A 72,089-nucleotide genomic window follows, 5' to 3' on the forward strand; every position below is an offset into this window, starting at 1 on the left:
GATACAAAAGTATGAAAGATAACGGAACTATATATTTTTGTATAACATAATCTTTGAGAACTAACAAATCACCAAAATAAAAGCTAGACAGTCAGGGAGAATTGAACATTCCAAAAACAATGATTTTGATATTGTTTGATCAAAAGAACACAGCATTAGCTAAAATGCATGTCAGCTCCATGCAGAATATGTAGAGCTGCAGGAAATTTGCTTTAAAACGGCAAGGTTTTCTCTCCGCTGCATGGCAAAACGTGTATAATTTCAGGGAATTAGCTTTGAACTGCAAAATGTCTCTACACCCCCAAGATGTGGGCCTCCTCAAAGTTCTCTCAAATTTGGCCACTCAGAGGGGCCGACCACACCCCCTGCCATGCCCATGCCACACCCCCTGCCACACCCACCACCTAAGCCCTTTTTTGATCGAGAAAAAACCCTGCGTAAACAAATACAAACCAACTTTTTAGGCCAAAACTGATTCGCTACTGAAATAATATTAGAGTTCATGTGTGTGACACATGGTAGCCCCATCCATCAGTGGCTTAGTGGACAGGAGGGCACAGTGGCGGTATGTGTCCTGGTCGTTAGGTGCGTCATGCAGCCCAGAGGTTTGAGGGGTAAAAGCTTGAAAGGAATGTAAAGTCTTATTCAGTACATTAAGTAATTGCTTGCTTTTCTAAAGTATATTAACCTTGCCAGCAGGCATGCCAGCTAAGATAGTTATATAAGCTAGTTACGCTAATGTCATTGATAGCCTGAAATGGTTTCTTGGTAGCTAGTTATGAGGTTGGGAAAGTATCTGGGCTAGATAAAGCCAACTTCATAAAATTTCTAGGTGGCTAGAATAATACATACATTTTTAAACAGGACAAATCTAAGGGGGCACGTGCCCCTGTACCCCTTATGGGCATGACGCCTCTGCTGGCCATGCCACTGGACCCAGCGCGGACATGGAGAGGGAGTCAAGGCTTCGGAGGCGTGGGACACACACACACACACAAACTCACATACACACACCTGCCTTTATATCTCAGGTAGTCAGGTGTGAGACAGCGGCGCTATATACCAAGCTGATTTATGACCGGGGGCCCCCCTCCTTCTTCTCTTCTCCACTCAACTCCACTCTCTGACAAGGACAAGTACCTCTCACGTGAGGGACAGACAGGAGGGATGTGGATGGGGGTGGGAGGGTGGGTAGAAGAGGGGCAGAAACCCTTCAGCTAGTACTGGTTAAGAAATACTTCAAGCACCTGCATATAGTCCATTCACTGAATTTGTGTTTATGTAATTGAGAGATAGAGCACAGAGTGTGTCATTTTGTAGGTTTGATTTCTGTGTCAGGAAATGTGTCTACATGCTACTCGTTGGCATGCTGTGTGAGGTCTGTGTGCCACAGTAGCAGTGTTTTCAGGTTGCAGTGAGCTGTGCGTCTCATCTCCTCAGTGTAACCATGCATGTTTAAATCCCGACGGTAATGAACTAGAGGGAGAAGCCCCTTAGGACATGGTTACATTGGAAACACTTCTCTTGTCTTTCTTCCCTTCTAGTGCCCCTCTGCCTCTCTGGGTCCACATGATTCATCACAGAGAGAGGGACAGAGGGGAAACCGGCTCGGGCCCTTACGTTTGCCATAGCATTAACGTCAGAGTGATGTTTGCATTAGAGCTAACAGGCAGATTGGACCAAGTAAAAGATGGGCCGACGCTGTTGACTGGTTCAGGTCGGGTAGCCATCTTGGATGAGTGCCATACGACTGAAGAGAGTGGAGTGACTGGGTGACATGGTGAAGCCTAGGTGGGGAGAGAGGGATGAGGTGCAGATAAGTGGGCTGTCACCGGGACAGTGAGGGCTGTAGAGGTTGATGGAGTGAGAGATACTTCTTGTCTCCTACACTACTTTTCTAATGTCACCTGGATATTTATGTTTGATTATATAATCAAAGACTGCAGACCAACCGACATGCATTACCGCTGTTTGCTCTTTTCAAGCCAACAGACGAGAACTAAGACACACAAATATTTTGTTGATTCACGTTGGAGAAAATCCAATTCACATTTCAAATGGGGAAATTCCAATTTCTCATACCTACGCAGTCTTTTCAGATTCCTGAGAGAGAGAGAGTCAACAAGAGCCTAGGGATGTGTTCAGAGAAAGGAGGAACCCAAACCCTGCTCTTGATAGTATCAGTTATTTAGTTCAAGCTTGAAAAAAATAAGTGATACTAGCAAGAGCAGTGGGCGCGGTTATCACATTGTTCCCATGCACATACAGTAAGATAACTCAGATGTGTGCGTGCTTTTATTTTGAAGAGTCTAGGGAAGGGATGGGCAACTGGCGAAACACGGGTCAAATTCCCCCCGCAAAAAAAATGACAAACAGTACCAGTCAAAAGTTTGGACACCCCTACTCATTCAAGGGTTTTTCTTTATTTTGTACTATTTTCTGCATTGTAGAATAATAGTGAAGACATCAACATGATGAAATAACATATGGAATCATGTATTAACCAAAAAAGTGTTAAACAAATACAAATATATTTTAGATTCTTCAAAGTAGCCACCCTTTGCCTTAATGCCAAGAGTGTGCAAAGCTGTCATCATCTCAACCAGCTTCACCTGGAATGCTTTTCCAACAGTCTTGAAGGAGTTCCCATATATGCTGAGGACTTCTTGGCTGCTTTTCCTTCACTCTGCAGTCCAACTCATCCCAAATCATCTCAATGGGTTGAGGTCAAGTGATTGTGGAGACCAGGTCATCTGATGCAGCACTCCATCACTCTCCTCCGTGGTCAAACAGCCCTTACACAGCCTGGAGGTGTGTTGGGTCATTGGCCTGTTGAAAACAAATGATAGTCCCACTAAGACCAAACCAGGTGGGATAGCGTATCACTGCAGAATGCTGTGGTAGTCATGCTGGTTAAGTTTGCCTTGAATTCAAAACAAAAAAAATCACAGACAGTGTCACCAGCAAAGCACCCACACACCATCATACCTTCTCCTCCATGCTTCATGGTGGGAACCACACACGTGGAGATCATCCGTTGACCTACTCTGCGTCTCACAAAGACACAGAGGTTGGAACCAAAAATCTCAAGGACAGATTTCCACCAGTCTAATGTCCATTGCTCGTGTTTCTTGGCCCACGCAAATCTCTTCTTATTGGCCTGATTCACACAGTCTCCTCTGAACAGTTGATGTTGAGATGTGTCTGTTACTTGAACTCTGTGAAGCATTTACTTGGGTTGCAATTTCTGAGACAGGTACTGTAACTCTAATGAACTTATCCTCTGCAGCAGTGGTAACTCTGGGTCTTCCTTTCATGTGGACGTCCTCATGAGAGCCAGTTTCAACATAACGTTTGATTGTTTTTGCGACTGCACTTGAAGAAACTTTCAAAGTTCTTGAAATGTTCCAGATTGACTGACCTTCATGTCTTAAAGTAATGATGGACTGTCGTTTCTCTTTGCTTATTTTAGCTGTTCTTTCCATAATATGTACTTGGTCTTTTACCAAATAGGGCTACCATGTCACAACACAACTAATTGGCTCAAACGCATTAAGGAAAGAAATTCCACAAATTACCTTCTAAACACCTGTTAATTAAAATGCATTCTAGGTGACTAACTCATTAAGCTGGTTGAGAGAATGCCAAGAGTGTACAAAGCTGTCATCAAGGCAAAGGGTGGCTACTTTGAAGAATCTCAAATATAAAATATATTTAGACTTGTTTAACACTTTTTTGGTTACTACATGATTCCATAAGTGTTATTTCATAGTTGTGATGTCTTCACTATTATTCTACAATGTAGAAAATAGTCAAATTAAAGAAAAACTCTGGAATGAGAAGGTGTGTCCAAACTATGTTTTGCTCACCCGGTGGGGTGGGGGGGGGCAAAAAAGCTAGGGACGACTTTGACTGTGTGTGTGGGTATGGATGCTGGTACGCAGACCCGCAGCCACTGCTGCCACTCATGATGAGTTGAGATTTTTTGTGGCCCCCATCCCCATCAAAAGGTGCCCTTCACCAGTCTAGGGGCAAAAGGTTTGTAATTGGGCCACACAAACTATCCTTAATGAGTTCTTTTACCCCAGTTCTCATGATTAATGTGACCACAAGAGCTACAATACTATACGAAACATACTACTGATTGATAGCACACAGCAATGGTAGGCTGGATGAGTTCTCAGGAGGATCTTAATCGACTTGTACATGAGCTATACAACATGTCCCTCACATACTACAATGGCATAATGTCAAATAATACATGTAAACTTCAATGAGGCGAAGCAAGAAACATGTCCTCCCAAAAGTGACGGATCCTATATTACTCATAACACTGTTGGAATTGAACTACAGTACATCTTTAATATGGGGCCCTGTAAAGAGGCATGTCATCTACCTAGGCAAATGCATTAATAATTACCGCTAGAGGTGTGAGAGAGAACCCTCTCTCTGTGCCACTCCCTTTCCCAGCATGCCATGTAGTCAGCAGGTATTTGGCTCTGATTTGACACAGAGTCATCCCTGATCAGATCAGATTTGACCAGACCGCAACTAGGCCTAATCGTCGGCTCGGATGGCGTCGGGGTTTTGTGACGCCGTGTGCTGAGACACCTGATACAGGTTGGCGTCGGCTAGAGGCACAACCCACACCAAGGTGCCAGGGGGAAGGAGTGCCAGAGAGGGAAAGAATGGGCAGTCCCATGCCAAATATGGCCACCCCCATCTAAATGGTGACCCATTGCAGACTACGTCATGACCAGTAGAAAGACCCCGTGGTCTTTGTTGTTGGTCTGTTGTTTCAACACTTCAGTGAGTCTGTAGGGACAGAGGATTGTCTGGTCTCTTTCTGCTCATTTCTGGATTTACAAAAAGCGTTCTGCTAATTTTCTTGTTTCATTTCTGTCTTGTTGCTTTGACTAATGTTCTGATATGCGCGTAAAGTGCCCATCCGCAGTTCCGACAATGAAGCGTCACCCCCACCACTGTTTTGGGAAACAGCTGAGGGATTGGGCTTGAGAAATATAAATTGCACTCGAACTCATAGACAGAGCTATGGATGCATGGACTGACCCCTCCATGAAACCAACATGATAGTTTAACACTATTTTGAAGTTATTATAGCGTTTGTTTACAAACATTGGAATAAAAAAAACAAGCCTATATATTTTCGGAATGATAGTTGCACTAAGCTCATGAGGCATATATACGTTATATTCTTCAAGAATCAATTGCTATATATATATACATATCATTCATTTAACAACCGGTTGTCTCTTCAATGCTATTGTTTGTTTACTAAAATAATTATCCTGCGGTTTTCTCACAGTATGAATCAAGACAACAAATCAACACAAAAATAGCTCAAGACATAAGTACTTTCAGTTCGTATAAAAATTCAATAACTACAGTTTATTTTTCTTCTCAGATCATGGTAAGAGCCATATTATATATTAATACAAAGGATTGTATGTAAAATGAATGATGTTTCTATAGTGAAATGGTATGTAGAGCTCTACTCCTATAATGAATTCAGATGTCACACAAGCCTAATGTATGTACAGTATCAAATATGCAAGAGTAGCCAGTGGAAACCATGAAAAAGACATATCTCTGGGCATATTTCAGTCACATTAAAATTCTGCTACATTACATTATTACCACATGATTTAACAGACAGGAAGTTAATGGATAAAACTATCAGGCCTTCCACATGACTCCATTCTTTCCCAGTAAAATATATCATAGAACTCCAATCTAATTCAATTTCCACAGAAACTAAAACACAACGAAATTCGATGGAACTCACTATCATTCAAAATAGATACTGGTGTAGTGAACTTTACTACACTACACAGAATCAGCCGTCAACTATCGCAGAACATTGCATTTAGACTAAGAGGGACTTAATTAACAGGTCACCTTCATCTACCTCTCTCATACCGCTAGAGAGAGAGGGCTCTACAGCGCATTTGACTGAGTATTCAAACCAAGTTTATTTTCATATCATCATCTCACCTGAAATTTCCCCAAACACCTCTTTCTGCAGCTGCAGCTGCACACACAGACACGGTGCCTCCTCAGGGCCCTGCAGGCCGGTGGTCAGGGCAGCCATCAGTCAGGCCGCTGAGGAGGGTAAGTGTGAGGATCAGGAAGACAGACGATGGCACAGACGCATCCATAACCCTGACAGACGACTCACAGGTAAAGCAGAGAATCTGAGACGTATAGGTGGAGGTGAGGGAGCACCTGGGCTCTCGTGTGTGTGTGTGTGTGTGTGTGTGTGTGTGTGTGTGTGTGTGTGTGTGTGTGTGTGTGTAAGTTACTTGAAACGGTTGATAGATGGGTCAGGCCAGGGGCACTAGCAGGTGTGTGAGGAGATGCAGTAGAGTAAAGAGTAGGGCGGGGTTAGAGTGGCTTTGAGGATGGAGCCAACCTCCAGCTGGAAATACAAGATATGATCTATGTCCAGTTGGAAATACAAGAGATTATCTCTGTCTAGCTGGAAATAGAAGAGATTATCTCTGTCTAGCTGGAAATACAAGAGATGATCTATGTCCAGCTGGAAATACAAGAGATTATCTCTGTCTAGCTGGAAATAGAAGAGATTATCTCTGTCTAGCTGGAAATACAAGAGATTATCTATGTCTAGCTGGAAATACAAGAGGTTATCTCTGTCTAGCTGGAAATACAAGAGATGATCTATGTCCAGCTGGAAATACAAGAGATGATCTATGTCCAGCTGGAAATACAAGAGATGATCTATGTCCAGCTGGAAATACAAGAGATGATCTATGTCTAGCTGGAAATACAAGAGATGATCTATGTCCAGCTGGAAATACAAGAGATGATCTATGTCTAGCTGGAAATACAAGAGATGATCTCTGTCTAGCTGGTGTGACCTGTGGGAGCACTATTGGGGATCAATATGTAAAATCTAAATGAAAAGTACTTTTATTTCTCTTTGGTGTTTGTGTACAAATATATAATAGCCTACAATTAAATTACCCACATAATCACATCTTTATTTATTACAGAGAAGAAAAACGCTCCATTTGAGTCGTCTTAGTGATGGACTTAACAACAACAACACAAATCCCCCAAAACGCCCACATGTCCATACAGTACAATCGGCCACCATTTTAACGCCACATAAAACACAGTGCCTTGCCTTCAGTCTGACACCTAGAGGCATGTATAGCAGCAGGCTGCTGCTTCCGGACGCCTCACCTCTTCTCTGCCTTTGTTCCAAGCTGTTGGGTAGCCCATTGGTGGAGCTTCGGACAATATTTTTGTTACCTCTCGCACGTCGCTTCCATGCTCTGGGAAGTCGAGTCCTGGAGTATCAACTGGCGTTTCCTAGGAGGGCGGACACCTCTTTTTTTTCTTTTATGGGTGGATTAGCTTAATATTGCGGAAAGAATGTTGCTTCCATCAATGTAATTGTCTGCATCATTTCCAATCCCCCATATATTTTTGGGGTAAATATATCCATACACGCATGCATACATATACACATATATACATACACATACCTATATAGACATACATACTTTTTTAAAGAATATACCTTTATTATTATTCCCCGAAAACCCTACCACACTTCCCCCAATTGGAGTAAACTAATAAACACTTCTGCTTTTACCTTCAATTTATACATCTTATACACATTTTACAGACACAGTCTACTTTACAATAGTTCTCTCTTGTTTGTTCTTAGTCCTTCCTCTATTTCTGATGTCCATCCAGTTTGATTCCTATTTGTAACTGTGCTATTTCACAAAAGTTCCGAACCTATATACATTTTACAGATCCCGTATGTTTTACATTGTTTATCTTGTTATTAGTCCCACACCTCCTTGATTGGATGACATCGGTAAGGTTCGCTGGCACTCCCTGATTTCAGTTAAACGGTAAAAAAGGGTAGGGGACAATACGGAGGCACTGTACAGATACACGGAAACGACATGTGAGACGTCAAACCTATAACTTGAAAATAAGCAGGTAAAGGGTGAAAGGAGATTGGCAGGCTTGAGCATGGTTCAAAGAGAACATAGTGCCATGTGAGCCCATGCATCTCTGAAAAAACATCCCATGAAACACTGTGTTGGCAAAGCACATCGTCAGAGAGATAGAGAGAGAGATACAGAGAGATCGAGATACAGAGAGAAATAAGGGGGGGGCAGAGAGAGTCCTAGAGAGCATGCTAAATATGGCGAAGAAAAGCCACATTTGACAAAATGACCAAGCCCTAAAAAGCAGCAGTGTCTGATAGAAAGACAACGTAGACACAGACCCCCGTCGTCAGTGGACCCACCGCCTGCGATGGTGGAGAGAGCAGGACACCCTTTGGCTGCATTCTCCATGCAGTGCTGACTACTCCAGTGAGCACGTAAATGCCAGAGCCTTTCACTCCATTCCACTCCACTGGTCGGCCAACAGCTCAGGCCGAGAGGCCCGCTCAGCTTGCTGCAGGCCTGGGCTGTGTGATTCTGTCATTGCCGGACGGACCCTTGCCAGCCAAGCCTGACGTTGTTTAAAGGCACCAGGTGGTCAGGCGGAGGAGAGGACAGAAGAAGGAGAGGAAGCATGCCTGGAGGAAGTGTTGGAGCTGGAAATACACAGGGTTTCTATTTTAGGACGGAGTTTAACTGAGGGGCCAATTGGCTGTGTTTCAGCATTCAACTCAAAAGAGTTGACTCACTTTTCCAATAGTTTAGTTCTGAACAGAACCATATTTTATTTCTTTACTTCACTGTTCAAACCTGCAAAATAAAGTTCTGAACCGGTTCGAACCCCCCAAAAAGTACTGATTTATATTGTTCCTTTCTGTTCGTCTTTAAACCTCTGAAATATATATATATTTTACATTAGCTTGACGTTAAATTACCTCACCAATCAGTATAGGATAGAGCAGCTTGCTATGTAGCGGGAAAATTGTTTACATGTGCGATGGACAGACAATTTCAGGGTGTGAGATGTGACTGAAAGTTTGCGGGTGGGTAGGGAGCGAGAGAGCGTGGAAGGAGGCTTGGCTTGAAGCGCTGGGCGTCTTGTTATGACATGTATGATCTGAATTAGGCCCACAGAATTATACCTACGGAGGTGCGGCTTCTACGGAGGAACTTTGAATGGCTTTGAACTTCCGAAAGATAGTTTGGACCAGAGCTAGTTAGCTAGCTAGCTAACAACCTTGGGTGTGCAGAGCGGCACCAGAGCAAAAAACACGTCTCACCTTTTGTAGTTAATAAATCAAATGTGAAACGTGATAACTATAGTATCCGTAACTAGCATTGAAAAAGTGAATCCATTCTTCTCTCATAAAAAAAATGCTCCCTAATTTCTGAATCACACTTGTAACGTCAGTAGGCTACAGTAGCCTACGCTTCAGAGATGGTGGGGCAGGTTGCACACACACTGGCAAAGATTTTCAGTTGGTGGGCAGACACTGGAATACGTATCTGAGTGAGAGAGTCAGGGTTTTGCGTTGGCGCCTTGTTGCATTTTCTGTGGGACTTAAATTTCCCGGAATGTAAAAGGACGTTATTAACCGGTTCCCATGCCTTTAAAATAACAGTATAATTAAGTTATTTTCTGGTTTTCTGTTCCCTGAATCTGTCCCCTGAACCTGTTCCAACCCCTTGTCACTGGATATAGTATTCTATATATTCTAGTATTTTTGGATATGTTGAATATACAAGGTGGCGAACCATGCCTATAGGACATTCAGAGGGACCTAAAATCTTCCAATACGTTGTATCAAACTCATAAATCAAGACAATAGACAGAAAACATAGCATCAGTTAATGCTCCCGACATTCTTTCTCCTATAGTCGGACCATTCTAGTTCTAGTGAAGGAGGAGTAATGCTTTTTGGTGACATTACGAATGAATCAGACAGCGCTTCGGTCTGAGCACACGCAGAGACATAACCGGCATGGACACGACATGTGACACACAGCATAAAATAATGCGACCAGCGAAACAAAAAAACACACTGTTTACACAACCTATGGTAGCCTAACACCACTATCAACAACAACAGTGTCACAACACGATAATAATGTTAAAGAGTAAGAAGACCATTCACTCCAGTAGGCCCCATGAAGTCAGGACCACGCAAAAGCACAACCATCCCATTTCCTAAATGAAATGAACAAACCAGCTATTACTTCCCATTGCAAATACATGTTATTACGTTCATCACACTGAACAGTGATCTAAAGTTTAAACGCAACAACGGTTCACAGTCTTTATTTTCAAAGAGACAGCTCACAGCAAGCGAGCTGCACCAAAAAACAGTGCCACTCACCAGATGATGATCATTTGTAAATGAAGTTTGAAAGTTCATCTTGAAAAGAATGACGCGACCAAATTAACTTCTCTGGGATATGTGGGACGCTAACGTCCCACTTGGCCAAAAGCCAGTAAAAATGCAGAGCGCCAAATTCAAATAAATTACTATAAAAATCAAACTTTCATTAAATCACACATGAAAGACACCAAATTAAAGCTACACTTGTTGTGAATCCAGCCAACATGTCTGATTTCAAAAAGGATTTACGGCGAAAGCACACCTTGCGATTATGTTAGGTCAGTACATAGCCACAGAAAAACACAGCCATTTTTCCAGCCAAATAGAGGAGTAACAAAAAGCAGAAATAGAGATAAAATGAATCACTAACCTTTGATGATCTTCATCAGATGACACTCATAGGACTTCATGTTACACAATACATGTATGTTTTGTTCGGTAAAGTTCATATTTATATCCAAAAATCTGAGTTTAGGCGGGACGCTACTGTCTCACTTGGCCAAAAGCCAGAGAAAATGCAGAGCGCGAATTCAAATAAATTACTATAAAAATCTAACTTTCATTAAATCACACATGAAATGTACCAAATTAAAGCTACACTGGTTGTGAATCCAGCCAACATGTCAGAAATCAAATAGGCTTTTCGGCGAAAGCAAACAATGCTATTATCTGAATTAGCACAATAGTAAACAAAGAGAGAGAAGCATATTTCAACCCTGCATGCGCAACACAAAACGCAGAAATCAAAATATAATTCATGCCTTACCTTTGATGAGCTTCTATTGTTGGCACTCCAATATGTCACATAAACATCACAAACGGTCCTTTTGATCGATTAATTCCGTCGATATATATCCAAAATGTCAATTTATTTGGCGCGTTTGATCCAGAAAAACACCGGTTCCAACTTGTGAAACGTGACTACAAAATATCTCAAAAGTTACCTGTAAACTTTGCCAAAACATTTCAAACTACTTTTGTAATACAACTTTAGGTGTGTTTTTACGTAAATAATCGATAAAATTGAAGACGGGATGATCTGTGTTCAATACAGGATTAAAACAAACTAACAGTACACTTCCAGTGACCCTCGTTCAAGATGGCCATACTTCTTCATTACACAAAGGAAAAAACCTCAACCAATTTCTAAAGACTGTTGACATCCAGTGGAAGCGGTAGGAACTGCAAGAAGGTCAATTGGAAATCTGTGTTCCCAATGAAAACCCATTGAAAAGCGAGTGACCTCAAAAAAAAAAAATCTGAATGGTTTGTCCTCGGGGTTTCGCCTGCTAAATAAGTTCTGTTATACTCACAGACATGATTCAAACAGTTTTAGAAACGTCAGAGTGTTTTCTATCCAAATCGACTAATAATATGCATATTCTGGGGATGAGTAGCTGGCAGTTGAATTTGGGTATGCTTTTCATCCAAACGTGAAAATGCTGCCCCCTATCCTAGAGAAGTTAACAACAACATCCACCTTGAAGTTGATAACAGCTGCTGCAGCCTGCTGTCACCATTGTCACACAACTTCAACACAAGCTAACTAACCTTACTAGCGCTAGCCCGGGAAAAACTACTACTTGAGCCACTACTTTCTCTTGAACTCTCATATTTTTTCTCTCTTCAGTATTACACCCCCCCCCCCCCCCCCAGTATTAACACAAACTGAAAAGATGAAATCAGAATATCGTTAACATTATTGTAAAGATGAAATATAAATTAAAACATTTAAAAATATATATATATTTTGTATGAATCCTTAAGCCTTCTCTGAAGGACTAGAAGGCCCTCACGGTTCACCACTGCAGTACAGCATGAATACACAGGAGGCTGCTGAGGGGAAACCGGCTCATAATAATGTCAGAAACAGAATAAATGGAATGGCATCAAACACCTGGAAACCATATGTTTGATGTATTTAATACCATTCCACCTATTCCGCTCCAGCATTTAACACGAGCCCGTTCTCCCCAATTAAAGTGCCACCAACCTCCTGTGCATGACTAGCTTATTTAATAAAATATATTGTAGAGTAAATTCACATATTCTGCCTACCCTGCCCTCAACCCTGTGATGCCGCCGACTAGTCAAGGCAACGTATTGAAACGCTCAGTTGTCAATCACAATGTAGGTTCCCATGACCAAAGATCTCTGACAAGCCATCAAGGCGTGTACGTGTTAACGTGTGTAAGCCATGTATGTTTTTGTCTGTGAATGTTTTGTCTGTAACCTCCCACGCTCCATGCCAGGCTAACGGGCCGAGCAGGGTGGATTTAAGTTTGGAGCAAAGGAGGCAGACAGAACACAGGTCCCAAGTGGCACCATATTACATATATACAGTAACCCAATGGGGCTCAGTCAAAAGTAGAGCACTATAAAGGGAATAGAGTGCCATGAGGGACACTGCCAGAGAGCCTCCCTCTTCAGACATGACACACAGGACTTGAATCCCACCATGCACAGCCAGCCAACGTGACATGATATAGGGCCGGGTATGGGAGCGAGCGGAGGGGGTGAATGTCTGGCAGTGATTCTACTGCCCAAGAGAAATATCAGCTCATAAACACAGGGGTAATAAAACACCACTGAGGGCAGAGGGGGGAAGGAGGGAGGGGAGGGTTACTTGAGAATCAGGTTAATGTGATGTCTCTTACAGTAGTACACTTTTAGAAAATAATTACTATCTAGAACTAAAAAAGGTTCTTTCGGCTATCCCCATAGGAGGGTTCCAAAAGGTAGAACCGTTTTTGGTTCCATGTAGAAACCTTTCCACAGAAGGTTCTACATGGAACCTAATTAGAGCTCTACCTGGAACCAAAAACGGTTCTCCCTTTTTTATAAGAGTATAGGTCCTCCAAACAGTAGACTATATTTATGGTCACACAATAGAAGTGGACGGATGAGTTTTATTTCTAACTACAAGAATGCCCACTGTGAATATGCCCACTGTGAAGCTGCTTTACTTTGTATGTGCATGACTGCTCTTTTCACAGGACCTGACATGTTCTGAATGAGATTAGATATATTTTAAGGAAATACTGTATGCCCATTTTGTATTATAATTATGGAATTACTCCATATTAAACTATTATGATGTTCACTCTCACTTTTTTACCTTCCGAGGAATTTGTTTTTCATAATTGTCTTTTTCTATTTCTTATGCTCCCGCCTTTTATTTACATCATTGTATCAATCATTCCTTATTGTGTACTTTGTATTGCTTGCTGTTCTTTGCGAAGCAGGGCTCCCCATGCAAAATACACATTGGTCTCAATGGGACTTTCTTGCATAAATAAAGGTGCAATAAAAAAATATTAATTGAAATATATGTAAATATGTGGTGTTTCCAGATGCGGGAGGTAGAATCTGCAGTGTCAGGCAGGAACCTCATGGGGGAGCTCCACACTGAAGAGGAGCACAAACTAAGGCCCCGTCATTCAGGGAGAAAGAAAAAAAACAGGACAGGAGGATGCCTTGAACAATATGGCTGCCCCGTGTGAGCTTTTGAGCAGAGGCCACTATGTCTGAAAGGACGAGAGAGAGAGCGGGGGAGGGAAGGAGGGAGAGAAAGAGAGAGAGAGCGGGAGGAAAAAGAGGACAGAAAGAGGTTGGAGAAAGAACGGCAGGCAGGGAAATAGGGACGGACGGCAGTACAAGGCACACGTGTTTCAGTTTAATCCTGATGTTCCAGGGTTTTCTTTTTTTATTATTGGAGTAAGATATCAAGGGGGAAGCGGAGGGGGAAGGGGAGTAGTATTTGGCAGGGTGCTGAACGCCTCGCCACACACCCCTAACTCCTATTATCCCCGAGTGGCAGGGCTCGAGATTCAGTCGGCAGTTTTCAGCACGCTCGTTATCGCTTCAGATTTGCCACCATTTGCACCTCACTTAGCCATACAGTAAACAGTATTAAAGACACAATTAAATTAATCTGCAGGGTCAACAATAAGGCCGGGACAAGCAGAACCAGTCATTACACACCACTCCACGCTCAATGAGATCATTCACGAGCCATGTCCTCAGGGAGCCCCAATGTTGTTTTTAAAATAAACAGTAGTTAATTCATACGTATAAAAAAATAACACCTTCCAACTCCTAAGTTCACCCCAAACTTTATGAATGCGTTTGAAAATTGCAGAAATGGTGGGGATGGAGAGAGGAGGAGGGGGAACTCCAAGGAGCAATGAATGCCTGTTTTTATCCAGGGCTTTTGACTCGTTCGCTCTGTTTTTTCAAGTTAGGGATTATTTACCGTCCGTAACCATGAACATGACATGGCTCGGGGAAGCAAAAAAATACATGTTTACACGCTGTGATTATTCGGTTAAGAAATTGCCAAGACAACGCCAGCGTTTGCGCTCCACTGGGCTAGATCTCATTTTATTTTCATTTATAAGATTTAAGGGCGTCATTACTCACCTGTGAGCAAGTATGTATATGTGCACAGCTCCGAAGGCCCGGCTGAATGGTGAATGTCTACATTATGCTCTCCTCGCTGAACATCAGCAAGCAGCTACTGTACAGAATGTACTGCAATGTACACAAGATTATGAGTTGTCTGCTCAACGACTCTAAATAAGATCATCAGACTCGTTCCTCTGGCACAGTAAGTTGGGTGGTATTTGAAGAAAGAGAAACGGTATGGCATTATTGTCACAAATGAGTGAGACGAAGCAGGGGTCAAATAACACAGCTACGCTGGAAAACACAAACATCACAGAATTAGTTCTCAAGTAAAACACTCACAGAAACACTGAAGGCACTACTTTGACAAGTTGCGTTGTTTTCGGAGTAACAGATCAAACCTGTTCAAGGGTACCTCTCTCTAGCTGGTGTGGCTGTGAGTGTGAGTATGGGAGTGTTGGGGTCATGGCCATTGTAGGTGATGGCGGAGCTGTTTGCTCTGGTCTCCTATTGAGAGTTGTGCAGAGAATGGAGGAATTTGTGTGTGTGTGTGTGTGTGTGTGTGTGTGTGTGCGCGTGCTTGTGTACGTGGAGCTCAGAGAATGGAGGTATATGGACAGGGCAAACACAGTGCTGACACAGGAGAGGTGGAGTGGGGGAGTACACCTACCTGGGGCACCATTCAACTGTCACTCACACACAGCGTGGTGGTTAGTGCAAAGTCACCCCGCCCGATTCCAGAGCCATGAGTCACCACGCTTCATACAACTCCCTCACCTGACCAAAACCATTCTCCAGGGAGTGCAACTTTCACAGAGCAGCTTGTAGTGTTCACACTCACACAAACAAATAGTGGAGATGCAAAGTTGCAATTGGTATGTATAAATGTCAAAACTACGTAGAGTATTCCCATAAATTCATGCATTAGCCCACTGAACATAAAATGTACAGGCATGTGCATATAGGCCTAGCACAAACATGTTGGATACATGTGTTTAAATAGGCCTATACTGTAGTTGATCATTCTATTATATCCAACTCCCCAATTTGTCACAGATTTCTTGGCTAGCTCATCAATGGACGCGTTCTCACTTGTGAATGGTCGCTAGAGGGATCATGGGGGAGCTGATGACAGCTGCAGTTTCCTGTTAGCTGCAGTTCAAACAGCTGTCCAGTGGGGAGCACTGCAGCGTGCAAGACTGCTTCTGGATGTTTACAGAAGAGGGGGTTTAACTGTTTCACTGCCAGGGAGAGAGCAATATCTGAGAGACTTGCTCAGATGACTACGAGTAGGACTCTAAAAACGATAAAATAACAAGATAATGGAACGGATGAGGTGAAAAGTCAAGACAGACTCGAGGGGACTGAGATAAAGGAGTGAAATACAACATGCAATCCACTAAAAGTGACCTGTGCTTGTGCACATTGTCTGAGCACCTCCTAACATAACATGCAAGGCTAACGTAGTAGACTACATGGGAGGGAGATGTGTTTGACCAGGTTTTATCCCAAGTCTTTTGAGATAACATGAGCGAGCCACTTGACCAAGAGGATGAGAGAGTGTCCCAGTTTTAATCCCGAGGTCACTGTGGAACTGTGGCACGACTGTCCGGCTCGAATCTTCCTGCTTATATAGAGAAGCTGCATAAACCGTCTCCGCGGCTTTACCTCATCTCACCTAAAGTATGACTCTGACAGAAGACTAGTTTAATAATTAATCAAGTGCTTCAAGCAACCACTCACCACTCACAAACACACACACACACATACACACCACAGCCGCGGGCGCTCAATTGGGCCAAGCCCGCAGTGCTACTAATAAGCTCTTTCTTCCTATAGAAACCAATCACACACTGTGAGGTGTAATGACCACCATCAATTAGCACCCTCATGTATAAATACCTTTTTATCTTTAGTGGGGCTGCCTGCCAGGGTCCTGGGGGGTACGTGGAATTATAATAGGACTCGTGCTGCTTGTTGTGCTGTGAGACGCATCGTTGTTTCGCTGGGGAAGTGTGTGTGTGTGTGTGTGTGTGTGTGTGTGTGTGTGTGTGTGTGTGTGTGTGTGTGTGTGTGAAGGAGGAAAATGGTGGTGGGGGGCGGAATTGTGCTATCGCTCTCTGGCAGAAATTCATTTCAAAAGGTGAGCGCGAGACTAATTTGTTTGAGCCGAGATCCTTGAAAGGAAGATGCATCGTCTAGGAAGACGCATGAGCTCTACTGGTGAGTTTGTTACAGTGTGCCGTGGAGGGTCCTAATGGTGGCCCTCTGCCTCCCTTCCTGCATACTTTGGGCTCCACTGGGGGCCGCCATGTTTGCATCAATGCCCTGTTCCCAAAGTAGAGGCCCGGGATTAACAGCACCAGAGCTGATCCCATTGGTCCCTTCATCACAGCACACAAAGGATAGCCACCGAGGAACACTGTCGATACCAAACAGCTCGGTGATGTACTGGACGGAGTTGAGAGTAAAAAGCCAATGAGACCAAATGGGGAGAGTAAACATGGGGCGAGGATAGTTGGTTGCTACTACCACAAGTACACAGGATGTTTGTGCCTGTGGGATGCTCTGTGTGGGATGCTCTGTGTGGGATGCTCTGTGTGGGATGCTCTGTGTGGGATGCTCTGTGTGTGATGCGTGCGCGCGTGTGTGTGATGCGTGCGCGCGTGTGTGTGACGCGTGTGCGCGTGTGTGTGATATAAATGCTTGTTAAGCCATCCTGACACCTTCCTCAAGTTTCCGTCTTTAAGGCGCCAAGCCCAGGTGGCGTTCAGTTGTTTATTTGGCATATGTTTCAACTGCTACTGCAAAACTGATACAAGCGCCCCAGTGTTCTCCATTAGTCTTTTTTCCCCTTCTCTCCTCTAAATAGCTTAAGCAAACAGCTTTGAGATACGATCAGTATTTTGCTCCATTATTCAACCGTTATCTGCCTGTTGATTAGCCGAGAAATGAATTATGTCCGACTGGATAAACAAATGTCCCCAAAGAACCCTGACTTACAATTTGTCTCGTTGGCTGAGACGTGTTACCCGGAAAGGGCCCTAGGCTCCGCAAACTTGTCCAAACAGAGCAGGGGGGCTGCCACCACCGCTCCACAGTCTGCCTCTGAACAAAGAGAATGGACACACACAAACATTTTAAAAAACACGTGTGTGCTCTGCTTCTATGTTCACATAGGCAATGATTATCAAATTGTGGAGGTAGACTCCATTTTGGTGCCAAAAAGGTCAGTAGACATTCTGGGAATGTGGCTTTACATCCATTTGGGCTGTGACTGCCCCATACAGCCAGAGGCCAGGCCTTGGGAGAGGGAGGACTAACTGAAGGAGGGAAGAGGAGGGGAAGCAGGCGTTCCCCCTGCCCTCTGCCTGTAGGGGCAGTATGGGACAGGCCAGGGTCAGCAGCATACTACTACAGGAGAGCTGGATAGTATATAGGATGGGCACCTTTAGGGGTTCCTCATATTGAAACACAGGCGGAACCCCTAAAGGTGCCTCCAATAACCTTTTTCCTGAGGAACCTTTTAAAAAGGTATAACATCTTTCTAAGTGGTTTCCAATTTGAGTAATTTGTCTTTTACAACTGACCTCAAGTTGCTTCGCGCTCTGGTCTCACCTATCCCTCTCCTCAGAAAAAAATGTCTGTGAGTCTGTGTGTGTCTTTCCTGTTGGTGGAGGTTGAAACATTTCTCCATCACAGCTCCCAAACTCTCCACCACTTAACTGGAAAGGGCAGGATAAAATAGAGTAGGGTTCCCTAACTGGCGGCCCATGGGCTGAATTTGGCCCGCGGGTAGTTTTATTTGTCCCCCCAAGTTTTCTGAGCAATATATACAATTGAAGTCGGAAGTTTACATACACTTCGGTTGGAGTCATTAAAACTTGTTTTTCAAACACTCCACAAATTTCTTGTTAACAAACTAGTTTTGACAAGTCGGTTAGGACATCTACTTTGTGCATGACACAAGTCATTTTTCCAACAATTCTTTACAGACAGATTATTTCACTTATAATTCACTGTATTACAATTCCAGTGGGTCAGAAGTTCACATACACTAAGTTGACTGTGCCTTTAAACAGCTTGGAATATTCCAGAAAATGATGTCATGGCTTTAGAAGCTTCTGATAGAATAATTGACATCATTTGAGTCAATTGGAGGTGTACCTGTGGATGTATTTCAAGCCTACCTTCAAACTCAGTGCCTCTTTGCTTGACATCATGGGAAAATCAAAAGAAATCAGCCAAGACCTCAAAAAAAATCTGTAGGCCTCCACAAGTCTGGTTCATCCTTGGGAGCAGTTTCCATAATGCCTGAAGGTACCACGTTCATCTGTACAAACAATATGTAACATCCCTAATCACATTAGCCTATGTTAGCTTATCTGTCCCATGGGGGGACACCGATCCTGTAGAGGTTTTAAGGAATTTGAAATGTATCATACTTTTGATACTTAAGTTAATTTGAAACCAAATACTTTTAGACTTTTACTATTTTACTGGGTGACTTTCACTTGAGTCATTTTCTATTAAGGTATCTTAATAGAAAATATGTAGTATGACAATTGGGAACTTTTTCCACCACTGCCTGAAAGACATAAATTAACGTTAAGACACATTCAAGTTTAACATCACCCAATCTAAACTTTTTCCACCACTGCCTGAAAGACATAAATTAACGTTAAGACACATTCAAGTTTAACATCACCCAATCCTCTCTCTCTCTCTCTCTCTCTCTCTCTCTCTCTCTCTCTCTCTCTCTCTCTCTCAAACCGAACGAGTGTGCTCGCATACTCCCTTATAATAGGTTGCCCACACCGCTCGCGTCGCAAAATACATTTTGAAATCCATGTTATTCAATTATTGCGCGACGCTGAAAGTCCTGCCTCTCCCATCTCCTCATTGGTTTATAGAAGCAGGTACCCACGTGCCATCTCCTCATTGGTTATACCCACGTGGGTGATTGAAAGACGAAATGTTTTGCCGGTTGTCATGGTAATACTATGAAAGTGTAGATGCCAATCACCATATGTTCAAAGATGAAAAAGCCTGGAAGGAGGAGAGATGACTAGAAATTATTCGGTTGGCTGTTTTATGTGTGGATTAATTGTCGGAGTAGAGGACCTTGTGCATTTCAGGTAAAAGAACAACTCAATGTTTATATCCCAGGACAAATTAGCTAGCAACAGCAAGCTAGCTAAATAGGACAAATAAGCTAGCAAGTGCAAGCTAACTAGCTAAATTGCCATACTTGTGTAATGCTTTTAGACCGATCCCCAAATGAATGTCATTGGTTCAGAGTTTGTTTTGATATATGACAAAATAAATTTATGTACGATAGCGCACGCGCAGCCGGTTTGGGTTCCGTGTAAGACCTTCGCTTAAAAAACAAGAAAAAAAGCAGCAATATTGCTGTTTATCCATTCTGAGATGCCATAACCAGTATACACTTTCTCAAAATAGTCAGAATCAATCTAAAATAACTAGTCGCGCAATTTTACATCTAACTAAGATGTTTGGTGCAGTATTTCTCAATTTAAAAAATGTGCATGAAACAAAGGCTTTATTGAAGGCCTCAAGAAAAAAAATGATGTACCCAACAGCCGAAAAAGAAACCTTACCGAAGTACAAAACGAACAAAAACGTCAAAATGTCATCATAATATATGCAAAAACTCTTCCGAGTTTGAGCGGGAGGGAAGGGGGGGCAGAAGACTGCACATCTCCAAAGCCAGGCAGCACACAAAGCTGTCAGCCGAGGCCTGGAGGACTTATGGTCTCACAGTAACATTAAAAACATGAAGAAGATGGATGTCAAAAGAGAGCAGAGAGAGAGAGAGAGAGAGAGACAAAAAAAAGAATCCAGACAGTGGTTATATTTAGCTCAGGGATAGAGAGGCAGACTTTCCCACATCTTCACAGAACACGGGTCATGTTTTTACCATGGAGGCATTCAGGGAACCCACGGGAAGGCCCCAATCTAGTCACCTTTCCTTTCCTGGGGACTTAGAATGGGACTACTGAATTCGGTGTAAGAGGATAAGTACATTTAGATGCTAATGATTAACGGTTCTGAACATGCTTTTCAGACAGCCTCTTCCCTAGGGTGGGATTTAAGAGGGAAACCTTTTCCACATTTCAGCCAAAAGTGCTTAGGTACTCATCCTAGGGGATATTAAAAGACGAGAGAGAATTGAGACAGAATAAAGGAAAGCAACGATGTAATTATTCTACAGTCAAATGTTGGGTGGTCTGGGAGAGACATATCTGCGGGAGACCATTTGAAGGCAGTCTTTTTGGAAGCTGGGGGGGTATTTCAAAGTGATAAAAAAAAACTCAGAACACAAATTCTGACTGACAAAATGTGGAAACATTCTATAAAGTAATAACCTAGTGAATGTCATGTAAGGGCATTTGACAAGGTGATAGATTGATGATCCCTATGGCACATAGGCCATAATTCGTCTCTCAGCATTGTGCTGCGTGATGTGTTAAGCTTTTGCCTCATCCAGGCCCCAGCGTCATTATGAATGAGCGATATTCAAGTTGCGAGTCACATTACATCACCTCACTGTGCCAGTGACCGTACATCCTTTACTTGGCACTCTCCATGTTGATACTAACTACACAGACCCGGGATGTTGACTGTCATACCTATCAATTTTATTTATTTATTTATTTCACCTTTATTTAACCAGGTAGGCAAGTTGAGAACAAGTTCTCATTTACAACTGCGACCTGGCCAAGATAAAGCAAAGCAATGCGACACATATAACAACACAGAGTTACACATGGAGTAATACAAACATACAAGTCAATAATACAGTAGAGAAATAAGTCTATATACAATGTGAGCAAATGGGGTGAGATAAGGGAGGTAAAGGCAATAAATAGGCCATGGTGGCGAAGTAAATACAATATAGCAATTAAAACACTGGAATGGTAGATTTGACAGTAGATGAGTGTGCAAAGTAGAAATACTGGGGTGCAAAATAAATAAATACAGTAGTGGAAGGGGTAGTTGTTTGATCTATTTATAGATGGGCCATGTACAGGTGCAGTGATCTGTGAGCTGCTCTGACAGCTGGTACTTAAAGCTAGTGAGGGAGATGTGTTTCCAGTTTCAAAGATTTTTGTAGTTCGTTCCAGTCATTGGCAGCAGAGAACTGGAAGGAGAGGCGGCCAAAGGAGGAATTGGCTTTGGGGGTGACCAGTGAGATACACCTGCTGGAACGCATGCTACGGGTAGGTGCAGCTATGGTGACCAGCGAGTAGAGATAAGGTGGGACTTTACTTAGCAAGGTCTTGTAGAGGACCTGGAGCCAGTGGGTTTGGCGACGAGTATGAAGCGAGGGCCAGCCAATGAGAGCGTACAGGTCGCAGTGGTGGGTAGTATATGGGGCTTTGGTGACAAAACGGATGGCACTGTGATAGACTGCATCCAATCTGTTGAGTAGGGTGTTGGAGGCTATTTTGTAAATGACATCGCCAAAGTCGAGGATCGGTAAGATGGTCAGTTTTACGAGGGTATGTTTGGCAGCATGAGTGAAGGATTCTTTGTTGCGAAATAGGAAGCCAATTCTAGATTTGACTTTGGATTGGAGATGGTTTATGTGAGTCTGGAAGGAGAGTTTACAGTCTAACCAGACACCTAGGTATTTGTAGTTGTCCACATATTCTAAGTCAGAACCGTCCAGAGTAGTGATGCTGGACGGGCGGGCAGGTGCAGGCAGCGATCGGTTAAAGAGCATGCATTTAGTTTTACTTGTATTTAAGAGCAGTTGGAGGCCACGGAAGGAGAGTTGTATGGCATTGAAGCTAGTCTCGAGGGTAGTTAACACAGTGTCCAAAGAAGGGCCAGAAGTATACAGAATGGTGTCGTCTGTGTAGAGGTGGATCAGAGACTCACCAGCAGCAAGAGCAACATCTTTGATATATACAGAGAAGAGAGTCGGCCCGAGAATTGAACCCTGTGGCACCCCCATTGAGACTGCCAGAGGCCCGGACAACAGGCCACCAGATTTTACACACTGAACTCTGTCGGAGAAGTAGTTGGTGAACCAGGCGAGGCAATCATTTGAGAAACCAAGGCTGTTGAGGCTGCCGATGAGGATGTGGTGATTGACAAGAGTTGAAAGCCTTGGCCAGGTCAATGAATACGGCTGCACAGTATTGTTTCTTATCGATGGCGGTTAAGATATCGTTTAGAACCTTGAGCGTGGCTGAGGTGCACCCATGACCAGCTCTGAAACCAGATTGCATTGCGGAGAAGGTACGGTGGGATTCGAAATGGTCGGTGACCTGTTTGTTAACATGGCTTTCGAAGACCTTAGAAAGGCAGGGAAGGATGGATATAGGTCTGTAGCAGTTTGGGTCTAGAGTGTCCCCCCCTTTGAAGAGGGGGATGACCGTAGCTGCTTTCTAATCTTTGGGAATCTCAGACGGCACGAAAGAGAGGTTGAACAGGCTAGTAATAGGGGTTGCAACAATTTCGGCAGATAATTTTAGAAAGAAAGGGTCCAGATTGTCTAGCCCGGCTGATTTGAGGGGGTCCAGATTTTGCAGCTCTTTCAGAACATCAGCTGACTGGATTTGGGAGAAGGAGAAATGGTGAAGGCTTGGGCGAGTTGCTGTTGGGGGTGCAGTGCTGTTGACCGGTGTAGGGGTAGCCAGGTGGAAAGCATGGCCAGCCGTAGAAAAATGCTTATTGAAATTCTCAATTATAGTGGATTTATCGGTGGTGACAAAGTTTCCTATCCTCAGTGCAGTGGGCAGCTGGGAGGAGGTGCTCTTATTCTCGATGGACTGTACAATGTTCCAGAACTTTGAGTTTGTGTTGCAGGAAGCAAATTTCTGCTTGAAAAGCTAGCCTTGGCTTTTCTAACTGCCGGTGTATATTGGTTTCTAACTTCCCTAAAAAGTTACATTTCAATATGCATTTCATATCAATACGACATACAATTTCCACAAATATACACTAGATGTATCCTACATACTACATTTCATACTTTGAAATAATAAAACTATTCAAAAAAACGTATAGGTGTGAACAGACCCTGCTCTATTTGCACGTGTACAAATCTCCTATGAGTAACTTCAGTTCAACCCATCTAACCATGCACTGCAGGCACGGGCCCGTGCACTTCCTTTGTAGACCATGCAGAGAAAGCCAACAGCAGCTGTGGATCACAATCGCTCACATTCATAATTATAATGACCAATCCTTATAAAATGGAGCAGCGTTGGCTTTCGCCATCCAGTGCTGTCCAAGCGCAACTCCCGTGGCCACCGAGACAGACTGGTGTATGCAAACTAAAAGTTTCTGTGACAGTCTCTCCAGTTAGTTACCCACACCAACACCGTATATCATCTTTCACCTGTGCCCTTATACACAAAGTAAAGCAGGCTGTGGTTGTAAATATCGTCCCGTCTAATAAGAGACGGGGAAAACGGCCTCTTGAATGCCGTTTGCGTAGCTAATACAATACGCCATGCCTGAGCTAATCGTCATAGATTCATTGTAATTGCTTTTTCATTTTCGGTGGTTTTTGGAGTCTGAAGTCATTCAATGGGAGGTCAATGAGCACTTGTACCCCCCTCGTTATCCCAGAGTTGAAAGACACGCTTACAGAGACATAGGAATGGCAGGCACCGCAGAGCGAAACGCCTTGGTTACACACACAGACATCTGCAGGGACTATGACAGAGTCAACACTCTACTCCAACAGGTAGGGAACGGGGGACAAAAAAACCAGTTTGTTTGTACATTTGGCAGCCAGAGACTCGCCGGGGCAAGCCACAGCGGAATAAGAAAATAAGTCATTTGTTTTACAGGCTTTCAAAAGTGTTCACGCCTATTTTTCTGAGGGAGTGGGGGGACAGGTTTTGAGGGGTGTGTGTGTGTGTGTGTCTGTGTGTAGTAGAAAGACATGCCAGCATTTACACGTCAAGCCCTTGTTGACAGAAAGTTTCATTAGTGGCAGGATGGCAATAGTCCCCGAACTGCAACTGCCACTGTGGGGTCTAACAGGGAAACCCACAATATGCGGCACAGTGAATGAACGTGCAACACTACAACAACAATACAGTCCTCCAAAAGGCCACGCATTTACTGTAAATACGCTACTTAGTAAACATGAGAGGTTATGCGCAATTTAAAAGCCTATGGACATGGTTATGCCTCTCTATTTGTCGTTTGATCCATTTCAGCGTTTCGTTAAACACTTCCATTGGCCAGTTTCCTGTCTGTTTGTGACGCGGAGGGCTCGTTGGGTCCGTGCACTGACATGCACTCTCCACTTGCTCTCTCTCTCCCCCGTCCTCGACCCACTTGCTGCTTACTGTACTCACTCGACACAGCGTTTCGCATGTCGATGAGAAATACTGTATGACGGATAAGTGGCACGGGGCCGCTAAATGGATATAAAAATCCCAAAATGTCACACTTGTGGATGGTAGTAGTCCGAGGGGGGGTCTGGGGGTATTTAGCCTGGTATAAAAACACAACCTCCAGTTTCCCTTCTTCCAGCTCAACTCTAGAGCCCCCAGTGAACCCCATCTGAAGAGTAATGTGGTGCACTCTCTGACCCCCAACACGTGCTCCGAGCTTCTTTCAATGAGACCACTTATGGAAAGCTCTGCCTGGCGGATTACTATGCTGCCACAGCTGCATCGGCCAACTAATGTAAAGGAGAGACAAGCTAACTGTCATGGCGTTCCGTTTCCTAATGGTGAGCAATGGAGAGCAATCAAGCCGCTGTGACACCGCACGGATGAAAGATGGAAACTCTATGCGCTTCTAAGACGGGGGAAGTTGCTTCTTACTCGTGTGACGTGTCCTTGCAGATGTATGTGTGTATGTATGAGTTTCTAGGTCTGCGTGTGTGTGTGTGTGTGTGTTCGCGTGCGCGCGTGCGTGCGTCTGCACGTGTGTGCCCGTGTGGCTCCACCACAGCCAATAGGGAGCTGCTGCTCAGGCTGAGAGAAGATGAGAGGATAGCGGGGGAGGGGCAGAGCACTTGCTGTTACCTCCCGGGGCCATCGGGGGGCAGTGCAGTGTGTAAGGTTTCTACAGCTGGCTGTGTGTGTGTGTGTGTGTGCGTGCAGTGTGTGTAGGGTATGCCTGATGGTGGAGGGAGGAATGTGGCGAGGCAGATTTACGACAGTCTTGAGTACGACAGCTCGACTGCTCCATCACTGATGAAGTGGATGTTTCAAACAGAACCACATCATGCATACATATACACACACACACACACACACACCACACACACACACACTTTATGGTTATTTTCATGAGAAATTATACACATTGTTAAAGAGAATCCATGATAAAACTAGGATTAAACACTGAATGAGACCCTAACCACCAGGGCTTGAGGTCCATCCCACTTACACCGTCAATATAAAAACAACCAACGTTGAAGTGGAGAACAAATCTACACAGAAAATGTTCAATTTCCAATCCATAAACCCCTAACCCCCGACCCTGGTAACAAGCATTCTGACCCGCTAGAGGCAGTTTAACTGAGGTGTTTTGGCCCAGTGCATGGTGCGTGGGTCAACTATACCGAGCAAAAATATAAACGCAACATGTTAAGTGTTAATCCCATGTTTCATGAGCTGAAATAAAAGATCCCAAAAATTGTCCATACACACAAAAAGTTTATTTCTCTCAAATGTTGTGCAGAAATTTGTTTAAATCCCTGTTAGTGAATATTTATATTTCGCCAGGATAATCAGCATGATCATTACATAGGTGCACCTTGTGCTGGGGGCAATAAAAGGCCACTTTAAAATGTGCAGTTTTGTCACACAACACAATGACACAATGTCTCAAGTTGAGGGAGCATGCAATTGGCATCCTGACGGCAGGAATGTCTACCAGAGCTGTTGCCAGAGAATTTAATGTTCATTTCTCTACCATAAGCCACCTCCAATGTCATTTTAGAGAATTTGGCAGTATGTCCAACCGACCTCACAACCGCAGACCACGTGTACCCAAGCCAGCCCAGGACCTCCACATCCATCTTTTTCACCTGTGGGATCGTCTGAGACAGCCACCCAGACAGCTGATTTAACTGAGGAGTATTTTTGTCTGTAATGAAGCCCTTTTGTGGGAAAATCTCATTCTGATTGGCTGTGCCTGGCTCCCAAGTGGGTGGGCCTGTTGCCTCCCAGGCCCACCCATGGCTGTGCCCCTTCATTAGGGCCCAATGAATTTATTGAAATTGACTGATTTCCTTAAATGAACTGTAACTCAGTAAAATCGTTGAAATTGTTGCATTTTGAGTTTATATTTTTGTTCAGTGTATGTACCCCTCTTCCCCCTCACCTGTCCCCCTACCTCCCCACACCCCACCAGAAGCCCTTGACTGACATTGCATCCCATAAAGCTGCACCACACAACACAACATCTGCTCTGTGACAAAAATCTATCGCCGTGGCTCCCAGAGCACAGGACTGAAAATAGATGCTAGGCATGGGAGCATTAAACCTCAAACTTCTTCATTCATCTTGCGGTGAGGACAAATCTCGATACAAAAAGTGTTTTATATTTCTTTGTTTTTTTTAACGGAATGAACATCTGGGGTTGTAGTGAATGGGTGGTGTACTACACGGCTTGCTTCGACTCAGAACAAAATTTGAAAAAACAACTGCAGTGGAGGACGTAAATATTAGCATGATTAATTAATAAGATAAGCTCATCGCTCAGACGTAATTTGGCAGACACCGTGATACTGTGTTGCACTCAGTGTAATAATGCATCTTGATAATTCACGACCCCGGCATCATGGCGAGCGTCTGGTAGGATGTGTCGGGATTTAGTGATGCGCCATCACTCACGGCCGACGCTGTGCCGTACATACATTTCTGTCAGTCATGTGGAGGGTTTTGGAAGGCATTCTCTCTCTCTCTCCCTCCCTCACTTCTCACTCCCTCCCCATCTTTCATCTTTCTTTATATCTGCAATGGAGCAGGACACGGTCTGGTTGAGGTGAACTGGGCCTCAGTCCCACCGACCCACTAATTTTCACTACACGGAGTTTGGCCGTAAAGAGCTGCTTAATATACAGCGCTTTCAGAAAGTATTCACACCCCTTGACTTTTTACACATTTTGTTGTGTTAGAGCCTGAATTGAAAATGGATTAAATTGAGATTTGGTGTCACTGATCTACACACAATACCACATATTGTAAAAGTGGAATTATGTTTTTCGAACACAACACATGCGTCATGTTATGGGTATGCTTGTCATCGGCAAGGACTAGGGAGTTTTTCAGGATAAAAATAAACAATAGAGTTAAGCACAGAACATTTTAGAGGAAATCTTGGTTGTCTGCTTGCCAACTGACACTTGGAGACACATTCACATTTCAGCAGGACAATCACCTAAAACACAAGGGCAAATATACACTGGAATTTCTTACCAAGACAACATTGAATGTTCCTGAGTGGCCTAGTTACGGTTTTGACTTATATAGTCTTCAAAATCTAGACTTGAAAATGGATGTCTAGAAATGATCAACAGCCAACTTGACAGTTTTAAGATTTTTTTTAAGAATAATGTGCAAATATTGTACAATCCAGGTGTGCAAAGCTCTTAGAGACTTACCCAGAAAGACTCACCACCAAAGGTGCTTCTACAAAATATTGACTCAGGGGTGTGAATACTTATGTCAAATAGATTTTCAGAAATAGATGAAATTTCTGTATTTCATTTTCAATACATTTGTGAAAATGTATAAAAACATGTTTTCACTTCATCATTATGGGGAATTGTGTGTAGTTGGGTGAGAGAGAGAAACCCAATTTAATCCATTTTGAAATGAAGGCTGTAACACAACAAAATGTAAAATAAATGAAGGGGTATGAAGGCCCTAAAGTATGGTCATACACAAACACACACCTCTATTCCTACATGTACAGTTGGGATGCATGGACCCACGTCCGAGCATCCCTCTTTCAAAATCTCAATGTCTTGTCAGTCTAGGAAAACAGAGAAATCAAAATCCAAATACATATTTTGTTTATTGGCTACAAACCCAACCCAATCTAACAACAGCAGTTTAATTAAACAAATATGTTATTATTATTATTTATTTATTTTTTGGCATCCCCATTAGCTACTGCTAAAGCAGCAGCTACTCTTCCTGGGGTCCACACAAAACATGACAAAGTACATAACATGAACAGACAAGTGCATCATCAGTTTAAACAAAGATGGTATCATTCTTATAACAACCGTAACTCCTATTCTAATGCACCCCCAGTTGTACAGAGGTGGCACTGGATGGAGGGTCATATAATCTAGATTGGAGGTAATATAATCTAGATTATGCAGATCTGATACTGTCCACATGGACATACCGGTAAAGGTTGTGAGACATATATATTTTTTAAGATAAGCCCTCTTTATTGCCTTTGGCTGTAAAATAAGGTATTCTCTAACCCTGGATAGTAGAGAGGAACATATGGCCTGCTGTACTTTGATGGCTGTAAACCTGTCACTGAGGAACTTCTCCATTTGTTTTAGGACAGAGACAGTCCATAAGGGAGATGATTGGGTGGTGGGGACAGTGGTGGCGTGGTGGGTGTTATAGGGGTGCCGTGGGGCTTGACTGGTTGGCTGGGTGAAGTAAGTCTGTGTGGTAAAGTAGAAAGCTGTGCTTCAATTTTTAGGAATTACGAGCATTGCTCAAGGGCACAACAGCAGGAGACGGCATCTGGTACCTACCTAGAATCCCACTCGATTTGTTTCCCATCAGACTTGGGATTTAAACCAGCGACACTCTGTTCCGCACGCTGCACTGTTCTAACACACAAATACAGCTTGACAGCTGGGTGGGTGGGTGAGCAGGGTGGGTGAGATGCTAGAGAGGGTGATGGATCACTGAGCTGCAGATCCCTGCGAAAGAGACGGAATTAAAGAGTGTTTTACAAGTTAGGCCTAATGTTTAAGATCCAAAATGGATCGAGGGTGAATGAGAATGAGGAAGGGGGAAATAAATGATAGAAGAAAAATAGATGGATAAAATAAGGAAATGAAGGGATAAACAGACAGAGACAAAGAGAGAGACAGTGAGAGATAGTGAGAGATAGTGAGAGAACGGTTGGGCATTGTTAGTAAAGGAGGTAGATAGAATGAGGGCAACCCTGTAGGATTTAAATACTGTCATGTTACTAGCTCATTAAGGGCCTTGAACTGACTGAGGGAAACATATTTAACACAAACATTCTCTGCAGATGACTAATTAGAAAACACATATTTTCCCCAAGAAAGCTGTGTGTGTGCCGTGTGTGTGTGTGTGTCTGTGTGTGTGTCTGTGTGAGAGAAGGGGGTGGGGGAGATGACTTCACCGACCTACTTGGGTTAAAATTAGCCTGATCTAAACCAGAACTCACATGGATGTGACTACTGTCTTTGCCAACTGCAAAGAAACACCAGACGAGTGCACTGTAGCTACATTATTTCCAGAGGAGGACAACACACATGCTCCTTCAGCAAATCATTCTCTAGAGCCTTCTCTATTGGTGCTGATAACTTCATTTAATGTCGCTCGCTCAAGCAGAGTATGAGTGGTAGAAAAGGCTGGAACAGACAAGCATGACCGATATACCCAGTGCACAAAACATTAGGAACACTTTCCAACTTACCGAGCTGCACCCCTTTTCCCCTCAGAACAGCCTCAATTCATAGGTACATGGACTCTGCAAAGTGTCGAAAGCATTCCACAGTGATGCTGGCCCATGTTGACTCCAGTGCTTCCCACAGTTGTGTCAAGTTGGCTGGATGTCCATTGGGTGGTGGACCATATTTGACACACAAGGGAAACTGTTGAGCGTGAAAAACCCAGCAACGTTGCAGTTCGTGACACACTTAAACCGGTACAAAGGCACTTAAATATTGTGTCTTGCCCGTTCACCCTTTCAATGACACACGCACACAATCCATGTCTCAATGGTCTCAAGGCTTAAAAATCTTGAACCTGTCTCCTCCCCTTCATATACACCGATTGAAGTGGATTTAACATCAATTTAACATCAATAAGGGATCCTAGCTTTCACCTGGATTCACCTGATCAGTCTTGGAAAGGAGCAGGTGTTCCTAATGTTTTGTACACTCAGTGTACAGTATATACAGTACCAGTCAAAAGTTTGGACACGCCTACTCATTCAAGGGTTTTTCTTTATTTTTACTATTTTCTATATTGTAAAATAATAGTGAAGACACATATGGAATCATGTAGTAACCTAAAAGTGTTAAACAAATATAGATATATTTCAGATTTTAGACTATTCGAAGTAGTAGCCACCCTTCCACCCTATTTTGAATAATCTCAAATATAAAATATATTTTTATTTGTTTGTTTTATTTCATAGTTTTGATGTCTTAAAAAATAAAGAATAGCCCTGGAATGAGTAGGTGTGTCCAAACTTTTGACTGGTACTGTACATGTGAATAAAGAAAGTCCTAATCTCTGCATTGATGTTACCCACCTCACCGCCCTGCCAATTCAGCCAAGCAGCCAGCCTCTAGTTTACCCAGGGGTGAAAGTTGAATTCATTTCTTCCCGTTACGGAACCTCTTATAAGCGCATGTGCTTGCACCAAAACATTTTATGGCCTTAATCATAGAATTACATATAGAATCCTTATTAATTCAATAGGATCTCTGTGGGCCTAGTCGTAAAGATTTGTCATTTAACTTTTAAAATGTAGTCCATTTTACTGTGCCATAAACACAACCAGTCATGATGTTCCCATCTGATTGTCAAATAATCACTTCAAAGGGCTCCTTTACTAGGCTCCCCGCGCACGTTCATCCACTCTCAACATATTACCAGCCTCCAAACAGTGGTGAAATGAAAGAGACATCTGTAATGGAATTTGACGATTGTCATTAGGCCAGAATGTATGTGCCCACTGCTGTCTGCGTGCGTCTCAGTGTCGGCCACTCATCTCTGCCTTGGCGAAAAAGTGTTCTTGTCGAACCACATCGCATTTCGTAGGCGATACCATCGTTTTCAAGTCCCTCCGCTCATTCTCCATGGCTCGGACATGCAGTAATGATAGAAAGTGGTGTAATAGCCTGCAGTTTTCTTGACATTTAGTTTGATTTGTTGTGATAGGCTCGTGATTTACCCACCGGTATAGCGTACCCCCCCCACTATTTATTTTGCAGAGACGCCGTACTGGACCGCCTTACTTTCACCCCTGAGCTTACCTGAAAAACTAGCAGACTAAATACTTCATGGTGAGCTTACCTTAACAACTGTTTGTGCCATACAGTAAAGTCAGTTGTCATAAGATGGCATCCTATATGACAGATATGTCATCCGTATGACAGAGCTGCGTTTTCACCTGGTTAAAGTAGAGGGTAACGAGGTTCAACAGCGGGTGAAACTCCAGGCCGGGGAGCCACATAGGGTGAGGTGTGAAGGGTGTAAGTATGAGAGAGGGCACAGCTGATAAAGCAATGAGGCCGGGCAGGCTGCCCTCTCTCTTTCTCACATGTGTACGGAGTTTCCTGGCCTTAAGAGGGCCTAGTATCCTACGCATGTCTTTTGAGGACATGCAGGAGGTGCAGTCACCAGGAGCTACCAAATGACTCCAGAGTGGCAATTAATATACTGCCTGCGTCCAACACCAAGCTGTACCCTCATTGAGGTACATGGCAACCATATACATAAAATGACCACATATATTTGGACTCCTGCTGGAACCATTACTGTAAAGAAGGAGGGATTTCACATTCCAAGAAAGACATTGAGAAACTCCAGTGACAGAGGAAGAGTATTTTTAACATTGATAAAGCCCTTATATAATAGGGGCTTTCTATTCCAATTCCCCCTTACTAAGCACTTTCTGGTGAGACACCAAATTGGTAATGCATACCTAAAGTCACTCCCACTCAAGTGCTTGCGGTTACATCTGACACCCCTTAAAGTGTCTTGACTCTGAGTCTAAAGTCATCTCATAATAGCAGAAACATACGGTGTGCAGAATACCAGAAATAATGGCCCATTGTTCAATCTCATTCCAATCTAAACTGTTGAGGACTTACAGAGCTTCGAAGCCATTCTAAAGCCAAGGTAAAGGTTCCAAGTGTACATCTACTGTCTGTTCTCTTCGGTCTGGAGTCTATCAAGCTGTCATTGCAATGAATATATATGTATAATAATGTATATGCCATTTAGCAGACGCTTTTCTCCAAAGCGCTACACAGTCACGCGTGCGTACATTTTACGTATGGGTGGCCCCGGGAATCAAACCCAAAACCGTGGCAGTGCAAGCGCCATGCTCTAACAACTGAGACATTCAGGAATCACATTCACAGGAATTAATAATTGCCATACAGGAATGATCTCTTCCCCAGACAAGCAACTCCCAACATGCACCACTGCCTTCCTTTGGTTTCCTTTGCTGAACTCAGCGACCACGCAGCAAGTACCGTTAGAGGTTCAATGAGGAGAATGACATACAAAGATATAAATGCATAGTTAAATGCATACGTAATGGTCTTCCCCTTCCTTTTGGCCCTCTGTTAAATGTGTGTACTGTCATTAATATTAGCATATCAGGATTTGCACGTTTCACAACATACTGTACAACAGAAACATATGGGAATATGAATACACTCTTAGAAAAGGAGTTATCTAGAACCTTAAAGGGTTCTTCGCCTGTCCCCATAGGAGAACCCTTTGAAGAACCCTTTTTGGTTGTAAGCAGAACCCTTCTGTTTCTAGGTAGAACCCTGTTGGGTTTCAAATGTCGAACCCTTTCTACAGAGGGTTCTACAAGGAACCCAAAATGGTTCTAAACGGGGACCCAAAAGGGTTCTACCAGGAACCAAAAAGGGTTCTCCTATGGGCACAGCCGAGGAACAAGACAGCAAGCGTGTAGGAAGAAACTCAAGACAGTGTGTCAAATTGCGACAAATATCACTGAGCAGTGATAGAAATCTATGCTTTGAACAGCGAGACCTGACACGAGAGACGGAGAGGGCTATACTCACTAAACAATGTTGAAATGTCAAATGCCACAAACTAGCATCTTGGTTGAACAAAATGTCAGGGCTGTCGTTACATTAGGGCAGTTTTGGCACCGTGCCATATACCAAGGACCTGTCGGACTGGTTTCCCTTTCACAGTTCAACAATAGATAACGAAGCTCTAGGGACTATAGATGGGCTGTATAGACCCAGTCACTGATACACATACTATCTGATGATCTACCAATCCAACCTATCGCGATAGATCATCTTTTACATTTCGGAAACAACATGACTCTGCCGTATTCGACAAATCTGAGATATGGATTTTGTTTTGGAGAAAAGGACTAGGTATACTGTAAGTGTAGCAAAGATATAGACTAGAATAGAGAATCCCCTCTGTGTGATATGGCAGTGGCAGCAGCAGTGGGATGGCAGCTGCCACCATCTGTCATATCGCTGCCACTCGGTTGGAGTTACAATTTGAAAAAGTAATTAAACTTCAACAGTTTTACATTGCGGTTGATATTTCTTTTTATTGAGGAGTTAAAAGGTTAGTATTCATCATTTGTTTAAGGGCCTGACGGTTCCTGGTGGATTTAGAGGAGCTCCCGTCTAATTCTTCATTAAAGGTCGTTCTTCTTCTTCCCGCTTAGCTCTCGTGGATGGATAGAAAAAAAGGAGGGATGAAAGGTAGAGCCGGCTGCCTTTAATGGATCATAATTCAGGAGTCAGAATTAATGTGATGATTCATCGCCAAAGTGAGCGGTAAAAGTGTGACTTCATGTAGCTCAGTTCATACACCGTGGCGCGTGTAACGCCAGGGTAGTGGGGTTTGATTCCCGTGGACCACCCAATCAAAAAAAAATCATGGATGACTGCAAATGGCTTCGGATAAAAGCGTCTGCTAAATGGTGTATACACTCCGGGGCAACTTTTATTTCACAGGCGTTCAGATTGGTCCAGGAATAACCCAATCGTCATGACTCAACGTTGTGTTGAGGAACTGGAAAGTCAAATACCTCAACTCCTCCTCATTTGATCGATATCTAATATTGACGGTCCTATTGGGGTATTCTCAGCACTACCAGCTAGATGCAATCATTTGTTTATACAGTAGCTGAGCATTGACTATCACGACTTAAAGGATAGAATGTGATTATGTGAGATATGCAAAAAAAAAACATTTCCATTTCACCACACACTTGTACATGTGTGAAATAGGAGAAATATAAGCAGTCCCTATTTGACCTTTGATATAACACCTACAGTAAAAACTATTAAGCCAAGCTCACAGTAAATGCACCACTACCTGATATGGTCAAACACAGCAACTTATTTGCCTGTTTTATTGCCTCTATGAAGAGTAACAAACATGAAACTAATTGGCCAACGGTACTTGACCTGGCTCACAAAGTGGGTGGCTGCTAGCCTAATTAATAGAAGTCATGACATTGACAACACCATACTTTGATGTCAGCAATCACACCTCCACTCTTTCATCCGTTGTTTGCACAACTATTTGTACCAGCAGCCGCTATCTATCGCATCGCACACTGCAGCCAATTAGACCACGTTTCGGGCCTCATCCACTTGCCCCGTAATGGCCGCCCACTCCAGATAGATAGTTGTGGGAGGATTTACAGTGCGGCCCCTGACCGTCTCCTTAATGCTCCTATAAACTGTGAGCTTTGTTGGTATAACTTTGGACACGAGGAGGACAGAGAGGAGAGGAAAGAGGAGAGTGCCTGCCTTTTGATGGATGATCCCTGCAAAACAGCTGAGGACCTCCCGTCAGACGACTTAATAACGTCCACACATTCCCCCCATTACTATGCCTCTCCTGACGCTGCCGTGCGGCAAACAGCTCTGCCTGTCGATTAATGTAAAGGAGACGGTGTGGCGTACGCACGCCCACTCGGGTTGAATTTGGACCACCGGGAGGGCCGGCCGGCCGGCGTTGAACACACAGTGATGGGGAAACCCTGTGCCGACACACATCTACTGTAGTGTAGTGTTACGCTACCGTCCGCTTTCCCGCTATTATCCTCCTCTCAGACGAGTGGTGGTCATCCAAATTGTGCATGGTGTCCATCTTTAGGAGCCTCTGAGGTCCTCTTCTACTATATGGACCACAAATCAACTCATCATCAAGACCACTAACCTGGGCTGGGACTAAAGCCTGCACACTGTGGCTCTCCAAGACCAGAACTGAAAAACACTAATTTAGACCAAGGAAGAGGGGTTGAACTCTATGGAAATCCCTATAATTCTTTGCTACAATATTAGTCTATATCAGCATGTCAAACCATATAGGTAGACAGTGACAATTCAATGACACCAGCAATATGCTAGGTAGACCTACCCCACTGCCTACAGTGTAGAACTAGCATTCTGTACAGTACGGTCCTCCCCCAGAGCTGATTAGTGCAGCTCCCTCTGCATCATGTCCCCTGACTGACTGACCGACTGTCTTATAATTGGTGTGGCACTGTGACCAATCCACCATCCAACCGATCCACCATCCAACCGATCCATGCTATAGTGATGGAGACTTCTGCCGTCCCAGTGGACCAGAGCTACACCGGCTCCTGAATTGTTCAAGTGATCTGAGTGATGATCAATTACCCAATCACAAGGAGTCTGGCACGTGCTGTGTTCAAATCCCCATGTGTGCCATCTGCCTTTACCAAGTTAAATGGAGATCAAACAATTCAATGACAACTAGTCCTGTGTGGCTTCTTAGGTCCCTATTATTTATTTGAAGAGTAAACAACAAGGTTAAAATGTACAGTGATACAGTACATCTGCTGTGTGGGTCCTACAGGGCCTGCTGGACCGCCGAGAGCTTCCTCGACACTAAAAAGGCTGGGAATAGATCATGCTAATACTGTTGCACTGGTGGGCCGAAAGTGCTGAGAATACTATATACCCGTGTTATTCACTGGTCCAGAAGGGTTGCTGTATGTGTCAGCTTTTGTCCCTGCCGAACATCAACACATCTGATTTAACCAATCGTCAAGAGATGATGACCAGGAGTGAAGAAAACTCTTTGCTTTTACTCACCCAATATTCTGCTGATATGAATTCATTGCCTGCGTCCACGTCCAGTTACATATTTCAATGTCCACCTGCAAATTAAGACACATGAAACATCTCAAATTGCTAACATTAACATCTACAGCTATGGTAAAACAATACTTGAGGGGGAGAGAGGGTCAGTTTTGTTGACGGTAACCCTTTAATTGAAAGCTGATGGCATGAGCCGTAATGGGGGATCAGATCTGCCTCTCTTCCCAATGCAGCGGTTTTGAGCTGTGTTATTGGCGTCACGCCAGGCAGGCTTCGACAAGGCTGTTCAGCAGACTCATTTTGTAGGCTACGTGTATAGTGTGATTATCAGTCACTAGAAGGTTTGGGAGCCACCCCCACCAGGCAGCGCCTGCCTAGTTTTTCCTTCTCTCTTCCATCCCTCTCTCTCTCTCCCCTCACACTCTGTGTGAACCCAGCATCAGGCTCACACTCACTCCATCACTGTGCTGCCATGACAATGGGGCCCCGCTGCCTTTCCATTGTGGTGTAACGTGGTGGGAAGATCATTTTGCAAAGTTATTCTCATTCCCTGGTCAAAAATGGCTTGAGATGTATTTTCTGTAATATGCCATTTGTTTCTTATTTGTTTAAGATGTAAGCCAATGGTCACAGAAACCACAGATAGGAATTCTCAGATAGTTCTAGGCCTATTACATATATCGACGACTGAATTTCATGGAGAGAGAAAATATTCACAATCATTTGGATAATGGAGCCTTCGGTAGGCCTAGCCTATAAGAAGAACCATTTGTTGGCTTATTTGGCCACAGCTATTACTAGGACAGTTTAGCCTGTTGACGCAGTCCATGTAGCCTATACGAAATGTTTTCTCTAAAACAAAATACATATCGGCCTACTTCTCAAGTCTTGTCAAATATTATGTCATGACAAGACTAAATTGTTTTTAAGCTGTTCGCCGTAGCCAAAATGTTTGAAAATCGATAGTAGCTAGTGGTTGGACAGGTACATTTGAGGCAAATAGCCTATGTATGAATCAATGAGTTGGGTTAGCCAAGTTGATGTCCCCTTATGTTAATACATTTATTGCGTTACATTTTGTTCACATTTACGAAACGCATGCCCAATTGTAGTTCATATTTATTTATATTGCCTTCTGGTCGTCTCCAAACTCGAGTGCATGAACGCGACGCAAATCACGGGCAGCTGACTGGACCATAGACATTTCTGTATCAAAACGCAAATGTTTATCATCGGGTGAGAAGTAAAACATTCTGCATGTCATGCCTATGCAGCTTTGTTTGTAATTTCTATAATATACCAACAAGTGATTTTTTTTCAAACACAGTTAGTGAATGTGTAGCAATACAGAACTAAGCCTACTTTGCTCGTTGGTCCAGTCACGCCAGCTACCTGTACTTTGCCCGGAAGTAATGACTCCCATGCGCGCGAGTTTGGTGACGCCAAAAAACGTCAGGTATGGACGATGGTAAAACTAGAAGTATTTTTATTTAAACCACATTTTGCCATGCGTTTTGTAAATGTAAACAAATATACTAATAGGCTTACACATTTATGAAAATAACCTTGAGTCTTACATTGCCTCATAATGGTACTATTCTACACCTGCATTGCTTGCTGTTTGGGGTTTTAGGCTGGGTTTCTGTACAGCACTTCGAGATATTAGCTGATGTACGAAGGGCTATATAAAATAAACTTGATTTGATTTGATTAGCATTGTTAACTACTGAACAAAAATATAAACGCAACATGCAACAGATTCAATGATTTTACTTAGTTACAGTTCATATAAGGAAATAAGTCAATTGAAATGAATTCATTAGGCCCTAATTTATGGATTTCACGTGACTGAGGAGCCAGGCCCAGTCTATCACAAGGAGTTTTACCCCACAAAACGGCTTTATTACAGATATTAAATTCTCCTAAATTTCATTAGCTTTCAGGGTGGCTGGTCTCAGACAGTCCCGCAGGTGAAGAAGCCGGATGTGGAAGTCCTGGGCTGGCGAAGTACACATGGTATGCGGTTGTGAGGCCGGTTGGATATACTGCCAAATTCTCAAAAATGACGTTGGAGGCGGCTTATGGTAGAGAAATTAACATTGCATTTTCTGGCAACAGCTATGATGGACATTCCTGCAGTCAGCATGCCAATTGCACGCTCCCTCAAAACTTGAGACATCTATGGCATTGTGTTGTGTGACAAAACTGCACATTTTAGAGCGGCCTTTTATTGTCCCCAGCACAAGGTGCACCTGTGTAATGATCATGCTGTTTAATCAGCTTATTGATATGCCACAGGTGGATGGATTATCTTGGCAAAGGAGAAATGCTCACTAACAGGGATGTAAACAAATTTCTGCACAACATTAGAGAGAAATAACCTTTTCGTGCGTATGGAAAGTTTCTGGGATCTTTTATTTCAACTCATACAGCATGGTACCAACACTTTACATGTTGTGTTTATATTTTTGTTCAGTATAGCTAGCATCAATCTACAAACATTTGTGCTTTGTCTGGTCTATTTGTGGTTGATTATTTAGTATCATTAATCGGATGTTGTCTATCTAGCAATACGGCACCTTTCATAATTTTTTATTTGTTTTAATAACTGAAGATTGGATGCTAAGAACATGAGGTTGTCCCAGGTCAGGTCCAATGGTCAGGAAAATACCATGGTGATCATGAACATAGATGGCTAGGGTGACCTACAACTTGGCCTACCGGTGAAATAGAACTACAAATGGGTAGACTACAACTAGGCCTACAGGTGAACTAGAACGACAACTGGGTGGACTACAACTAGGCCTACAGGTGAACTAGAACGACAACCGGGTGGACTACAACTAGGCCTACAGGTGAACTACAACTGGGTGGACTACAACTAGGCCTACAGGTGAACTACAACTGGGTGGACTACAACTAGGCCTACAGGTGAACTAGAACTACAACTGGTTGGACTACAACTAGGCCTACAAGTGAACTAGAACTACAACTGGGTGGACTACAACTAGGCCTACAGGTGAACTAGAACTACAACTTGGTGGACTACAACTAGGCCTACAGGTGAACTAGTACCACGACTTGGTGGACTACAACTACAACTGTAAAATACTGTATAGTGATCATAAACATGGATGGCTAGGGTGACCTACAACTACAGGTGCAACTCCAGGCTTCAAAAAACAACCCTATTGTAATCACATTAGCATGTCTGAGCTAGATCAAGAGCATGCATGGCCTGAGGTTAAGACAACGCTTAGGCTAATGATCAGGAGCTGAGGGAAACCTGTTGACATCTGAACCGTTCACCCCTGCACCTAAACCAAAACCAGACACACACACACTCACTGTGCAGTGCACTCTGTGCTTGGTGTCTGAGAAGCCGATTGACACTGTGCGCCATGACATGTTGGACACAATGACAGAGACACCTTAAGAGCCTCCCTCAGGCTCAGGCTCACTAAGCCTGGTCTGGCTTAGTGCTTGACCTTGCAATGTTCATTTCACATGCACAAATTGCAAATTAGTCTTGAGGTCAAACAGCTTTTTAACCTGTTTACAAAAATGTGCTAAGTTAGTGTCTTAGATTGGTTTCATAGGCTACCTATTGTGACTTTATAGTACTATCTTTGTGATTTTACTCTGCAACATCTACAGGTAGCTTTAAAAAAAAAAAAAAAAAAAACAGTGTCCGAATTCTTAAACCGACAGTACCATTAGGTTTTTGCGACACACACACAACACTGAGTCGCAGATCCATTTTAAGCATGACGTGACTGTGGGTTCCCAATTGACCTTTCTTCTTCTCCTCTCTAACACCTAGACCCTGCATTGACGCCCTCCTGGGAGCTAATGCAAACCAGCAGCCATTTTCTTTCTCCCTGAGGGACATTGGCCCAGGGATCACACCACTGCTGTGGCAGACACTGTCTGGGGCTAACCGCCAAGTATCTGACACTCAGCGCTGGAGATAAAGCAGCGAGGGACGTGACGTTGATTTGACACCTGATGACGGACAGAAAGGAGAGAGAAAAATCAGGTGTTTTTTTTTTTCTTCTTCTCTCCTGTCAGACAGATAGATATACCAACAGGAGCCTCCTCTTCTCATTCCCTTCAGGGCACAGGGCGTGGCAGAACAAGGCTTTTCTCAGCGTAAACATTCGCACAGGGAGTTGTTTCCCAGTAGCAGGTTAGCAAACGAATGTCCTTGTTGCCGCTCGAGGCGAAGCTGCGTGAAGTAGTCTTCACTCAACTCAACACTCTTGGCTCTGCGGATGACTGACAGAGGCTGACAGCAGCGTTGCCGGTGCGATAGAAACTGAGAGAAAGGGTGACTATGGTGCGAATTGCATCATCGTGTAGTCACTGCTTGATGTAGAGTTCATGTTGTGCTCCCTTTTGTGGCAGATCGAACAACCGATACTCATTTGTTTGCCACTTAACCAATGTTTGTTTTGGGGGGAAATGGCAGCAACCGAAGAATTTCTCTTTTGTGTGGTGTGTCACATGTAAAAAGGTTTGAGTCTGTAGTGGTTGACTAGAACTGCGGTAATACCTGTGGTGCTTATTTATAGGTTAGGCCTTTTGGGCGGCAACGCCATGCCTAATCAGTGTCCTTGTCTCACACAGGAACCTGTGTGAACCTTTATCAAGTGTGGTGAACACTGTCTAACTACCGTATTGTCAATCGGTAGCTGATCGGTGAGGAGTAATAGCTTTGCTCTTGATAACGTAAGCTTTACAGAGGGATAAGCTTTTCCCCACCATATCTGTTGTGTCAACGATGCAGCACGCAGATAAAGAGGTGGGTTTAATACAATGTAAACTGACCTATCTGACCGCAGACGCCATATTCCAGTCCTGATTACCGCTTAATGATTGTTTGCGTTGTTTTGCTGATGCAGTAGGGGACTGCTGCGCTCTGAATGGGAAGATGTATTTTGTATGACAGTGCAGTGCAGTGGTTGGACCAATTGATTATTGTAATGAGGTTGAGCTCGAGGCCATTTTAAATTCGGCCTTTCTGTGACTTGACACGGTTGGTAGTTAGTTGGTAATTCCACAGCACCCACAATGTCTTGGGCACTTTTTGTGCCAGCTCCACTGTAACCTAGTTGACCCAGATTCCACTGACCCATAGTCCCTACCTGACCAATCTGCTCAGTCAGAGCTGTGCCCTCACGTGCACCATTCCACCTCAGCCATTTCAGAGGAAGCACTCGGTTTCACAACCTCCACCTCTTGGCTGCTTGCCCTGTTTATTTGATTTTTTTTTATCGGCGAAGGCCTCGTTTTCAGGTTGGAGCTGAGAGGGTTTGAAAAGGTTATTGCCTAGTGATAACGTCATGGTCTCCATGGCAACTGGCCATGACGGCATGGGCGGCCTCGGCGAGAGGTTGAGGGTCTAGGAAGAGGGGGGAGGTTCTGTAACAAGGTAAGAGCCATAACCTTTTGGCTCTCTCGTGGGCTGTCGCCGAGTGCCTGTCTTTGCACCTACGACACAGAGGCCTTGTCAGAATCAGAAGAGGCTGGATGAGGGGTGGTAAAATAGAGTTAGGGAGGGAGGGGAGGGGGCACTAACTGATATGTCCCAGATATCATATCTGCGTTTACGAGGGGGCAGAATTGGCCCGAGGGAGATAAAATGCTGCCTAAACTGCTTGGGTCTCCAAAACAGCCTGATAAAGGAGTGGTATATCTCCACCAAGCCATAAACACTCACACACTCCCCTCTCTCACACACTGATACAGACCCTGAAAGAGGCCTTTTATGTCTTTCTCTGTGTGGGGGACAACTACAAGACCCTCTGTAACAGAATAAAAGTGACATTGTTTATATCGGAGTGAAAAGCAGTGTCACTGTGAAAACAGATTTTTTTTTCGTGATTTAAATGTGAAAATGAACCAACTATGTAGTCTTTACCCCTACCTACATGTACAAAACAACTTGACTAACCTACACGGTGACTCAGTACCGGTACTCCCTGTATATAGCCTCATCATTTATTTTATTTTATTGGTACTTTTTATTTGACCATTTTTACTTTATTTAGTAAGTATTTTCTTAACTCTTTCTTGAACTGCATTGTGGGTTAAGGGCTTGTAGGTAAGCATTTCACGGTGAGCTCTACACCTGTTGTATTCGGAGCACGTGGCAAATAACATTTTGATTTAATAAGGAAGTCATCAAAATTCCTTAAGGACATTAGGAATTAAGGATTTTCCATTTGACGGTATCCTTCTGCGGATCATTCGTTTTAGTATTGGAGAGTTTCAGAGACAAGAGTTTTCTAGGGTAGAGTAGTAGATAGAAGTCAACAGCCAGGGCTGTGATCTCACTGGCCCATTGTTTTCCAGTTCAGACTCCAGTTCCTCTCTGCTTCAGTCTGTGCTGGCTGAGCAAATCCTGCTCCAACAGATTTAGTCCACAGCATCTTGGAGTGCCATGTCTTAGCCACTAGGGGGCGAGCTTCACTGTCTGTGACCTGGGTCCTGTCTGTGAGCCTACTAATGGGAGGGTAACAGGCCTGAGAGAGGCAGAGGGCTGGAGAGATTTAAAGGGGAAGTAGCCTAGCAGCAATACAGCTAAACACCACTGGGGCCATTGTGTCACTACTGGACAATAAACATCCTGACACTTTACACAGGATGGGTTTGTTACTTGACTACGATAATTATAAAATGTGTGGTGGCCTTTTCACACTGAAGTTGAGGCCTCGTAAAGAGAGACAATGAACAGTCTTACAGTATTTTGTCAACTCTCTTTTGAACACTGTCTTTGTCGTCTTTGTACAATCTTAGGGTCACAGACAATCACAAAATACATCTTTGCAGAGGGTGTGGGATGAGGGTATTTTATACAGGTATTTATTGTGACTTCCTTGCAGGTGTGTGTGTGTGTGTGTGTGTGTGTGTGTGTGTGTGTGTGTGTGTGTGTGTGTGTGTGTGTGTGTGTGTGTGTGTGTGTGTGTGTGTGTGTGTGTGTGTGTGTGTGTGTGTGTGTGAGAGAGAGAGAGATATCGTATTCAATTGAAATGTATCCAGGCCTTCCTGGATTGAGGTAAAACATCTTTCTCCCTGTCCATGTATCTGTAATGTCTAGTGCATATTTGTTTCACACAGTCAACATCTTATTTGCTTAATGAGTTAATCCATTGTAACACACAAAGAATAACATTGATAAGCTTCACAGTATATCCAACACTTCCGGTAACCAATTTGGTTTGAACAGCGTCCTTGGGTATGATCTTACTGTCTAGTCTGTGGACTATTACCATACCAGATCCAAATGCATGGTAATAAGAGTGTGGGGTCTGGAGGGAAATGGAAGCAAAATCACATTTAAGAGCCCAGTCTCCGACACTCTCGCTCTCATTAGAATTCCCCCCTCATATCCTTTCTTCCATTCTCTTTCTTTTTACCCGGCAATCTTAAAAGAAAATTAAGACTTAAGTGGTTGCCTGTCAATTAGCGTCCCTCTGTGCGACAGAGCGGTGAGAATTCGATTGCGAGAAGACGAGAGCCATTACAGTGCTGCTCTCTTCTCCCTCGCTCTGTCTTTTCCCCTCTCTTTCTCCGTCTTTCTTCCTGTCCTTCTCTCTCGCCCACGCTCGCTCCCCTGTCCGCTCTTCTGTCTGCTCTCTCTCTCTCTCTCTCTATTTCTCATTGCCCTAAAATCACTTTCTCTCTCATCCCCCAACCCCTTCTCTTCCTCTGACTCCCTCGCTCCCCTCACTTTCCCCTCCCCTCAATCTGCCTGCTCTCTCTCTTCCACTCTCTCTCTCCCTGCTGTCTCTACCTGCCAGAACTGTCCCATGGTAGATAGGCAGTAGTGCACAGAGCCCAGACTCCCTGCAGCAGTAGTGGAGAATGATTGGACACAAGGGGTGACCTGTCTGTCCCCGACCAGTATACCCTAACATGGGAATGACAATCACACTCCAAACTGCTCACTGACCATTACACCAGCAAAGGCTGTGGCTGTGTCCCAAATGGCACCCAGTGAGACCAGCCCATAGGGCTCTGGTCAAAAGTAGTGCACTACTGGGCCGATAGGGCTCTGGTCAAAAGCAGATGCACTATATAGGGAATTAGGTGCCATTTGGGACAAATACTTGATATCAGTACTCCCCAAAACCAGATACATGACAGTATAGTAGATTGGACAGGGAGAGGAAGTTACTGTAAGCCTGAATCATAGACCTGCTAAGAGGTTGGAATGGGCTTATTGACTGGTGGGGGTGCGGGGGTTGGATAGATGAGACAGGGTTGACATAGATGAGGGTGGAGCCCAGTGCAAAGGTAAGAGTGCTTGAACCACACAGGTGCATGTTTGTGTACCTTCACAGGTGTGTCAGTTTGTGTGCAATGTGTTTATGTACATTCGCAATCTCTCTACGGTAGCCTCATAGAAGGAGGCAATTAAATAGCAGGGGGAAATATATCGGAGTAGTATTGTTACCAGTTATGACACCAAATTTCACACAGGCTCCAATTTGCTATGCGTGAGTCTCCAGTGACCTGCTGCTCTGGCCTCTGCCTTCAGATTTCTATCTGCCGCTCTCTTATCAGGGCTAGCCGAGGAGACTGGTATTCACTATGTGACCTCACCAACCCTCTGCCACAGATAGGAAAGGAAAGAGGCAAGCCAAAGGGGGGGTGTGTGTGTGCGCTCGCGTGAGTCTGCTTTTATCTATCGTTTGGAGTTATCAAAGCGAGGGAGGTCGGGAGTCAAGAAAATGGAGATGAAGGCAGCGAAGGACCCGCAGGGATGAGAGGAAAAGAGTCAAATACAACGAGAGAAATGGCCATGGAGAGAAGGGTAGGCCTGTAGAAATTGGTGGATGAACCGAAACAACCCAAAATAGGAACATGGATTCGTTGACCAAAGCTGCCCTGCAGAAGAGTATGAAGATACAGTCGGAGTGAGGAGAAAGGATGACGACGCGACCAAGAGACAAAGCAGAAATAGGACACAAGACAGGCACCCGAAAGGGAGCGACGTGGAGAAGGAGAGTGATAGGCCAGGGAGTTTGGAATTGTGCTCGTCTCTCAACGTTCCACGGGGGTTGCCGTGGCGACGGATGCGGCAGGGTCCCGACCTCGACGGGTTCTGCCTGCAAATGAGGACCGTCTCTCTGTAGCTCTGTAATGGTGTCGTCCTCCTCCGGCGCTCTGCACCAAGACAACCTGGCAACCCACGGCCAGCCTCCCTAAGCCGGTGCCTGCTGCCAAAACGCCCCCACAGAGAGCACGCATTAGGACTAATACACCACCAGCAATTTACATTGCAGCAACCTATCAGGACCCTGTGTATGTTTGTGTGTAGGGAGATGGAGGTGGTTCCCGTGTCTCTGGAGGCCAGGTAAAAGTGTTTCCGTGACAACCTCAAAGCACACCTCAAGAAATGTCATGTGAATCCGAATAACTGAAAAAAAATCCATGCCCTTGACACACCTTCATGGAGGTCATCATCAACGGAATTCAACTCTTTGAGGCCGAAAGAAGAGAACTAACAGCGGGAAAGAGAGCATGCCTCAAAACACAGTAGCGACAAGCCAGAGGACGACTCATCCCTGCCCCCGCTGTGACAAAGTCTGCAAGTCACGAAGCAGCCTGTTCAGCTATCTCCAGACCCATGGCCAGCCAGACCCACACAACAATCCTGATCCTGTAATACCTGGAGGGAAATCATACTGGACTTACGAGGGATCCCAAATGAAGGAGGAACGTGTGTGTGCGCGTGCGTGCGTGTGTGTGTGTGGAGGGTGGGGGCAGGAGGGCGGGTCTATGTGTGTGTTTTGGTGCATGTGTGACAGGAGACTTTGGCCATCAGGTTGGAGGGTTGGTCCCGCAATAGAGAGACAGTATTGTGACCACAGTGTTAGACAGAGGGACAGACATTACAACTGACACCCACACACATACACCCATTTACACACGTATTCAAGCTAAACCCCAATGTTTACATCCTAATTGACTAGCATTCAAACACATGACCCGTGTCAGACTGAAAAAAAGGCATACAGGCTCATTCAAAGGTCAAGTAAAGATTGGATCTCTGCAATGATCTTTCAGGCAAAGAAGAATTTTAGGGATTTATCCTTAACAGTCCATCTTTCAGTATATTATCAGGCCTCCCTCCCCTCGCTCTCTCTCTCTCTCTCTCTCTCTCCCTTTAAGACCATCACTAGAGCTGTGGTCAGCTCGGCAGAAAGACTCCTCCAGAGATTCCCTGCTGAATCAAATGTATTTATAAAGCCCTTCTTACATCAGCTGATATCTCAAAGTGCTGTACAGAAACCCAGCCTAAAACCCCAAACAGCAAGCAATGCAGGTGTAGAAGCACGGTGGCTAGGAAAAACTCCCTAGAAAGGCCAGAACCTAGGAAGAAACCTAGAGAGGAACCAGGCTATGAGGGGTGCCCAGTCCTCTTCTTGCTGTGCTGGGTGGAGATTATAACAGTACATGGCCAAGATGTTCAAATGTTCATAGATGACCAGCAGGGTCAAATAATAATAATCACAGTGGATTTCGAGGATGCAACAGGTCAGCACCTCAGGAGTAAATTGGAGTAAAAAAATAAAAATAAACTTGAGTAAATGTCAGTTGGCTTTTCATAGCCGATCATTCAGAGTATCTCTACCACTCCTGCTGTCTCTAGAGAGTTGAAAACAGCAGGTCTGGGACAGGTAGCACGTACGGTGAACAGGTAAGGATTCCATAGCCGCAGGCAGAACAGTTGAAACAGCAGCACGGCCAGGTGGACTGGGGACAGCAAGGAGTCATCAGGCGAGGTAGTCCTGAGGCATGGTCCTAGGGCTCAGGTCCTCCAAGAGAGAGAAAGGGAGAAAGAAAGAAAGAAAGAAAGAAAGAAAGAAAGAAAGAAAGAAAGAAAGAAAGAAAGAAAGAAAGAAAGAAAGAAAGAAAGAAAGAAAGAAAGAATTAGAGAGAGCATACTTAAATTCACACATGACATCGGATAAGACAGGAGAAATACTCCAGATATAACAGACTGGCCCTGAAGAAATGGAAATATAATCAACATCCATGTTGGGAAGAAGAATGTCCAAATTAAATCCAAATCAAAACTGTTGTCTCGGTCCGTCAATACCCATCCTGATCAATAGATGACTGAGCTGTAATGGAGTGCTTGAATTCCCAAGATGGACGCCTGCTGTGGGAGAATATCTGCTCTGTCTTATTGTTTTTTTCCTGTGGTGCTGCTGACTGTATCGGTCTTGGTCTATTGAGGGAGTACCCTAATGACTTATTGACCTGGACACTTGTGCCTTTTTGTCCCCAAAGACATGGATAACAGAGGGTGGCCATTTTTGTTTCGGTATGAAAAGGGTTCCAGTGACCTTCAACCTACAGCAAAGGGGCCAACGTGAGATTTGAAGACCTTGTTCAGACCAGAGATACAGGTAACTGCCAAAATAAAGGAAACACCAACATAAAGGGTCTTAATAGGGCCACCACAAGGCACCAGAACAGCTTCAATGCGCCTTGGCAATGATTCTACAAGTGTCTGGAACTATATTGAAGTGATATGACACCATTATTCCACAAGAAATTCCATACATTCTCAGGCGCTGCTCCAGAATCTCCCATACTTGATCAATTGGGTTGAGATCTGGTGCCTGAGACACACACACACACACACAGACCCTTTAAACCCCCTATTCTCCTTCGAGACTCCTTTTTCAATGTCACTAACATGGAAGCCAAAATAATATCAACTGAGCATTTTATACATGACACTAAGCATGATGGGATGTTAATTGCTTAATTAACTCAGGAAACACACCTGTGTGGAAGCACCTGCTTTCAATCTACTTTGTATCCCTCATTTACTCAAGTGGTTCCTTTATTTTGGCAGTTACCTGTACATCTGTTATTCTCTCTGTCTCCCTCTCTCTCTCCCTATTTCTCTGTCTCTCTCGCTATCTCTCTATCACAAAAACACACACACACACACACACACACACCCTCACACTAAACCAGCAAATACAGGTTCAGTCTTGCCTATGTGTAACATAATCAAGTATTGACAGCTGTAAGACAATAAATCACTTCATTTCTACATGACTGATGATGCCAGTTGGATCCATTGGAACCCCACTAGATATTGTGCACGACTGCATGCGACAACAGGAAGCTAGTGGACCGAATTGTTAAGTATTTCCAACTAAAATATGCAAATCTGTGTACTTTGCCTCAGTGTGTTATACACATTTATACGCATTTTAAAATAGACATGATTGCGCAAACGTACATCAAAACGATACGCTTACGAACACGTATATGCAAACATGCTTGCAAACACATACGTGCAAACAATGTGCATGCTATGTACTTACAGTAAAAGCACACGCTACACAACCACACACACACACGCTACACACCCACACACTAAACACGCACACCTACCTTTTTATATAAATCCCAACCAATCCAAATACACACACTGTCAAACCCCAATTTCATGAACACCTCTCTGGCCTCTTTTTTTTTCCTTCTCCATATCTCTTGGTTGGTTGGTTGGGTTTGGCAGAGTGGAGCGTTGATAGCGGAGTGTGTCGACGCTGTCTTCCTCTGATGTGTGTGTGTGTGTGTCATCTCCCCTGGCCGCCACGGCTCGTCTCTCCATTGATCCAGACCAAAACAGTCATCCACAGGCTATCACACAATTAGCATGCAAATTAGGGCCCATTCAACCGCACGCCGCCATCTATCGCCTCTCATTTACCCAAGTGTCAATCGAGCCACTGGGCCGCGCTCGTGTCCCCAAACCGGGCTGAGGTGCCAACACACACACACACACACACACACACACACACACACACACACACACACACACACACACACACACACACACACACACACACGTGTCTGTCAGTCGTGTGTCGCTCTCCTGTTCAATGAACCCCCAGAGTCTCTGTGTGCACACATGAAAGTGTGTCACGTGAAATGCCATGGCTGGTCTGTGATGCACTGTGTGTGATGCACTGTGTGTGATGCACTGTGTCGTGATCTCTTGCATTGGCCTAGATATTCAGGTCCTATGTGGCTCAGTTGGTAGAGCACGGTGAGTGCAACTCCAGGGTTGTGGGTTTGATTCCCACAGGGGACCAGTATGAAAATGTACACACTCGATACTGTAAGTTGCTCTGGATAAGAGCGTCTGCTAAATGATTGACATTTTAAAAAATATATATAAAATAAAAAAGCAGTATAATAGCAACACTATACTTCATATCTTTGTCATAAGACTGACATAACATACGCCTTGACTGCTGAATCTTGATCGATCCGTACTCCTGTTCTCCGTCACTGTTCCCTAATATTGTTCCTCCTTGGCCATTCTCTATAGCTATTCCCGTTGGCTGATCCCCTTGTCTTTTCACTGTCACTAGTCACTGCTCTGCCGCTGCTGCTCCTCCTGTATGCCTGTTCCTGCCTGACACGCTGCTGGGTCAGCTCACGCCCCCTCCTCCCTCACTCCCCCCTCCTCCCCCGTCCCTCCTCTTCTGCCGTGGCCGCCACCACCACACAGTCCACCAGGGAGCCGACGAGTGAGACCGACAAAAACCTTCACCGGCGAAAATGAACTGTCACCTCCCATTTTTCAGCGTGGCGGCAGCGCTGAATTGGCGCTCTGAACCCATGTGACCCAGCCCTGATTGAGTTCCGCCGTCCTCCCCTTTCCTCCCTCCCCCCCACCCCCCCACACTGCACATCTAACCCATTCCTCCCCTCCTCCCTCCCCATTTATCCTTTCCGCCCGACGCCTCTGAGCCAGTTCATCTCAAGCTGATGTACCGCTGCTCATCAATTCAGCTGTGTGTGTGTGTGTGTGTGTGTGTGTGTGTGTGTGTGTGTGTGTGCGTGTGTGCGTGTGCGCGCGTGCACATACTTACCCGTGCATGCTACTGTACTGTCAAATTGGAAACGTCTCACAATGCAAATTAAGTCACACACACAGACCGAATATGCACAATTGACTCATAACCACACACGCACTCACATCCACCTCAATATATGCATGTAAACTGACCTAAAGATGCATGTTACAAATATTAATCTTGGCCTCTACTATTCAGATTCATAGACATCATGCCCATCAAAGACATTCATATACATTGGATATCTCTTGCTCACACACACACACACACACAAGTGCACGCACACACGCACAAATGGAATAGAGACTTTTAGGTGATTGGACCTCCAGGCTGTGAAAAACAAGTCCCTTCCCGTTGAGCACTCCCTAGCACACAGTTAATGTCAACTCGACAGTGTGGCCTTTTGCACTGCAAACGGTGTCTCTAAAATGTTGCGTTCATTTGACATTTCAGTGCCGTGACTTCCGTATACTGTAGGTTAGTGAGTTTAGCGACGCGTTTAGAAGTTTGCTTGTGTAGTAGCGTCGGGACAGTAGATATAACTCATATAGTGTCACGCCCTGACCTTAGAGAGCCTTTTTATTTCTCTATTTGGTTAGGTCAGGGTGTGATTAGGGTGGGCATTCTAGTTTTTCGTTTTCTATGTTGGCCTGGTATGGTTCCCAATCAGTTGTCTCTGATTGGGGATCATATTTAGGCAGCCTTTTCCCACCTGTTGTTTGTGGGATCTTGTTTTGTGTTTAGTTGCCTTGAGCACTACATTACTGCACGTTTGTTATTTTCTTTGTTGTTTTGGTTGTAAGTTTCACTATTAAATATAATGTGGAACTCTACGCACACTGCGCCTTGGTCCACTCATTTCAACAATTGTGACATATAGCTTTAGTAGAACAGCATGGCCTCCAAAGTATCAGCCCAGGCATCGTTTAAAGTCTCCAGTGTGGGCCACATTCTAACGACCTGTGGTCGTAACTTACACTTTAACATACAGTAAAAAATGTATTGATGCCAAAGAGAGATTTAAAATGGTGTTTCTAGTTACACGTCACAGATATCAAGTTGTAAATCAGAGCATGTTATACAGTGGTTTCAACAGCTGCAATTTATAGCCATGTGGGGTGTGTGCTTAGTCCCCTTCTGTACTTCCAGTTCACCACGACTGCCTGGCCGCGCACGACTGCAAAGCCATCATTAAGTTTGCTGACGACACGACGGTGGTAGGCCTGATCACCGACGACGATGAGACAACCTCTCCCTCGTGGACTTCAGGTAAAGGAGGGGCGAGTTCGCCCCCGCCCATATCGACGGGGTTGTAGTGGAACGGGTCGAGAGCTTCAAGTTCCTTGGTGTCCACATCACTAAGGAATTGAAATGGTCCACACACACCAACACAGTCGTGAAGAAGGCATGACAACTCCTCTTCCCCCTCAGGAGGAAAAGAATATTTGGAATGGGCCCTCAGATCCTCCAAAAGTTCTATAGCTGCACCATTGAGAGCATCTTGACTGGGTTGGTGGCAACTGGTTGGCATCCGACTGCAAGGCACTACATAGGGTAGTACGGCCCAGTACATCACCGGGGCCGAGCACCCTGCCATCCAGGACCTCTATACCAGGCGGTGTCAGAGGAAGGCCCCAAAAATCTCAAGTCTCCAGCCTCCCAAGTCATAGACTGTTCTCTCTGCTAACGCACGGCAAGTGGTAATGATGCATCAAGTCTGGAACCAACAGGACCCTGAACAGCAAGCCATAAGACTATTTAAAAGTTAGCTACCAAGACTGTCTGCACATGATCCTTTCTGCACTAACTCTTTAGACTCATTACATACACTGCTGCTACTGTCTATTATCTATCCCGTCTATCCCGTCACTTTACCTCTACCTACAGAGCCTTGCAAAACCATCCAGACCCCTTGGATTTGTTTACATTTTATTATGTTACACAGTGGGATTAACATTTATTACATTTTCATTTTTTGTCAACAATCTAGACAAAAAAATCTAATGTCAAAGTGGAAGAAATCAGCATATGTGGGAACACCTTCTAGACTGTTAGGAAAGCATTCCAGGTGAAGCTGGTTGAGAGAATGCCAAGAGTGTGCATCGTTGTCATTAAGGCAAAAGGTGGCTTCTTTGAAGAATCTCAAATATAAAATATATTTTGATTTAACACTTTTTGTTACTGCGTGATTCCATAGGTGTTATTTCATAGTTTTGACGTCTTTACTATTATTCTACAGTGTAGAAAATAGTAAAAATAAAGAAAAACCCTGGAATGCCCAAACTTTTGACTCGTACTGTACTGTATATATTTTTTTAAAGATTCATAGAAATTAACTAGAATATAGTTGTTGCATAAGACTTCAACACCCTGAGTCAATAGATGTTAGAAACACCTTTGGCATCGTTTAAAGCTGTGAGTCTTCTTGGGTAAGTCTCTAAGAGCTTTGCACACCTGGATTGTGCAATATTTTCCCATTATTCTTTTTAGAATTCTTGAAGCTCTGTCGAGATCATGGCTAGACAGCATTTTCAAGTCTTTCCATAAATTTTCAAGCAGATTTAAGTCAAAACTATAACTTGGCCAGTCAGGAACATTCCCTGTCTTCTTGGTAAGAAACTAAAGTGTATATTTGGCCTTGTGTTGTATGTTATTGTCCTGCTGAAAGGTGAATTCCTCTCCCAGTCTCTGGGGTAAAGCAGACTGAACCTGATTTTCCCTGCGCTAACTCCATCCCACTCATACCTTGATCTTGCCACTTGAAAATATTAAAGCAGTTACTCAGTGATGTGTTGTGTTGTATTTGACCCAAGCATGAGGCTTTGCATTTGGGCCCCAAAACATTTTTGTTGCAGTTTTTTTGCAGTATTACTTTAGGGCTTTGTTGCATACAAGATGCAATATTTTATGTATATGTATATGTATTTGTATGTATGTATGTATGTATGTATGCATGTATGTATATATATATATATATATATATATAAATGCATACACACACACACATACAGTGGCTTGCGAAAGTATTCACTCCCTTTGGCATTTTTCCTATTTTGTTGCATTACAACCTGTAATTAAAATTGATTTTTGGGGAGTTTTGTATCATTTGATTTACACAACATGCCTACCACTTTGAAGATGTAAAATATTTTTTATTGTGAAACAAACAAGAAATAAGACCAAAAAACAGAAAACTTGAGCATGCATAACTATTCACCCCCCCCCCCCCCCCCAAAGTCAATACTTTGTAGAGACACCTTTTGCAGCAATTACAGCTGCAAGTCTCTTGGGGCATGTCTCTATAAGCTTGGCACATCTAGCCACTGGGGTTTTGGCCCATTCTTCAAGGCAAAACTGCTCCAGCTCCTTTAAGTTGGATGTGTTCCGCTGGTGTACAGCAATCTTTAAGTCATACCACAGATTCTCAATTGGATTGAGGTCTGGGCTTTGACTAGGCCATTCCAAGACATTTAGATGTTTCCCCTTAGGGTTAGGGTTAGGGTTACTACTCGAGTGTTGCTTTAGAAGTATGCTTAGGGTCATTGTCCTGCTGGAAGGTGAACCTCCGTCCCAGTCTCAAATCTTTGGAAGACTGAAACAGGTTTCCCTCAAGAATTTCCCTGTATTTATCTCCATCCATCATTCCTTAAATTCTGACCAGTTTCCCAGTCCCTGCCGATGGAAAAATGGCAGGATGGTGTTCTCAGGGTGATGAAAGGTGTTGGGTTTGCGCCAGACATAGCATTTTCCTTGATGTCCAAAAAGCTTCATTTTAGTCACATTTTAGTCTAATTTAGTCTCATACCAGAGTACCTTCTTCAATATGTTTGGAGAATCTCCCACATGCCTTCAGGCGAACACCAAACGTGTTTGCTTATTTTTTTCTTTAATTAGCAATAGCTTTTTTCTGGCCACTCTTCTGTACAGCCCAGCTCTGTGGAGTGTATGGCTTAAAGTGGTCCTATGGACAGATTCTCCAATCTCCTCTGTGGAGCTTTGCAGCTACTTCCGGGTTATCTTTGGTCTCTTTGTTGCCTATCTGATTAATGCCCTCCTTGCCTGGTCTGTGAGTTTTGTTGGGCGGCCCTCTCTTGGCAGGTTTTTTATGGTGCCATATTCTTTCCATAATATTAATAATGGATTTAATGGTGCTCCGTGGGATGTTCAAAGTTTCTGATGTTTTTTATAACCCAACACTGATAGGTACTTCTCCACAACGTTGTCCCTGACCTGTTTGGAGAGCTCATTGGTCTTCATGGTGCCGCTTGCTTGGTGGTTCCCCTTGCTTAGCGGTGTTGCAGACTCTGAGGCCTTTCAGAACAGGTGTAAGAATACTGAGATCATGTGACACTTCAAGTCCACCTGTGTGCAATCTATTTAACTAATTATGTGACTTCTGAAGGTAATTGGTTGCACAAGATCTTATTTAGGGGATCATAGCAAAAGGGGTGAATACAGTTGAAGTCGGAAGTTTACATACACCTTAGCCAAATACATTTAAACTCAGTTTTTCAAAATAGATTTAATCCTAGTAAAAATTCCCTGTTTTAGGTCAGTTAGGATCACCACTTTATTTTAAGAATGTGAAATGTCAGAATAATAGAGAGAATTGTCACGGCCGTCATCGGAAGGAGACCAAGGTGCAGCGTGGTGAGCGTACATTATCTCTTATTATTGTAAATGTCGCCAACAAAACAAGAAACGAAGAAACAACCATGAAGCTTAACAGGGCTATAGTGCCACTAACAAAGATAACTACCCACCATCGCAGGTGGGAAAAAGGGCTGCCTAAGTATGATTCCCAATCAGAGACAACGATAGACAGCTGTCCCTGATTGAGAACCATACCCGGCCAAAACATAGAAACACAAATCATAGAAATAAAGGACATAGAATGCTCACCCAAATCACACCCTGACCAAACCAAAAAGAGACATAAAAAAAGGCTCTCTAAGGTCAGGGCGTGACAATAATGATTTATTTCAGCTTGTATTCTTTCATCACATTCCCAGTGGGTCAGAAGTTTACATGCACTCAATTAGTATTTGGTTACATTGCCTTTAAATGGTTTAACTTGGGTCAAACATTTCGGGTAGCCTTCCACAAGCTTCCCACAATAAGTTGGGTGAATTTTGGCCCATTCCTCCTGACAGAGCTGGTGTAACGGAGTCAGGTTTTGTAGGCCTCCTTGCTTGCACACACTTTTTCAGTTCTACCCACAACTTTTCTATAGGGTTGAGGTCAGGGCTTTGTGATGGCCACTCCAATACCTTGACTTTGTTGTCCTTAAGCCATTTTGCCACAACTTGGAAGTATGCTTGGGGTCATTGTCCATTTGTAAGACCCATTTGCGACCAAGCTTTAACTTCCTGACTGATGTCTTGAGATGTTGCTTCAATATATCCACATAATTTTCCTTCCTCATGATGCCATCTATTTTGTGAAGTGCACCAGTCCCTCCTGCAGCAAAGCACCCCAACAACATGATGCTGCCTCCCTTGTGCTTCACGGTTGGGATGGTGTTCTTCAGGTTGCAAGCCTCCCCCTTTTCCTCCAAACATAGCAGTGGTCATTATGGCCAAACAGTTCTATTTTTGTTTCATCAGACCAGAGGACATTTCTACAGAAGTACGATCTTTGTCCCCATGTGCAGTTGCAAACCATAGTCTGGCTTTTTTTATGGTGGTTTTGGAGTAGTGGCTTCTTCCTTGCTGAGCGGCCTTTCAGGTTATGTCGATATAGGACTCGTTTAACTGTGGATATAGATACTTTTGTACCGGTTTCCTCCAGCATCTTCACAAGGTCCTTTTCTGTTGTTCTGGGATTGATTTGCACTTTTCGCACCAAAGTACGTTAATCTCTAGGAGACAGAACACGTCTCCTTCCTGAGTGGTATGACGGCTGCGTGGTCCCATGGCGTTTATACTTGCGTACTATTGTTTGTACAGATGAACGTGGTACCTTCAGGCGTTTGGAAATTGCTCCCAAGGATGAACCAGACTTGTGGAGGTCTACAATTTGTTTTCTGAGGTCTTGGCTGATTTCTTTTGATTTTCTCATGATGTCAAGCAAAGAGGCACTGAGTTTGAAGGTAGGTCTTGAAATACATCCACAGGTACACCTCCAATTGACTCAAATGATGTCAGTTAGCCTATCAGAAGCTTCTAAAGCCATGACATCATTTTCTGGAACGTTCCAAGCTGTTTAAAGGCACAGTCAACTTAGTGTATGTAAACTTCTGAGCCACTGGAGTTGTGACACAGTGAAGTATAAGTGAAATAGTCTGTCTGTAAACGATTGTTGGAAAAATTACTTGTCATGCACAAAGTAGGTGTCCTAATCGACTTGTCAAAACTATAGTTTGTTCACAAGAAATTTGTGGAGTGGTTGAAAAACGAGTTTTAATGACTCCAACCTAAGTGTATGTAAACTTCCGACTTTAAACTGTACATATGCACTCACGACTTTTCCGTTTTTAATTTTTAATAATTTAAACAAGTAATTTTTTTCATTTCACTTCACTCCAATGCTTCCCATAGTTGTGCCACGTTGGCTGGATGTCCTTTGGGTGGTGAACCATTCTTGATACACACGGGAAACTGTTGAGCGTGAAAAACCCAGCAGTGTTGCAGTTCTTGACACTCTCAAACCGGTGCGCCTGGCACCTACTACCATACCTCGTTCAAAGGCGCTTAAATATTTTGTCTTGCCCATTCACCCTCTGAATTGCACCCTTAATGGTGTATATAAATATATATTGCATATCTGATTTGTTATTGTTACCCATCTACCAATCACTCCCCTTCTTTGAGGCTTTCTAAAAGTTCCCTCATCATTGTAATTGAATCTGTGCTTGAAATTCAATACTTGATTGAGGGACCATACATATGTTTTATGTATAGGGGACAGAGGAAGGATTAGTCATTCAAAAATCATGTCGAGGCACTGTATATGTACATATCCACGTCAATTACCTCGTACCCCAGCACATCAACTCGTGTACTAGTACCCCGTGTATATATTAGCCAAGTTATTGTTACTCATTGTGTATTTATTCCTCGTGTTATCTGTTTTCTATATTTTTCTCTCTGCATTGTTGGGAAGGGCCTGTAAGTAAGCATTTCACTGTTGGTCTACACCTGTTGTTTACAAAGCATGCGAAAAAAATAACATTTAATTTGAGTTGATTTTGTGTTTATAGCAGTGTGATGTTACTGGTAACCTACCAGTGTATCATTGGAATACTAGCACTCTATATGAGACAGCGGCTACTGTACCTAGCTTTTGGAGATGCAGTTGTAGCTTGTGTAGTTAGCTCGTGACATTGCTAGCATTCACCTTGATCGCATTGCACGCACCTTCAACTATCCTCCCGCTCGATCACTTTCATTTTCAACCACCTTTGTCTTTGAGTTTGGAGCCTGCAGTACGTTGGGGAATGCTAGAGAGGGTTTGTTTGACATGAAAGAGGCCTTGGTACACACCACAAAGATAAACGTCCCCCAGGCCCCCCTCCCTGCTTAGCTTTCATCGAGCTCTTTTGAAAGCGTTTCCCCTATGGAGTGACAGAGCGCTACAGTGGGGCTAGCACAAGCCCAGGAAGTGACAAGGCCTGGGACTTGATGTGTAAAAGAGCCCGGTGACAACTGCCCTCAGCATGGGGCCCGCATTGTGATACTTGCCTCCTCGCAAGTTTTCCTCCTGTCCTGTCTATCTGCCTGGATGCTCTGCAATGTAAATGAAGAATCCATAGACTCTAACCACTTCTGGGGAAATTGGAAAACACTTAACTCTTCGTGTTGTTTGTTATCTATCCAAAATGGAGATGTATGGGTATACCACTTCTCCAATCTTGTTGGCCCTATAACAAAGAACAAACAGCAAAAACATATACATGATCAAATGCAAATCTTAGAATCATCTATTAAAGACTACCAGACCCCACTGGATTATCCAATTACATTGAATGAACTACAGGACAAAATACAAACCCTCCAACCCAAAAAGGCCTGTGGTGATGATGGTATCCTCAATGAAATAAAATATACAGACAACAAATTCCAATTGGCTATACTTAAACTCTTTAACATCATCCTCAGCCCTGGCATATTCCCCAATATTTGGAACTAAGGACTGATCACCCCAATCCACAAAAGTGGAGATAAATTTGACCCCAATAACTACCGTGGGATATGCGTGAACAGCAACCTTGAAAATCCTCTGCACCGTCATTAACAGCAGACTCGTACATTTCCTCAATCAAAACAATGTACTGAGCAAATGTAAAATTGGCTTTTTACCAAATTACCATACGACAAACCACATATTCACCCTGCACACACTAATTGACAAACAAACCAAAACAAAGGCAAAGCCTTCTCATGCTTTGTTGATTTCAAAAAAGCCTTTGACTTAATTTGGCATGAGGGTCTGCTATACAAATTGATGGAAAATGGTGTTGGGGGAAAAACATACGACATTATAAATCCATGTACACAAACAACAAGTGTGCGGTTAAAATTGGCAAAAAACACATTTCTTTCCACAGGGCCGTGGGGTGAGACAGGGATGCAGCTTACTTACTTACTTACTTACTTACTTACTTTAAGCTTAAACCCCACCCTCTTCAACATATATATCAACGAATTGGCGAGGGCACTAAAACAGTCTGCAGCCCCCGGCCTGACCCTAATAGAATCTGAAGTCAAATGTCTACTGTTTCTGGTGCTTCTGTCACCAACCAAAAAGGGCCTACAGCAGCACCTATGTATTCTGCACAGATTCTGCCCAACCTGGGCCCTGGAAAGAATGAATACCTGACCACTGTGACTGACCCAAACTTAAGTAAAGCTTTGACTATGTACAGACTCAGTGAGCATAGCCTTGCTATTGAGAAAGGACACCGTAGGCAGACCCGGCTCTCAAGAGAAGACTGCACACTGCCCACAAAATGAGGTGAAAACTGAGCTGCACTTCCTAACCTCCTGCCAAATATATTAGAGACACATATTTCCCTCAGATTTCACAGATCCACCAAGAATTCTAAAACAAATCCAATTTGGATAAACTCCCATATCTACTGGGTGGTAGTGTGCCATCACAGCAGCAAGATTTGTGACCTGTTGCCACAAGAAAAGAGCAAACAGTGAAGACCAAACACCATTGTAAATACAACCCATATTTATGTTTATTTATTTTCCCTTATGTACTTTAACAATTAACATATGTTTCCCATGCCAATAAAGCCGTCGGAGGAAGGGGGAGAGGGAGAGACTAACTTGATGAGATAACATAGCAGTTGTGGTGAATTCCCTAGACTGCCTTGGGAAACGAGTGCAATATAGGTTATCTTTGTGGTCTGATACAGTTTGGAGCTGTTTAACACCTTTTGTGGTTGTGTGATAGACTACTGAGAACTTGTGAGAACTTGACTCCTATAAATGTATCGGTTGGACAGTCTGGTCTCCCGTTGTCTTTTAACGAGTTGCCGCCGAGCGGCCGGATGGAGAGAGATACGGGTTGAGTTAATTAGGGAAAGCGAAAGAATTCCAGCTCCAATCCCAATTCCTCTCTAGCTGGATGTGCCGTCTCCACAGTGGAAACCAACTGACCCAGAGGAACAAAGCCTCAAACCAAACCCGACGACATAAAATCCCCGTTGCTACAGCGTTTCGCTCCACGCCTCCTGCAACCGCGCTCTTATAAAGCTGTCTTCCTTCCCACAGTTTACGGAGGAGCAGCAACAGTACAGTAAAAGTCTGATTTATTCCTCTTTATTTGTCCTCTTTTATACACCGCAAGAGAGAATGAAAATGAAGACAGACGGAATAAACGCGGCGGAGCACAGAAAGGCCAAAAGAGAATCCCCAGCTCGATCCGGAGGGTCTCGTAAAGTAGATTTGTGAGGGGGGGGGGTCTGAAATCAAGTCTGCTATAATCTCTCTCCCATCTGCATCAGCCCGGCGGTTTGTACTAAAACGGCCTCATTGTCTCGGCTCAGTTACAGTAGCGTTCTGGCTGAATGATTCTCCAGAAGAGAGAGAGAGTATATTTCCTGCCGGCAAAAGAGAAACATTTCCCATGGAGAGTTAACGGCTGAGGAGGAGGCAGATAGAGAGAGGAGAGGGAGCTGCATATTTCAATGCTTTGAATAAATCTGTTTTTAATAACCGGCCTCAGGAGGAATTTCCACCTTCAAAAAAACAGTAGATTACACAACCTTGCGCCGGGGTCGTAAATATTAAACAATTACGACCTGCCTGGCTGCGTGGACACATGGAGAAGCTCTCCTTGCACCCTCCTTTCCATTAGCTTTAAATCACAGGCACACATCTGTTCACAGGCCTACACCATTTCATTTCAAAACGGTAATGAATTATCCGCATGGGAGATTAATTGCAGGAACCGAAAGCTTCTCTCGGATCAGGGGATGGATCATCAGCAGTGACAGGAGACATTTGCACATGCACAGTAGTACACACACAGTTAAATACACCTTGTAACATTACTCTGGCATCTAAATAAATAAACCTGAGTAAGTCCTTCAAAGCGCATAAGTTCTTGAAAGCTAATTGATTTGTCATAAGTGTTTGTCATAAGTGCACTTATGGTTTGTCATAAGTGCTGTATAAGGCTGGATCAGTGGGTCAGTAAGACAGTAAGTGTCACGGCACGGTTCTCCACTTTGTCTGACGACAGACGCTTGAGCACGTTGGCCCTTAGACTTGTGGAGTAATATTTTGAGTGTGCCACTTGAAAATGGCTTCCAATTTGATGTTTGCATGACCAAAGTCATGATCAATGTGTATCCACCTAGTAATGCAGCCACCAACAGCAGCCGTCCAAGCTGATGGTCTTTAGCTTCTTGCTAATCCCTTTTATAGCATAGCTGTTTCCCCAAATGTGCTGTGTGATTCACAATCGTGCAGTATACTGATGTATTGCTTCTGAACCCTCTGCAACCGATTGAGGCACCGGGCTAAAGAACACAGCCGGAGAGGAAAAGAGTCTTGTGGCCGTATATCGTCATAGAAACTTTCCCTGACGAGATAACCAATGAATTATGGGAGTCTTTATTCAGACCCAAGGCCATTCCCATAAAACAGGGATATGGCCCAATCATGTTACTCGTGTGAAGAATCACTGAAGACACCCAGGGTTTGCTTTGACGTCTTCATCACTGGAAAAATAGGCTTTTGATAAGATCGCGCAATGGGGCTTGTGTTAAAAAGGTGCTCTTCTCTAAGTGGTGATGGGTTGTATTATTCATACTTAACAAGAGCAGAAACATGCTGGTATGTGAGGGAGTACAAAATGGAGAATGATTCCCCCCCCGCCCCCCCCCCTGATGTTCTCTGTGGAATTTTAGCCTCAACATCACCTAGCCTCAACGTAGTTTCGATGCTACCTCGTTAGCGAGAGCATCAGTCATCTCCCTCTCTTCTTCGCGCAGTTAAAAGAGACGAGGAGGAAAGGAAGACACATGGAGGAGAAGAGGAGGAAAGGAAGACGCTGGGAGAAGAGGGAGGGGTTGTGGGAAAGAGGGAAAAAAAGGAAAAGCAACCAGAAGCGCTAGCCAGGAACTCGTGCCAGTAAACTCCGAGACAATGAACCTCCGCCAGATGTTGCGCCATTTGGCCTTGCGCGCTCCGGCAAAGAGATGCAAGCCGACTAACCATTTTTCACTGTCAGCCAGAACAACGGGGCCTTGCGGAGGGAAATTAAGACATGCGCGACGTGCGACGGTGGTGGCGCCCTGCTTCGACGTCGGCTGCCGAAATTACCGGCTGTGGAGAGGAGAGGTATAGAGGTGGTGACTGTGACGGTTGGGGCTGGCGAAGGAGAAAAAAGCCCAAACACGCCACCTGGCCTCTGACAGCTCTGTCAGAACGCATCGGGTCTCCTGCGGCACAGCGAAGGGGTTCTGATCTGGTGCGCCGTCTCTCAGGGGCAGGGATAATTGTCGTCAGCGTCAACAGGGCCATCGTCATGGCAGCACGTCTGCCTGTATATCATTGTGGCCTAACTATCTGTGCAGACTGCTTTCCTCTGTGGAGGGAACATCAATGAACTAAAAATGGAACTGGGACAACAACTGCTGATGAATATACAAAAATAGCTTAAAACAAGATGAATATCTTAAATGCTTAAAATGGGATTCAGTTTGTTGAAATGTCGGGCAAAACAACTGAAATGGGTGTTGTGAAATGTTCATCTGAAAACTCCTTTGTCGAGTGAGACTTTATCCAATCCCCTTTCTTTGGTAGCTGGGGAAAATCTGTCGCTTCTCTCCCGTTGTCTTTAATGAACACTGACACCCTTGTCAGCACCAGAAAATAAACCGATTTCATTCGGGGGGGTGCAACCCCATAGCCCCCCTCAAACCCCCCAGACCTTAGTTGCTGGACAGTCTTCTCCCAGCTGTTTCTTATTCATCTAGGGTGGAGGGGGTGTCGCTGTCTGTCCCCGTAGTGGGGGTTCGGGGGACTGGGGACCCTCCTGTCCCAGTGGTCCATTGCCTTGCTGTCCCATCAATAACGGCCAGGGTGACAGGGCTGAAGGGGGCACAGTGCAGACCCCTGGCCTGAGGCCTGTCCTCCTGATCAGCCAACAATGCCCACAGCTTGGGCCCTGCCCGGCCTGGCAACCCCCCAAACGTCACACACACACACAGCTCATCCAAAACAGCTCCCTCTTCCCAATCTCTTGCTTAGTTTCTCAAACAAAGCCACAAATGCACTCTCTTGTCCTTCCTCTGTTTTAATAATCTGGCACTTTAGAGCAAGGGATACATCCACAGCATGGGAAAGAGGGAGGCATGGTATCTATCTATCTATCTCTCATTCTCTCTCTTGCTCTTTCGCGCTGTGCAGCTACAGGTCTCTATAGTATGTTACGTACCGGCCGGTATCATTCCCTCCAGGTCTCCCCCACCTAGAGGAGAGTTGCCAGGTCTCGTTCATCTCTGCCTGCCAGACAGCCATGTCTATCTCACCACGCCACATCTGGCCTAAAATCCCCACCTCCCCCTCCTTCTCCCTCCTCCTCTACCTCTCCCTCTCCCTTGTACAGACCCTGCAGCTCTGCTACACATCAATTACATTTCTGATGTGGTAAATATCCCTGCAAACAGCAATATACAAACTCAATGAAACACACTCGCATACGTCCATACAAAGTCACATACAGTGGCAAGAAAAAGTATGTGAACCCTTTGGAATTACCTGGATTTCTGCATAAATTGGTCATCGGATTTGATCTGATCTTCATCTAAGTCACAACAATAGACAAACATAGTGTGCTTAAACTAATAACACACAAATTGTTGTATTTTTCTTGTCTATATAGAATACATAATTTAAACATTCACAGGTTGGAAAATTTATGTGAACCCCTAGGCTAATGACTTCTCCAAAAGCTAATTGGAGTCAGGAGTCAGCTAACCTGGAGTCCAATCAATGAGACAAGATTGGAGATGTTGACTAGAGCTGCCCTGCCCTATAAAAAACACTCACAACATTTGAGTTTGCTATTCACAAGAAGCATTGCCTGATGTGAACCACGCCTCGAACAAAAGAGATCTCAGAAGACCTAAGACTAAGAATTGTTGACTTGCATAAAGCTGCAAAGGGTTACAAAAGTATCTCGAAAAGCCTTGATGTTCATCAGTCCACGGTAAGACAAGTTGTCTATAAATGGAGAAAGTTCAGCACTGTTGTTACTCTCCCTGAGTGGTCGTCCTGCAAAGATGACTGCAAGAGGACAGTGCAGAATGCTCAATGAGGTTAAGAAGAATCCTAGTGTCAGCTAAAGACTTAAAGAAATCTCTGGAACCTGCTAACATCTCTGTTGATGAGTCTACGATACGTAAAACACTAAACAAAAATGGTGTTCATGGGAGAACACCACCGAAGAAGCCACTGCTGTCCAAAAAAAACATTGCTGCACGTCTGAAGTTTGCAAAAGTGCACCTGGCTGTTCCACAGCGCTACTGGCAAAATATTCTGTGGACAGATGAAACTACAGTTGAGTTGTTTGGAAGGAACACACAACACTATGTGTGGAGAAAAAAAGGCACAGCACACCAACATCAAAACCTCATCACAACTGTAAAGTATGGTGGAGGGAGCATCATGGTTTGGGGCTGCTTTGCTGCCTCAGGGCCTGGACAGCTTGCTATCATCGATTGGAAAAAATAATTCCCAAGTTTATCAAGACATTTTGCAGAAGAATGTTACGCTATCTGTCCGCCAATTGAAGCTCAACAGAAGTTGGGTGATGCAACAGGACAACGACCCAAAACACATAAGTAAATCAACAACAGGATGGCTTCAACAGAAGAAAATACGCCTTCTGGAGTGGCCCAGTCAGAGTCCTGACCTCAACCCGATTGAGATGCTGTGGCATGACCTCAAGAGAGCAGTTAACACCCGACATCCCAAGAATATTGCTGAACTGAAACAGTTTTGCAAAGAGGAATGGTCCAAAATTCCTCCTGACCGTTGTGCAGGTCTGATCCGCAACTACAGAAAACATTTGGTTGAGGTTATTTCTGCCAAAGGAGTGTCCACCAGTTATTAAATCAGGGTTCACATACTTTCCCCACCCTGCACTGTGAATGTTTACACAGTGTGTTCAATAAAGACATGAAAATGTATAATTATTTGTGTTATTAGTTTAAGCAGACTGTGTTTGTCTATTGTTGTGACCTAGATGAAGATCAGATCAAATTTTATGACCAATTTATGCAAAAATCCAGGTATTTGCAAAGGGTTCACATACTTTTTCTTGCCACTGTACAGTACCTACTTCACCCGAAAACCATAGCTTTCACTTCGTACCTAAAAGAACACAAACCACCACACACAAATGCTTACCCCAGCACACAAACACGCTGTCGAACAGCAGGATTATGAGTACAACCAGAGGTGGTAACATCCATTTGCACAAACCCCACTACATAAAACACAAAGACAATGCCTTTAATCAAGTCAAAGAATTCCACCGCCAGCTTGACTTTACCGAAGAGATCCAACAAATTGTTAATACCATCAGTCTTCCAGCATTTATGTATTCTAAATAGTAGTAGAAAGACTAACGCCAGAGCATCTGGTCCTCCCTTTGTGGATTAGCCAATAAACTCAGACCAGGAAGTCCCGGGCGATTCCAGCAATGCCCATTGGTGGACTGATTAGAGTCAGAGATCTGTGTAATTACAGCAGCGTGACAACTGGTAATGAACCTTTGAACAGGAAACGCACAACGCTCTATTTGAAAGAGAAGCAGCTTCGTCCTCCCATCCATCTCTGACGGAGGAAAGGAGCGGAGGAGAAGGAGGAGTGCAAGGAGAACAACGCGCGAGCATGTCAGAGGACATCAAACAATGAATCAGTCTGAAATCTATGATCTCCAGCTGCTCCAGCTGTTGCTGGGACTCAGAGCCGAGAGAGATAGAGGAAAACACGAACAATAGAAAAGCAGCGGCATCAGATTGCACAGGAATGGAAGTGCATGGCGTTGCAAACACAGATTTTGTCGGTTGGTGGTGTGGGATCAGGTCTGGTGAAAGTGTCTGGGCTGCTGGTGTGGTGCAGATAGTGTTGAGACTTATATACAGGTGTGACTGAGTACAGGGGAAAAGCAGGCATGGACATGAGTAAGAGGGTTTTAGCTAGACTCAAGGACGATTTACTGTAGATAGTGTTGAATCTTTGAGCTAGGGCTGGATTGGATGGACTTAATTCCTGTAAACTAGCCTACACTGTTTGTGGTTATTCAAGTATATGTACTGAACTGAATTTATGCATAAATTATCGATTTTGGTCATCAACATTTTCTTTTTTTAATTATCAAGGAAAGTACTGCTTTAAAATGATGTAAACTAAAGTGAACCTACTGTAAAACAAAGTCTGCTATGCCTTCTCAGTGAGCTCATCCCAGGGCCGGTAGGCTGCTGGGTCGTAGGCGTCAGAGAGCAGCGTAAGCCTCCCAGGCGTTCAGCAGGAATGTGTCGGCTGGGTGATGAATGGCTGTGAGGCCTGAGCCCAGAGGCAGAGCTGCACCGTGGGGCTCACCTGGTCAAGTTGTGTGGGCAGGACACTGCTGGGTTTGGGCTGCTGGGGAGGTAGAGGCAGGGACTGACCCTGGGGCTGCCAAGGGAGAGGTGTGTGTGTGTGTGTGTGTGTGTGTGTGTGTGTGTGTGTGTGTGTGTGTGTGTGTGTGTGTGTGTGTGTGTGTGTGTGTGTGTGTGTGTGTGTGTGTGTGTGTGTGTGTGTGTGTGTGTGTGTGTGTGTGTGTGTGTGTGTGTGTGTGTGTGTGTGTGTGTGTGTGTGTGTGTGTGTGTGTGTGTGTGTGTGCACCGGAGATAGACTTTCAGGCATTCCAGCATCCACTCATAAGGGTGCGTGAGGGCAGGCGGTGTGAGAGGTGTGTAGGAGTAGAGAGCAGGGGGTAAGAAGGAGGTTGGACAGAGGTAGGGGTAACGGAAGTTCAGCTAGAGGTGACTTGTCAAGTGGTGTGAGGGCTCGTCTTCAGCGCTGGATGTGTTATCGGAGGCTTGGCGGCAGAAACTGTAGACACCTCTGTGCCTCTTTGCAGGCCTATCCACCGCAGGACCCGATTGTATGGTGATTAACTAGCAATATTGCCACTATGTTCAGTCATTACTATCACTGTGGCTACAACTAAATCTTGCTCCTCAGATCTAATTTAACTGGGGAAAGGGTTTTGTTACATGAGCAATAATGACTGCTTAAAATAAATATTTCAAATAATGAGCAATGTTGTATCCTAAAAACATTCGGAAACTATATTATTTTATACTTATACAATTTCTCAAAGAAAGAGATTTTGTTCAACAAGCGGTACTTTTTTAAATTCAAAACGTAGGGGTCAAAATGATTGACAACCCCTAAATATTCTTATAAATAAAATAGTCAACAGTTTAGTATTTGGTCCCGTATTCCTAGCACAGCAATGACTACATCAACCTTGTTACAGGCTTTGGTTTTTCCATTTATGTTTTGAGGTTGGACTTTAGCACGTATAGCTTGCTAGCACACAGGGCGCACCGATTGGTGTCACCTCATTAGTCAGTATGTGTTATACCTGTGCTATTTGCCATCTCGTTAGTGAGAAGGTGTTTCACCTGTGCTGGCCCAGGTGCTATTTAAGAGTGGCTGACCCAGTGCTCCAGTTGTCTTGATAGACATGGAGGGTTAACACCTTCAGTTGCCTCTCCCTATTTTGATTTCTAGACAATCGTTTAGGTGATTTTGTTTTGCTGCACCTTTTTGGTTTGCTTCCTGTCAATATGTTCGGTGTGGGCATTTATTCTGTTGCCTCTTAGTGGGCAAATAAGTGTACGCTCATGGTGGCTGTCTTTTGGTTCCAGTAGTTGTTGCTAGTCAACTTTCATTGGACACATCCACAGGAGTCTTTCAGAACCCCTCCTAAAACCCCGCCTTTTTTGTTTTGTTTGTTGGTCAGTGACTCTTTGTTAATTTCCTCATCTGTTTTAGTGACTTTTATTTATCTTTCTTGCTGGGGAACGTAACAGACTTTACAAACTTGTTGGATGCCTTTTCAGTTTGTTTTGATTGCGTTTCAGATTTTGTGCCCAATAAAAATGAATGGTAAATAATGTATTGTGTAATTTTGTAGTCACTGTTATTGCACTTATGAATAGAATGTTTTTAAATACTTCTACGTTAACGTGGAAGCCACCATGATTATGGATAATCCTGAATTGAATGATAAGTAAGAAAGTTAAAGGGTCAAAGATCATACCCCCAAGACATGCTAACCTCCCCTGTTATTGGTAATGGTGAGAGGTTAACATGCCTTTGGGGTATGACCCTTACGGGAAAACCACATCTTGATCATGGGATTTTACGGGAAGTTAATCTGATAACATGTGACGTGAATAAACATGTGACAACATGGGGATGCAAAATTTAAATGTGAAATCATGAGAAAATATGTGTTTTTGGAGCAATTCACATGTGACGAGGATTCTGTTATCTGGCACAGGTTACCCCAGTGGGAGGAGTTTGCATCGGGTGAAAAGTGATTGCATTCGTTTTGGAGCCCACAGTGAAGTAGGCTCAAAAAAAATAAAAAATTAACCACATGGACTAATGAGTAGGATTCCGTTTTTTCACATACCAAAGGGATTGATTTTGATTAAAACACTATCTGCATTCCTGAAAAAAAACTAGTTTAAAAATTACAACATACACTGAGTGTACAAAACAATAGACTGACCAAGTGAATCCAGGTGAAAGCTATGATCTTTTATCGTCACCTATTAAATCCACTTCAATCAGTATAGATGAAGGGCAGGAGACAGGTTAAAGAATCATTTCCAAGCCTTGAGACATATATTCTGTATGTGCCATTCAGAGGGTGAATGGGCAAGACAAAATATTTAAGCGCCATTAAACGGGGTATAGTATCATTTAGAAGGCTAAAATCACATTGCTATCTTCACAAAAGTATTCTCATATTTAATCATATAATTTTTACAATATGTAGATGTAAACCTGATATACGCAGTGTACAAGCTCTTCAACTTACAATGTTTCCATGTAAACTCAGCAAAAAAGAAACAACCCTTTTTCAGGACCCTGTCTTTCAAAGATAATTCGTAAAAATCCAAATAACTTCACAGATCTTCATTGTAAAGGGTTTAAACACTGATTCCCATGGGCAGTGATATTTGTGTGACGTTGGGCTGAGGTACAGGAAGGACAGTGATATTATTGTGATGCTGGGCTGAGGTACAGGAGGGCAGTAATATTAGTGTGATGCTGGGCTGAGGTACAGGAAGAACAGTGATATTTGTGTGACGCTGGGCTGAGGTACAGGAAGGACAGTGATATTAGTGTGATGCTGGGCTGAGGTACAGGAAGGACTGATATTAGTGTGATGCTGGGCTGAGGTACAGGAAGGACAGTGATATTAGTGTGATGCTGGGCTGAGGTACAGGAAGGACTGATATTAGTGTGATGCTGGGCTGAGGTACAGGAAGGACAGTGATATTAGTGTGATGCTGGGCTGAGGTACAGGAAGGAGAGTGATATTAGTGTGATGCTGGGCTGAGGTACAGGAAGGACTGATATTAGTGTGATGCTGGGCTGAGGTATAGGAAGGACAGTGATATTAGTATGATGCTGGGCTGAGGTACAGGAAGGAGAGTGATATTAGTGTGATACTGGGCTGAGGTACAGGAAGGAGAGTGATATTAGTGTGATGCTGGGCTGAGGTACAGGAAGGAGAGTGATATTAGTGTGATGCTGGGCTGAGGTACAGGAAGGACTGATATTAGTGTGACGCTGGGCTGAGGTACAGGAAGGGGAGTGATATCAGTGTGATGCTGGGCTGAGGTACAGGAAGGAGAGTGATATTAGTGTGATGCTGGGCTGAGGTACAGGAAGGACTGATATTAGTGTGACGCTGGGCTGAGGTACAGGAAGGGGAGTGATATCAGTGTGATGCTGGGCTGAGGTACAGGAAGGACAGTGGTATTAGTGTGATGCTGGGCTGAGGTACAGGAAGGACAGTGATATTAGTGTGATGCTGGGCTGAGGTACAGGAAGGAGAGTGATATTTGTGTGACGCTGGGCTGAGGTACAGGAGGGCAGTAATATTAGTGTGATGCTGGGCTGAGGTACAGGAAGGAGAGTGATATTAGTGTGATGCTGGGCTGATGTACAGGAAGGGGAGTGATATCAGTGTGACACTGGGCTGAGGTACAGGAAGGGCAGTGATATCAGTGTAATGCTGATTTGAGGTACAGGAAGGGGAGTGATATCAGTGTGACGCTGGGCTGAGGTACAGGAAGGGCAGTGATACTAGTGTGATGCTGATTTGAGGTACAGGAAGGGGAGTGATATCAGTGTGACACTGGGCTGAGGTACAGGAAGGGCAGTGATATCAGTGTGACGCTTTGCTGAGGTACAGGAAGGGCAGTGATATCAGTGTGATGCTGGGATGAGGTACAGGAAGGAGAGTGATATCAGTGTGACGCTGGGCTGAGGTACAGGAAGGGCAGTGATATCAGTGTGACGCTGGGCTGAGGTACAGGAAGGGGAGTGATATCAGTGTGATGCTGAGGTACAGGAAGGGCAGTGATATTAGTGTGATGCTGATTTGAGGTACAGGAAGGGGAGTGATATTAGTGTGATGCTGGGCTGAGGTACAGGAAGGGCAGTGATATCAGTGTGACGCTTTGCTGAGGTACAGGAAGGCCATGACCCTCCTGACATGACCCTCCAGCATGACAATGCCACCAGCAATACCGCTCGTTCTGTGCATGATTTCCTGCAAAACCGGAATGTCAGTGTTCTGCCATGGCCAGCGAAGAGCCCGGATCTCAATTCCATTGAGCACATCTGCGACCTGTTGGATCGGAGGGTGAGGGCTAGGGCCATTCCCCCCAGAAATGTCCAGGAACTTGCAGGTGCCTTGGTGGAAGAGTGGGGTAACATCTCACAGCGAGAACTGGCAAATCTGGTGCAGTTCATGAGGAGGAGAAACACTGCAGTACTTAATGCAGCTGGTGGCCACACCAGATACTGACTGTTACTTTTGATTTTGACACCCCCCCCCCTCCCCCCTTTGTCCAGGGACACAGGTCTGTAGAACTTGTTCAGTTTATGTCTCAGTTGTTGAATCTTGTTATGTTCATGCAAATATTTACACATGTTTAGTTTGCTGAAAATAAACACAGTTCACAAATGAGAGGACGTTTATTTTTTTGCTGAATTCATAACATCTTTTTATCAATATTAATGACATCACAAAATACACATTCTTTCCATATTCCATCTCTCATCGTTCCCAACATTCAGATGTTGAAATATATTGTCCCAGTGTTCATTGATTGATGTTGGAGTTTTGGGTTGCCACTCTTCTGTAACACACAGACATTCCATTCAGAAAGAAGTCGGTCTGCTGCATTACAATTTATGATTGATGTGAGGTGTCATTAAACACATCAATCCCTCCCCATCCTCTCTGCGGGTGAGAGGGCCCTGTAGAGCTGATCCACGATAACCGGATCTTTGGATCCTCACAGGAGAGCCATGACATGGTGTCAATTTCGGACCCCACTGTACAAACACAAACACACACTTATCATTGTGGAGCCATTACTCCCTCAGCCCTGTTACCTTACACACTCTCTCTCTCCTGGCTCGGCGCGGCTCGTAAACAGCCCAGAAGGCCCGTGGGTCCGTCCGGACGGAGAGCCCAGGGAGGCCGGTATTCATCACAGTGATAAGCCCACTTAAGCTCTTCTCCTCACCTAATTATCCATTTGATTTATAGGGACAGGCCCCTGGCCGATGGATCTCCCTCATGGAAGCCAATCAACCTCCAGCCCAGCCCGATTCCC

At 44.1% G+C, this 72,089-nt stretch overlaps 1 long non-coding RNA gene across 1 annotated transcript; it reads right to left on the reverse strand.

Annotated features, from left to right (window-relative positions):
• Window positions 1–28,731: 28,731 nt before the first annotated feature.
• Window positions 28,732–38,233, reverse strand: LOC139565303 (uncharacterized). The gene is made up of 4 exons (XR_011672886.1): window positions 38,148–38,233; window positions 36,780–36,844; window positions 29,457–29,627; window positions 28,732–29,363 (listed from the first exon to the last, which is right to left on the reverse strand). It is a non-coding gene; the product is annotated as an uncharacterized lncRNA (long non-coding RNA).
• Window positions 38,234–72,089: the final 33,856 nt, after the last annotated feature.

Source organism: Salvelinus alpinus, chromosome 36, assembly GCF_045679555.1.
Source record: "Salvelinus alpinus chromosome 36, SLU_Salpinus.1, whole genome shotgun sequence".
Classification (NCBI taxonomy): domain Eukaryota; kingdom Metazoa; phylum Chordata; class Actinopteri; order Salmoniformes; family Salmonidae; genus Salvelinus; species Salvelinus alpinus.